The sequence below is a fragment of the Silene latifolia genome, chromosome 9 (assembly GCF_048544455.1).
Source record: "Silene latifolia isolate original U9 population chromosome 9, ASM4854445v1, whole genome shotgun sequence".
NCBI classification, from domain to species: Eukaryota; Viridiplantae; Streptophyta; class Magnoliopsida; order Caryophyllales; family Caryophyllaceae; genus Silene; species Silene latifolia.
The window spans coordinates 62,191,263-62,263,351 of record NC_133534.1 but is presented as its reverse complement, the minus strand read 5'-3'; the positions used below and the strand labels follow the sequence as shown (position 1 = coordinate 62,263,351).

Below are 72,089 nucleotides of genomic sequence, written 5' to 3'. Positions count from 1 at the left end.
ATGTTGGAAACATATATGGTTTTATCTTAATAACATGGCAAAGCAAAATTGATTTCAATTCTTGAAATGTTTCGATTGAGTAGTCAAATACGAAACATGTGGAATTGAGTGGGAGTTTGAAATTATCATGTGAAGACATGAAATTTGGTGGGAGCAATCATCTTGTAAAATTTATAACTCATTACTTATTGAGAATGACGAGCTAGTACTGTCTTTCACAAAGAAGTATTTGAGTTTTCAATTATGGATGAAAATGGACTAAGATGAATCCAATCACAACATGGGATGTTGGATAGGCATTGAGATATGCACATCAAATCAACGAGAAACGTAGGTTATTCATATAGATGAAAATGGAATTACCATAAACAGTCACGGTCATTCATTGAACCTAAGAATGTTGATTACATGATTAAAGATTACTAATGTTTCCGCCATTAGAATAATCATGCACATGTCCTATAATGAATAATATGCTTAAGATCATTATGAGTCATTGGTAAGCCATATAAGAATCATCATGAATTCTCGAGGAGAACAAATGATCTGTTCTAGTGTTTGATAGAACACTCTGTTATGTGACAAGAAGTTGCACATATTAAAGTTTCGAAAACGCGTAAGGATTTATGAAAATCCTCAGTTAATTAAGCTAAAAGGAGAAATAAGAAGTTTGAAAAGATACTTGGTTATAGTAAGAAGTTACTCGAAACTAGTATTTTCAAATTTGCTAGGACTTATGAGAAGTGCTACGCTAATCATCTTGACAATTGTTGCAAGATCCTACAAAACATATACCTGGTACATTATGAGTTGGAAGAACACTTTATTAGTGCAAGTTATGTTGTCCACCATAATTCGTTTGTTATGTGATAAACAATAAGAAAGTTCTCTCAAAATAAAGAACCTAAACCTAGTTTGGGAAACTAGATACGTACTTGGTAAGATTAATGCTATGTAAGACAAACATGAAAATAAAGGAAAATGCAATTCAAGAGTTTTTACACATGGACACATGGTGTGTTAAACTCATGTTGCAAATGACTAGTGTTTACACACTTACAATATACATCACAAGGTGGTAATATGGTATTGACTACCCGAATGTGATGTCCACATTTGTCGTTTGAGTTATTATTAACTCACCTTATACTTTGTTACATCCAAACGGGTTGTAGAGACAATTGAACCCCGTTAAAATGAACATGGATTAGCATTGTATTCGCTCATAGTCACTTAAATGAGGTGATGTCTCGAAGTGACTAGAGTGTGATGCGATTGATGGCAAGTTCAAGTGTCATGGAGTCATGTGAGATGACTAGTCGATCACATAGGCAGACTGTTAGGAACACTTTGTCGGGCTAATGACCGCATATAGAGTTCTGGCAAATTTATATAGCCTGGTCGTGGCGAGAGCTACTATAGTATTCTAGTGAGTCAATTATTTGACTAAAGACTGTTCGCCTAAGGTGGCACAGTTTCAGATTAACTTTGATTTATGTTACTATGACCTTCGTAAATGGGGTCAAATGGGCATATTTTGGGTTATGATGGCTGTGGCTAATCGAAGGGAATAGTGCGATAGGAATTGTCCACCCCTTGTCAGGGTTAAAACAATATCTCAGGGCCACTCGAGGAGTAATGAACTGGAAATGCGTGGCCACGCTCGGAAGGTATCTATGGTAGATAATTCCGTTCAATCATTTATTCTCTAGATCGAGGAAACCACTCTCGATATGATCTCTTGCAAGTACGACCCGAAAGACACCTTGCATTGAGTGGCAGATAATAATAGGACAAGAGAATTGGTGACGCACACTTGTCGAGGACAAGTTGGAGATTGTTGGAATAAGTGTCCTCCGACAATAATGCGATCACAACTGTCGATCATAATGATCACATGTTTAAATCTCATATTTAAGAATACATGTGGGAAGTAATATTTTACAGTCAGCTGGTCCACACATATCGGTAATGATTGGCTGACTAGAGTTAGACATTACTGTCGTGCGACGGTGGTGATCAGTTGATCCCCTTAGGTCATACCTAAATGGTGACGCTTTTATTTGATTATTTAATTAATCGTATGTCGATACGGGTTGATTAAATTGCTTAAAATTGACGGACGATTTTATGAGTATAACAGACGTGTCTTATTGTAATTCGAGTAAATAAGATACGGTCAAAGTAATCAAATTGTTTCATTACTTAGATTAAATTATTGTTTACGAAACAATTCAAACTGAATGAATATTTTATTATAAATACAAGACGTTGTGATTTATAATTGATAAACCGTTTTGGTACAAGTAATTACGAATTACTAGTCGATTTTTGTATATGACATATTTTTATTAATATGTTGATTTTTAATTGTTAAAAATACATTTTATATATATGATGTCGAGTAAGATGTTACATGTGACATATTGACAAAATCACAAAATAAAATGGACAACTCCATTTTATATATGTGTACCGAAATAATGGGTGAGTAGTAGGGTTTTATTGTGTTTTATTTAAAATCAAATACAATGATTACATTTTTATATAGCCTTACATGCCTACATTTTGTGGGTAGAAGCAATAGCCATGCATTGGCCTTGTGATTCCCACCCCACCCGGTTTTGGACAAGAGAGGAAGCCAAGGATTTTCACTCTTATTTCTTCCTATATACACCACTATAATGTAGTGTATTATTATTCATTCTATACACATAAAAACTTAGAGAAGTTTAAGAGAGAAAATACTCTATAATTCCTCCCTCTCCTTACCGAAACAAGAGAGACAAAAATAATATTTTAGGTCAAATTTTTAAGCTAGATTAATTATATTACTAGTTCATAATATTATTAATTATTAAGAGTAACACCTTGGGTATACGCTTTTGGGAGAGGTTCTAATTTGAACCTTTGTTCATCCATTATAAGGAAGCTCAAGAACTAACAAATAGGTGAATTTGTTGGTGCCCTTTTGATCCGAAATCCCAAAGTAAGATTGACGATTTCTTCTCTAATCTTGTTTTTAGTTTGCATGCATAAGATCTAGTTATTATTTTATGACTAAATAATCACATTTGTATGAAATTTATAGAAATGGAATTAATGAATCCTAACACTTATCACCCTAACCATCGCAACATGACTCTTGGAGAGACAAACTAGTTTCCAAGTAGTCGATATCGACACATCATTCAACATGCTTCTAGGGTGCCCTTGGATTGATGCTGCCAAAGCCGTCACATGTACCCTTCGCCAGAAAATTACGGTCCCCTTCAACGGGAAAACAGTCACAATTCATGCAACCCCAATCAAAGCTGTTAGGAAAAAGGGGATAGCCTCTAAAGTCACTGAGGAGATCGACAACGAAATGTGGGGATTCCAAGTCGTGAATGCCCTAACCAATGAACAACGACCTTTTGATTGTGATCCGTTCTCAAACCTCATGATCAACAACATCTCAAACCTGAACGCGGGAAGTTTCATGTACAAGCCTGTGTTCACTCTCCACGAGTACCCATCATTGTCCTTCCTCTCCAGAATCCAAAACATTCTCTTCATATAGGCAATGTCAAAGTATGGTACCTCTGCACTCATAGGTCTATCAATATTCCTCGGTTCATAATCTAAGAGGTTCTTGGCTAATATAGTCATTAGGGCGCCGCATTTAAAGGAGCACTTGTCGGACTTGATAATCTTCTTAAATGCTAAGCTAACCATGGATACGGGGCTGAATTAAAAACGTCTTTTATAACGTGGGTTGAGGTAGGAACTTAAAAGTAATACTTCCGTGGAGTTGAGTTTATTAGGGTGCTTCCTTCCATAAAGGATATTAGTCATAAGGCGAAGGAAAACATTTGAAACGGGGTGTTCCATATCATTTTTTTTTATGGCACTAACGTCGGTATGTTGGTTACCCGTGTAAAAATTAATGTATTTTGTTGCTTTCATTTCCTTTTTCACCTTGTAATGAGTAAATGTAGTCCTCTTCCCTACGCCTAGTCGTTTCGCAAAGACATCACTAGACAGATTGAAAGAGGTATTCTTAAGCCGGAAACTCACGGAATGGTCTCTTTTTTTTTGTAGGCAAATGAACTCAAAAATTCGAGGGTAAGATTGCGATAGCTTATTTCCGCCAAACTATATAATCCCTCCATGCCAAGGATGCTAAAAATATCGTGTACTTCTACCTCTATCCCCAAGGTTTTCAAGGCACTCTCCGACACACACCTAGTGGCATTCATACGCTTTTGAGCATAGGCTAGGAAGGTATTTTGGGGGGTTCACTATCAAACTATATACCCGGGTATCCCGGAAGGGTGATGGCGGGTGGTGCTTCCAGTTCGGGTTGGGGTTGACAGTTGTTTCTCCCACGGGTGCTCCTCGTGTTAAGGTGAATGGAAATTTCTCCAACTCTTCATTTTAATGAAAAACCATTTTAAAAGAATTTCTAACAGAGTTCCCTTATGCTTAATTCAATACTAACATTTTTCTCAGGTTACCAATTTCCGGAATTTGGAATTATTGTGTTAAAAATATGACTTCAAGCATAATTTTAATCAAAAGTATTACTCTTAATTATAACCGACTTTTCGACCAAGGCTCATCTCAACAACGAAACACCATATTAGACTCCTAACTTGATGGTCATTCATCTTGAAAACCTTGAAAATTTTAAGATTGAAAATTCTAGCATGAGAGGTTACATGCTATCACAATTCGATTTAAATTAGTAAGAGGTGAGTAAAGCAATAATTGGCTTAATAAAATCCAAAATCCGGATAAGTATATTACTGATTTCCAACACGCTAAAGTCTTTAAGACGGAAAATTTTTGATGTGAAGTTCCTCAAGCATCAAAACTTGAGATTTTTGATAATCATGGGTAAGTAAGACATGAAGTGAGTATAACAATCAAAATTTTGACATGGGTAGTACCAAATTATCGAGGAGTCGGTCACATTTTAAGACAAAAATTTCCTTAGTTTACCTCTTAATGTAACAATAACCATCAAATTCATAGTTTAACTGTAACACCCCATGTTAATTGAAGAGGTCCAGTGATAGGGTTAAATGACTAGTGCTTAAAGGGATTTAAAGTACTACTCATATCAACAAAGTGCACTTTCTTTTATGGTCATCCATACAACAGAACTCCACAGTTTAGCGTGTTTGGCTGGGAGTAGTATTAGGATGAGTGACCTCCTGGGAAGGTTCCTGGGATGCGCATGAGTGAGGACAAAATGCGCTATAAAGGACCCGTGTTGGTCTGTGGGTCATGTACACAGCCTCGTGAGCTATCATAAGTAACCGCTCTCGACCATAGGTTTGGGCCGGGTGTTACATTAACAACACACTTAAGCCCTTCGTAAAACACAAATTACCTTTGTTAATGGGTGTTTTAAGAGAAATTTGAAAATTTCACCCAAGTTTTAAGACGGAAATTGGTTTCGTTTTGAGACCACATACCATATTACTAACCAAGATATTAGTCTTATAAGGCAATAAAATCAAGTTTTTACCAATAAAAATCAAAATTGCGCATGACTTACCTATATTTCAAAATTTAAGACGCAGTTTTAAGACGAAAATTTCACATACTAAACAAGATCCATCAATAACAACAAAGGTTAAGCCATTGTTGTCCAATTAGACTCAACAACAAGCACCAAAAATCCACATACAAGCTCATGTACTCATTTTCGTGTTCTTCAATTTAGGTGATAGAATTGACATAAAAAATTTATTTTTAGTAATAACAATGGGGTAGAAAGCTATTTACTACTATGAATTAAGTAAAAACATGAAATTAATTGACAAATCTTGAGCACCTTAGTGTAGATATTAACAAATTAAGATGGAGAAATCAAGGGGAAGGATGCTCTACTTACATTGCTAATTAGGAGAGATTTAAGACGAAAAAATCAGGTGGAAAGTTTAGGTCAAGTAAAAATCACAAAAATAACGTTTTAGGATGATTTTTAGAGAAATTTTGGTGTTGAATGAATGGGGTGAAAGTGATATATGTTGAGCTAAGGTTTACCGTGCCTGGTCAGACAAACTTCAGGCAACAACCATCAGGCCTGACTGGGGCAACCCAGAATTTAGTATCTATCATTTATAAAGACGCCAGCCAGGAGGGAAAAGCAAGTCAGGACACCATATCCTGCCTGTTAGGTTCATATACCTATTATTAGACATCTCTAATGGTGAACTAATTAACATATTAATATGTGTTCTAAGGATATAGTGCATGCAAAACTAAATAAGAAATTAAATAAAAAAAACAATGATTCTTACATTGTTAAATGGTTCAAAATGGGCACAAGTAAGGTCTCCTACCTTCACTTGTTCTTGAGCTCAAATAATATGGGATGATCCTCCAAGATCTTCAAGTCTCAAGCATAAAGACACTCCTCTTAGTTGCACCCAAGATTTGACCCAAATTTACTACTAATATTAACTAGACATTGGTAGTAAGATTCCCTTAAGTAATATATGACAAATATTACTACACTAGTAATAGATGACAAATATTAGTATTTGAGTGGTTTTTGAGGTTTTGCATGTATGATATTTAGAGATAAAGGTAGAGTATAAAAATGAGAAGAACAAAAATTATTCTCAGCTTTCCAACAACAACAAAATGACAAATTATCTTACATAATTAAATAAGATATTGGAGCATCTTTTCAACAACAAAATGACAAAACCAAAAACTCAAGCATGCTCACCCTTTGGAGGGTGCACTTGAGTGTATTTGGGTCCATTTTTTTTTATAATATTTGTCCCACAAATGCTTAATAGTCTTATGTTTAATTATCTTACATAATTAAATATTAATTTGATCATACAACAATTATGTGACAAATTAATAAACATATATTCACTCAACTTATGGAGTAATATTTTACCATTATATCAACATATAATGGGTCCCATAATAGCTAGTTAGTTAAATTTACAACCTCTTGTAAATGTAAATAACTAATTACCTCTACCTCAAAATATTTATAAAACCTCAACAAAATCTAGTAAATTAATATATTAATCCACTAAATCGAATCTTATTTAATCACATTACAATAAGATACAAAATCCAACTCATATAAATAAGGGATTAATTAATCCATATCGAATACAATAAATTAATTATTTATTTGGGTCTCAACCTATAGGTGTGACCTTAAGGGTTCAACTGATCACCACCGTCAAACGACAGTAATGTCAAACTCTAGTTCGCCAATCATTACTTATTAATGTTGATCAGTTGACTTATAATTGTATCATCCCTTACGTATTCTTAATTTGAGATTCAAATATGTGATCGCACTATTGTTGAGGACACATACTCCAACACTGCCTGGCTAGAAGAAATGTACATCCAGCATGCATCAGATACCATTTGTATGCGTCAGGCAACGGTCAAAGCACAAGAGGGAGGTTCCTACTTTCGTGGAAGAACTATTCTACTAGCCCATAAAAGAGGAGACGTGGTCAACCAAGCTGAACGTGTGCAAATGCAGCTAGAAGGAGAACACCCACATCCGGATTAATAGGGCAAAATGCCTATTAATCAGGAACGGTTACATTAACGATTGAAGACCGTTGAAGTCTAAAATAAATAGCAAGAGGAAAGAAGAAACAAGGGACATTATCACTTACTTACTCACTCTCACTCTATTGTATACATTTATACTCAATTAATCATACAAACGCTCACACTATAAGTTGCCTGGCAGATTTGTATCTAGCCAGCCAATATCAACCATAGCAAAATCCCTCCTGGCTTGGTGCCCATGGTTTTTTCCCTTATTCTCAGGGTTTTGCACGTATAAATCCTTGTGTTATTTTCAGTCAATTACTCTTTACTTATTTATTATACTAGTCAGGCATTATTCATTGAGTTAGATTACCCTACACAACACTTCCCTGGCAAGACAATACATCCGTGTAAAATCTTGCTAAAGCAATTGGCCCCCACCGTGGGACATCTAGCTCAAAAATAACAAAAATCCAATTTCAAACAAACCAAATACTTTTAAAAAAATGACTGGAGACAGTGTTGAACAACAGTTGGCTGCCGCCAAGCAACAACTACTGGAAATGGAACAAATAAATAGAAAATGGCTCAGGCTAAAGCTGAAGTCCAAAAACTGAAGGAGTCAGAGTCCATTCTGAAACAAAAACTGGAGAATAAGGCCTCAGGCTCAAAACTAAAGATCCAGCCTGGGACTCCATTCTCCTCTATCATCAGGAATATCGATTTCTCCAACTTTGGTACTCCAACCCCATCAAAAACCAAGGCGGGAGATCTTGATTCTGATTCAGAAGAGAGTCTAAATAAAGAAATTGGTCCAGATCAGACAAATGTGGCCATAATGATGGCAATGGTCCAAGATATCCAAAAGCTTCATGAGAAATTTGAGAAGATTCCTGGAGTACCTGCCAGCATAGAAGAGGCCAATCCTGAAAGCTATGCTGACTTTCCCTTCGTGAACGAGATAGCCTGAGTAGATCTGCCAAAAAAGTTTGCAGTACCATCAATGAGGACCTATGATGGAACTGCAGATCCACAAAACCATGTAGCCTACTATAAGCAAAGGATGTTGGCCGGCATCAATACCCAGTAAACTATGACAAATATGCATGTGCAAAGGCTTTAGAACAACCTTTACCGGGCCTGCCCTGCAATGGTACATAAACCTGCCAAATGTAAGCATCAGATCCTTTGCAGATCTGATAAATGCATTCAACCATCAGTTTGCCAGCAGCAGGGAGCTTGAGAAAAGATCCAGTGATTGTACCGGATCAAGTAAAAACCAGATGACACAATCAGGGCATTCCTGCCCAGGTTCAATAAGGAGAAAGTGTTAATCCCTATATGTGACGTTGGAACAGCTGTGGAGGCCTTCAAGCAAGGACTACCACTGCATAGTGATTTCTACGATGAGCTGACCGTGAACCCTTGCCATACCTTTGAAGACCTTCAGGCAAAGGCACTTGGCTATATCAGGCTAGAAGAGGATAAGAGCTTCAAAGCAGAAACCACAACCAGCGTTGTAAGCTACAAAAGGTCTAGTAGAAAAAGTTCCAATCACAGAGGAGGCATCTCCAGGCCATCTCATTATACTAAACCTGACAGATTATAAGTCAACTATGCTCATGAGCAACGAGATAACTCCTATACTTACCCGCCTATTCAGGAATATAACTTCTCCGTTGATACTGCAGGACTTATCAAGAGGCTTGGCAACATGGGAAACAATGTCAAGTGGCCAAAAAAGACGAATAACCCCAACTCCAGGAAACATACAACTAGATGGTGTGAATTTCACATGGACATAGGACACACCACAGAGGAATGTTTGGGCCTATGGAGACAAGTGGCTTACCTCTTAAAAAAAGGCTACGTGAAGGATCTAATGCGATCAAAGAACAGGGATAACAACGGACCGAGGAAGGATCAGGAAAGGCCAAAATGTGACCTGCCACCAGCACCACAAATCTATGATGTCAAATTCATTAATGGAGGATATGAGATTTGTGGCCTGACTAGCTCAGCTGCAAAGAAAATAGCCAGGGAGTCAAAAATGAAATCTCCTTTTAAACCTATAAATTTATCTCAATTTACTTTTGACGACAACTGATATGCAGGGAATTTTAGTTTTATGTCACGATGGCCTGGTCATCACCATGCAAATTGGCACTGCTCGTGTCCTAAGGATTCTAGTAGATGGTGGAAGCTCAGTCAACCTGATCATGCTCGATGTCCTGAAAGCCATGAAGATTGATGAAGATCATATTATAAAAAAGTCAAATGTCCTAGTAGGATTCAGTGGTGAAACCAGGAACACCCTGGGAGAAATCTACCTGCTAACCTACGTTGAAGGAGTCTCATCATATGAAAGATTTGGCTTCCTAGACTGCCTATCACCCTACAACGCAATCTTGGGTAGGCCTTGGATCCATAATGTCAGAGCTATTCCTTAAAACTACAACCAGTGTATCAAAATTCCAACGGAATAGGGAATAGCTACAATCAAAGGTGAACAAAATTCCGCCCGGGAATGCTATACATAATCATTAAAACCTTCCAAGGCAGGTAAGTCACTCGCTTAGCAATTACATTACCCGGTCAGGAACACTTATATGGCACAGACTCAAATGGAAACAGATAAGGTAATCCTAGAACCTAAGTATCTTGACAGGTATGTACTGGTAGGATCTGATATCCCTGATAATGTCAGGCCAGAACAGGTAAGCTTTCTTAAAAGTAAATCTACATGTTTTGCGTGGTCATATTTTGATATAACTGGCATAGATGCTAATGTGATTATCCATAAGCTCAATATTGATACTTCTTTCAAGCTTGTACAGTAGAAAAGGAGGAAGTTTGCCCCTGAACGCAATGCAATCATTAATGAAGAGGTGGACAAACTCCTGGACATAGGAACGATCAGGGTAGTAATGTACCTTGAATGGCTCGCCAATATGGTTGTGATACAAAAGAAAAATGGCAAATGGAGAGTCTCTGTAGACTACACAGACCTAAACAAAACCTGTCCAAAATATCCCTTCTCACTCCCTCCAATTGAAACAATGGTGGATGCTACAGCTGGACATGAATTGCTAACATTCATGGATGCCTCCAGTGGATACAACCCAATCAAAATGCACCCAACTGATCAAAAGAACACTGTATTCATCACGAAAAGAGGCATATATTGCTCCACTGCAATGCCCTTTGGCCTGAAGAATGTAGGGTGTGGACATAGCCACCTGCACACTAAGCCAATCAATGGACATGCATCGTTCTTTTTGAAAGCCACGCTCGGCGGCGTAAGAATGCTTTCGACCGGATCGTTTTAGATCGGTCGGTTTCGTCTCGGCAGGGTCTCGAAATGATGCAAGAAATGTTCGGAGTCGTCACCAAGCATTTGTGGGATGCCTGGAACCCGTTCGAATCCACTTTATACCTCGGTCAAACGAAGCACAAAGTAGGGTTTGGCATAGGTACTAAAGATAAGGACTCGTCCCTATTTAGCATTCTATGCCTAGAATGACTCTCGTATGCCCTGGATAAGGTCGTCCACTATCCAAAGTTTCTTAGTAAGAGGTGAAGGTACGTATTGGGAAGCCCTTTAATCAGACATCCAATCCCGCCCGCGGTAGCGGCCTCTACTGATCGATCTTGGTTGGTTAAATGAAAAAGTTGATAAAACGATTTAAATGCATTAATGCGCATCCAAAAGTATAACCTAACATGTGAGCTTTCTATGTCGGTTTGTTTAATCCAAGTATCAAGTATAAGATGTCGAGTTGGATTTAACGTTGATTTGCATACAAGACGGAAATTAAACATCCATTTACCGAATTAGGTTTATGGTGCATAACGTGATCCATTTGTCTTAGCAAGGCGTTTTGCAAATATGATGTTGAATGGGCAGATTCGTCATCTAATCCATCCTGTATTCGGGTTAACCGAAGTCGGGATCGTCCTGGACAAATGCTGGATGTGGAACAGACCCTGCATCAGTCAGCCAGAAGAGGCGCGAGCCCGTTGGCGATACAAATTGGTCTGCCCTGGTCTGCATCAGACCACCATAAAAGGCGCGAGCCTGTTGGCAATGCAAAGAGGTTTCCCCTGGTTTGAAAATAGAAAAATAAGTGGCCTGTTTAGGCGCGGGTCAACAGACGATGGAAAACATCTTCTGACCATTGAAAAGGGTTTATAAAATGTATTGAAAAATGGGTATATAAACCCGTCTTGGTTTGAAAAGACCGTTGATGCCGCTTTTATGTTGATTTGAAGAACGTGACTTAAATAATCGTCATTATTTTGACAATATTCGATGTCGGATTTGATTTTGCAAGCTTCACATGAATAGTTTTGAAAGTAATTATGAACTAATTGTTTTAAGTTCATTTATTTGTAATTAGTCAATGTTCATCATCGTACTTGGGTCAAAATCCGACATGGTATGTAGAACCAGGGATGAGTTTGTGTTGATGACTAATACATTTACTTTGAAAATGTAAAGAAATGATGAAAGGCTTTAAAATGCCCTTCAAAATATAAATAAATGAAATAAAAGGTTTTAAAATACCATTTGAAATGTAGTTAACCAAATATTATTACCGAAACACGGATTCAACCGTCATGGTATTAGGAATCTAGGGTGAGAAATTTTTTATGGTTAAAAACTTGTCATAAAAAAGGTATTGAAAATACTTGAAATGGTAAAAACCGATTGCAAACGGTTTGGATTTAAGGTTAGGCAGGCTGCTTTAGGCGCGAGCCTGTATGCTACGTAAGTAGCCTCTGCCTCAACCAAAAATCAGTGTTGGCTCATTCTTCCAATATTTTGGACCATGTTATGCATGATTTAGCATGTTATAGACATGAAACATATGAAAACATGATAAAAGAAGATTTTTACACCCTCATACTTACATGCTAGGCTTGTGGCGAGAAACCGACGAATGTGTATCAACTTGTTTGGCCGGAAAACTCGGTTTAAAAACCGTTTTAGTAAGTAAAAGAGTGTTTTGTTAAGTTTAGTGATGGTGTAGTGGTCGAGATGGTCGGTCAAGTTATTTAATGCACGATGACGGTATCAAACAATATGTAAGGCTTGTGTTTACGATCGGTAGGTCGTAAACACGTGTCAGATTGTGACTTGAGAAGTCGAGTCTAGAGTTTTAAGGGAGAAAGAGGGGGCGGACACACGCGTAACTCTCAAATGGTTGCATTTGAGGGGTATTTATAGGAAAATGGGTGGTTGTGTGAGTTTTGAGCGATGTGGCCGCATGGGCTGCTCAAAGACGCGGAAGCCACGTCGCACGTCTTTGAGGTGTCTTGTCACTATCACTGGAGGAAGCCATGATTTATTCTATCCTAGGATTTTGAAGAACTTGATTTGTACTTGACCATGTATGATTCCGGGAAATCTTAACATGGAAGCATTTGAATGGTTTGTTTTTTGTGTTTGACTCGATTTAACTCGTTGTTGGATTCGGGATTTGAAATTTGAGTTGGTTTTTGATCCGGTTTCGGTTTTGACTCTAGTTAGTGTCATTGCGACCCTGTCGTCATGCATTAAACACTCCAGGTACTTTTAAAAGGTTTGAAATGTTTTATTTTCGAAATCATTTAAAGTTTTCCGACGTAAGTTATACAAAAATTGTCGATCAAACGTCGTGATTCCTAAGCATGTTGTAGTCCGATAATCATCGGGTGTTTGTTGGAGACTCAACAGATACTGGGTATCTACAGAGCCCCCACTTTGACTGAGGCTTGGAAAGGGCGAAAGTCAAAGCAGAGCCCCTAGGTCAATCGAGGATTACAACCTGGAGACCCAAGAGACGTCGAGGCGGCCCGAAAGGATTCGGGCCAAGGACCTGTCGTCGGTAAGGGGGACACCAAAGGGACTCGAGGGTACGAGTCTAGGACCTGTCGTCAGGAACATTTTAGAGTCTGTCGACTGTCCAGCGGGTCGTTTAAAGTCCGTTAGACTACGTACAAAGGCTCGCCAACCATAAGAAGGAGTCATACCCGAGGCATCTTCGGGATATGTCCTTGAGTCGTACCTTGTTTGCGGACAAAGCCTGGCCAGCTGTGATAAGGAGTCATACCCCAAGCATCTTCGGGATACGTCCTTGAGTCGTATCTTGTTTGCAGACAAAGGCTCGCCAATTATGGTGCGTATATGAAGGGGCTCGCCAGCCGCGTTGCGTATATGAAGGGGCTCGCCAGCCGCGATGCGTATATGAAGGGGCTCGCCAGCCGCAGTGCATTATAAGGCTCGCCAGCCACGTGAATTTGTAAGGCCCGCCAGCCATGTGCGTTTGTAAGCCCGCCAGCCATGTGCGTTTGTAATGCCCACCAGCCATGTTGAAGGGTCGATTGATCGACCATGGAAATAGCCGCGTTTGATGGGCTTGTTTCAGGAAGTTTGTTTGAATTAGCGGGCTTCGTGAGGAAACCTCCGATATCCGGTTGGGGAACCTCGGTGTTTGTTTATGGTGCCGGAAAGGGATAGGTTGGTGAGCCTATCTCCCAGGGTCGACAGCGATTTTTGAATCTCGAGGAGAGATTGCCGTTGCCTGAAATTTGAGGAAACATTGAATTTTGAATATCACTATTATTGTTTTGAAATGACGGTTTTAATTGCCGTCGTTGAAACTTGAAGAAATAGTGAATTTTGAATTTCACTATTATTGTTTTTGAGATGACGGTTTTAATTGACGTCGTTGAAATTTGTAGAAATAGTGAATTTTGAATTTCACTATTATTTTTTGAAATGACGGTTTTAATTGTCGTCGTCGAAATTTGATGAAATAGTGAATTTTGAATTTCACTATTATTGTTTTTGAGATGACGGTTTTAATTGCTGTCGTTGAAATTTGAAGAAATAGTGAATTTTGAATTTTACTATTATTTTTTGAAATGACGGTTTTAATTGTCGTCGTTGAAATTTGATGAAATAGTGAATTTTGAATTTTACTATTATTGTTTTGAAATGACGGTTTTAATTGTCGTCGTTGAAATTTGACGATTGGTGAGGGAAATTGGGCCAAAGCCCAAAATTTCGCTGAATGAGTCAGGGAGCGCCTCATTGAGGCGCGAGCAGAGCTGCGAAGGAAGGGAGCTTCCCTATTTTTCTGTAAAAAGACGCGAGAATGGGAAGCTCCCCATTCATCACTTCGTCTTCCTCACAAACACGCGACAAACTAGAAAACATCGCCATTGTTGGGACTCTCGTTTGCTTGAGTTCGCGCCATTGTCGATATGTCATCTTTTGGTATGTAAATCCTTTTGAATCCATTTGTTTTTGTTTCTCTTTTTGGTGATTGAAATAGGGCGAAATTTTATACCCTCAAAATCGATTTGGGCGTTTTCGATTGAGCGAATTTCGAGTGAATTGATGATTGCATTAGGTTAGAAACCTGTTTAGGAGTATAGGGGTGCTTTTAATTTGCATTTTAGTCCCTGTTCCCGCTCCTTATGCTTGAAAAACGTGAATAAGACGAGGAAACCGTCTCATTTCACAATGTCAAGTTTGTTTGCTTGAGTTGTGTGCCCTACTAGTTTGTATTGTAGTCGGGGTAGACCGTGTTTGCCAGTTTGAACCTTTGTCGGGGTATTGTGGGCAAAATTGGAATTTTTGCCTTTTGCGACGGTCTTATGTCTGACAAAATAAGCATCTGTTTGATCTCAAATTGAGCCAGTCTGCTGTGAAATAGACCTTATTGGTAGTTTAGGTCGCTTTAAGACGTGATAAAAATCACGTTGTTTTGTTGTGGTCGTATTTTGAAATTTTGACCTGTTTGTGCTCGAATTGGGGCAAAATCGCCTTTTTGTGCGGTGGAAAATACCCCATTGTGTTGGGAACACTTTTTGGTTTTTGGCAGACCTTGTGTGGGTCTCGAGGTGCCGTTTTTGTTGTTGTTGTTTCTTTGACTCGTCTTTTGCTTGATAAGAAGGGCGAGTCGTTTTTTGTCCGGTTTTTGTGGATTGTTTTGTTTTGTTGGGTTCGGGCGGGATTGCCCTTGTTTTTTTTTTTTTGCATTTTTTTTTTGGATTTGTCCGTTTTGTGCCGTCGTAATGCCGATATTTTGGCTGACGTTCTTTGATTGCAGGGGAGTGTTCGGGACCTGCTGGGTCCATTGTTGAGACTTCGGAGGACGAGGATGACCCTGGAGGAGGAGGAGACGACTGTTTTTTCTTACAAGCTTGGTTGTGTTTCTCCCTGGTGGCCTTTTCCCGGCCAATGGTCGGGCATCGATCGTCGGCTATCGACTGCAGAGGTTTGGATGTCTGATGAGTGGGGTTTAAGACGGGTGCGTTATCCGACGTTGTCGTCTTTGATCGTTCTTGAATTCTTACGATTGGGGTTCAACACCATTGGAGGTCAACGTCGGGATGACGGGCTGAGTTACGATCCCCGATTATCATGTCATCCAAAATCTGCCAGGCATCATTTTCCTTTCTGTCATGGAGTAGGAACGAGGTATTACCGTCATGGTAACCACATCTGCTTCCGTTGTTACTCCTCTGTTTCCCGTGTTTCTCCTTTTCTTTTCCGATTGGAAGGATAGGGAGTGCTTAGTTCGGTAGGTGGCAAATAGCCCCCAGTTTGTTGTTTTAGGCCAGTGTCTGTATGATAGATGTTTGTACTAGATCCTGTTTGTATGGTCAGTCGTTTGTACCAAACGTGTGTCGATGTATTTTGCGTGAGGCGGTTTGTATATATATGTTTTTGGATTTTGGTTTATTTGTGATTTATGGCTTTTCGTGTTGTGTTTCGGAGAAGCGCTGTCGGCTGTTAGTTCCCCTTTGCTTTGCACTAGTTCCTGCATCATTAGTGTAGAAAACAGGCAATAGGTAGCATATACGCATAAACCTCAACACGTAAAAAGCATTTGATTGAAAACAAAATTAACCACGATGACTCGAAGTTAAAATTGCAATTTAAAATGATATTTTGAAAATTCCGCGATGAGCCATCACGTTTGGACTTCTAAAAAACAATTGATTTGAAAATTGAGCAATTAACTCGTGTCTTGAATTAAATTGCATCGAACTTTGTTGAAATTTATTTGTAACTCGAAAAATTCAAACTCAAAACCACCACGGGTGATTTTAAAAATATATTTATTGCGAGTGTATTTGATTTGATTTTTGTTAGATCAAGAATCGGATTTGTGAGAGCTTGAAATTTTGAAGAAAACTAAGGTCGTATTTACCAATTTTCGGTTTTTGTGGAAAATGCGAAAAAGAGAAATTTTTTTCGGAATTTCGACTGACATGGAAACGATCCATCGCGGATCGGGGTGACTAGCCCTTCCCCTCTATAAAAAGGAAAAATCCGTATGATTTAAGTTGCGTCATGGAAACCGTGTCGGATTTCGTAAAACGCAAAAACAAGGAAATGTGAGTGTGAGGAAACACAAAACATCCTGGATAGGCCCGAAGAGACGCGAGCCTTGCGGCGAGAGGTTTGAGGTGTTAGAAGTCAGCTGGCGATAGAAGTCAGCTTCCCCTTTTTTCGGAAAAACAAACGTTGATTGTTTTGTTATAAATAGGGACGTTTGTGCTTCATTTTTTCATCATCTGAAACACGAAAAACATCTCTACAAAAAACCTTTCTTCTTCTTCCACAAAATTATTCATGGATGCTTTTGAGAATGTGTTGCGACAATGGTGTCGGGACTTGTCTCCTCCCGAGAAGTATCAACTCATTTGTATGGTAGTTGGTCAATTTTTGGTCCTTCGTCAAGTCAATGTGCAATTCTCGTTTCTTGAAACATGCTCTCAGTTTTGGGATTCGAAACACCATGTTTTCGTTTTCTCGAAAGGCCAAATTTGTCCTCTTGCCGAAGATGTAGAAGCCATTGGTGGGAGGCCGAGTTGTGTTCCGGTGCTTCCCCTGAGTCGGTTGTGTTATAAGGAGAAGTTCCGTTCGATGTTGGGTTTGTGAACAAGTCAAGTCAACTTTCTCCTTGCTCCTCATGGTGTGGATATGTTGGCTCTTATCAACATTTTCTCAAACCGGTTGGATGTCAATGTTTCGGAGGTGGCTAGGAGAAGGGCTCTTGCCTTTTGCCTTGTCCATGCATACCTCTTTGTTGATGCTTTGAAGAAAGAGGGGCCAAAATGCTATGGTAGCATGACCCTTGTACTTGTGGTTGAGAAAATGAAGCATGGTAGGGATCTATCATGGTTGGTGCTTGGCGAGATCATCCAAGCCTTGGACAAGAATGGCTCTTGTGGGGAAGCTCCCTCGTTTGGATCTCCAAGGATCCTCCAAGTGTGGCTATTGGAGAGGCTAAGGTATGTAGAGCCTCCGGCCGATTTTTCTTCTTATTCCTTCCGTCACCTTACTATGAGGAAGAAGTTGTATTCGGATTGTTTTGCATCCACCGAGGCCTATTGGACCTCAAGATTGGTGGAGGAGGGTGGTCCTCATATCCGGTGGGTGGTGCCATGGTGGCACTTGAGGTCCTTCACGGTGTAGCCCGCTCCGGTTGATAGTTCTCGTTCTTTGATGGTGGTGGCTTTGAAAGTTGCTTCCTTCATTTATCCCGAGAGGCTCATGAGGCAAATGGGGCGTCAACAAGAGGTGCCGGCTCAAGACACTCTTGTCCAAGAGAGTGTTTTTCAGAACTCCAAGCTTATGGAAGTATTCGAAAGATGGTGTGCCACTCGGCCGCTTTGGGAGGTACCAAACCCCGTTGCCACGACATGGGTGACTCCTGCTTATGTCAAGTGGTCAAGAGCTCAAACCTTGGAGGAGAGGTCCATGTCTCGTAAGGATAAGGTGGTTGACTTGAAGTATAGAGAGGTTGGCAAGGCCAACTATGCCTTCTCTGAGGTCTTTGTTGATGGAGCTAGCCCGGATGTGATGAGGCCACCAAAGAGGAGAAGCTCGGGTCCCAAAGATGTAGTGGGCGATGTATGGGCTCGCTTTGGACCGAATATGGGGTTGTGCAAGAGACCGGAGGCCGTCGCCATTGTAGATCCATTGAGGATCCGTTCCAAAGAAGAAGTTCATGCTAGGCGGGCCAACAAGAATAAGAAGGGGAAGAGGTACCCCGAGGGAAAAGGCAAGGGTAGAATGGAAGGATGAAGACCTCCATTACCCATTTTATTATTATGTTGTATTAGTGTTGTGAGTTTTTATTATGTTGTACTAGCTATGTCTTGTGTGTTTTGTCCTAGTTTTACTATGTGAGGCGTCTACCATCCATTTTGTAAAGACAATTCGGCTTGAATTATCTTAAACATTGCACTCGGGAAATGGGGTTTTATAGGAAGGGAGAAAGTCTTCTTCTTTGTGTTTTGTGGGAAAGGGAATGTTTTTCCTTTCTTTTTTTTTTAAATTGATGTGGGTGATGTTTTGTATGTAGGAAAACATAAGGGAATGTTGTTTTTTTTTAATGGGGATGGTTGTATCCTTCTTGTGTAAGAAAGGACTGCCTACGTATCCACCTGAAGAGGTGAAATCAAACCATGATCGTATTTTGAAATGTTTTGTAAATTTATTTAAGTTTTGTGGTTGTATCCCTCCTTTATAAGAAAGGACGGCCTACGTATCCACCTGAAGAGGTGAAATCAAACCATGCTCGTAGTTCAGGTTTTTTGTTTGAGTGCAAATGGATGTTGCCTTTGACAGATCAAAGGGCATTCGAAACGGGCAAGGCGCCGCAACTTAGACTCGATAAAACATGCAATTTCAAATCAGAACGCGTTGAGGAACCTAACTTGAAAGGGTTAAGGTGGTCGCTAGTTGTAAAACTAGGGTGAGGTTGCTGGTCGCTAAGGTTCAAGGGTAGTATTTCTTGAGTTGGTCTAGGTTGGTTGGGTTTTTAAATTCCTCCCCATCTAGGTCACTCAGTCTCACTGCGCCCCCCGAAAGTATTTTCTTGACCAGGTATGGCCCGACCCAACTGGGTTTGAATTTCCCTCTCGGATCGACGGGTACGGTGCTCGAACCGACTTGAGGAACAAGTCGCCTTCTTTGATGTTCTTTGGTTTAACCTTTTTTGTTGAATGCCCATTGTATACATCGTTGGTATAGCTGGACATTGTGCAAGGCGTTGAGCCGCCGTTCGTGTAGAAGCATGAGTTGTTCGAACCTTCGACGGGTCCACTCCGCCTCAGGAACTTGACTTTCCAGTATGATAGGTAGAAGGGCGTGGCGTCTGTCGATGTTTGAACGGAGGTCCGATATCCCCAGAGTGCGAATGGGAGTTTGCTCGGCCAATCGCGGTAATTATCTTGCATTTTCTTGACGATGGTGACAAGAGTTTTGTTTGCTGCCTCCACCGCTCCGTTGGTTTGGGGATGCTAGGGGGATGATCGATGTCGTTGATCTTGTATTTGTCCAGCAACGCTTGTGTTTCCGCCCGGAAGTGAGAGCCTTGATCGCTGATGATTTCATAGGGTACCCCATATCTGCAGATGAAGTTGTCCTGGATGAACTTAGCCACTTATTTGGCGGTCAAGACTGCATAGGACTGCGCTTCCACCTTTTTGGTGAAGTAGTCGATGGCGGCGAGGACGAAATAATGCCCTTTGATGCCTATCGGGTTGACTTTCCCGATGATGTCGATGCCCCATGTCGAGAAAGGCCAGGGTGATGTTATGGTGTATAACAGGGATGGTGGTATGTGTTGTATGTTGGCGAAGATTTGGCAATTGTAGATTTGGTGGTCCAATAGTAGCCTAACCGCATGATTTTTCGGGTTTGCATCATTGCGCTCATGTGAGGGCCGCATTCTCCGTGATGGACCTCTGCCATGACTTTTTTTGGCTTTGTCATGGTCAATGCAAAGGAGGAGAATCCCGTGGGGTGTTCTTTTGTATAATTGTTCTTGGTTTATCACAAATTGTGATGCAAGTAAACGGATGGCTCTTTGTCCTCTTTGATCAGAGCTAGGACGGAATTCGTTTTTGGTTTTGTAGTTGATGGCTTGGTACCAAGGTTCATCATGGCTTTCCTTGTCATCGATGATGGTACAGATATGGGCTAGCTCGCTCCTTTTCTCAACACATAGGGGCATCCATGTCATATCGTTAGGTATGTTGACGAGCGCGACAAGTTTTGTGAGGGCATCAACAAATTGATATTCCTCTTGTGGCAAGTGGAAGTAGTCGACTTGGTCGAAGAACTCGGCCTCTTAATTGATTTTTGCTCGGTAGGGAACTAAGCTGTCGCTTCGAATTTTCCATGATCCGGACAAGTGATTGATGATGAGTGAGAAATCGCCATGGACCCTGAGTCTCTTGATGCCAAGTGTTATGGCTGCTTGTAGGCCGATGAGGCAATCTTCGTATTCGGCGGCATTGTTGGTGACGACGAAGTCTAGCTTGACTGAGATCGCAACATGTTCTCCCTCTGGTGATATTAAAAGGACTCCCACCCTGAGAACTCTCAGATTTGATGCACCATCGAAGTATAGATCCCATGAAACGGAGTCGGCGCAAAGGATGTCTTCGTCAGGAAGTGACCATGTGTCGGTCGTTGGATTCTCATTGAAGGGATTTTCTGCTAGGAAATCGGCGACTATCCTTCCCTTGATAACCTTGAGGGGTAAGAACTTAAGATCAAATTCGGATAGCATGAGTGTCCATCTAGACAGCCTTCCGTTTAGTACGGGTTTTTCGAAGATGTATTTGACCGGGTTGATCTTGGAGTTGTGAACCGCGTAGCTGAGCATGTAGTGCCGCAACTTCTTTGTTGACCATACTAGGGCAAGGCATGTCTTTTCCAGTTGGGTGTACCTTGTCTCATACTCGATGAACTTTTTGCTGATGTAGTAGATGGCTCGTTCTTCGCCGTCGACTGTTTGCGCTAGCATTGCTCCCATTGCTGTGTCAGTGACAGTCAGGTACAAGGATAAGGGAATACCTTATTGAGGTGGCATGAGGACAGGAGGCTTGGATAGGATTTCCTTTATCATGTCGAAGGCCTTTTGACAGTCGTTGTCCCAATCGGTGTGATCGGAGGCGCGAAGCTTCTTGAAGAATGGTTCACAAATCTTGGTGAGTTTGGCTATGAAGCGGGTAATGTACTGAACTTGACCGAGAAATCCCCGAATCTCCTTCTCTTTCTTAGGCCAAGCTATTTGTTGAAGGGCATTGATTTTGGTTGGATCAATTTAAATGCCTCTTTTGCTGACGACGTGTCCCAAGAGCTTTCCGGGGGTGACCTCGAATGCACACTTTTGAGGATTTAGTCTCATGTTATATTTTCGAAGACGAGCGAATAACTTTTGGAGGGCGCTAATGTGGCCGTCTCGTTCTCTCGATTTGATGATCATGTCATCGACATATACCTCTACCTCCTTGTGCATCATATCATGTAGGAGTGTGGTAGCGGTTCTTTGATAGGTTGCTCCGGCGTTGATGAGGCCGAAGGGTATGACAGTGTAGTAAAATGTACCCCACTGTGTAGTGAATGCAGTCTTGTGCATGTCTTCCTCAGCCATTTTGATCTGGTTGTACCCAGCATACCCGTCCATGAATGATAGGAGAGCATGCTCGGCGGTATTGTCAACCATGATGTCTACATGTGGCAAAGGGAAGTCGTCCTTTGGACTTGCTTTGTTCAGATCCTTGAAGTCGACGCAAACCCGAATTCTCGCGCCTTTCTTCGGTAAAGGCACGATGTTGGCCACCCAGTCAGAGTATTCAGAAACCTTGATGAACCCGGCCTTGAACTGTTTATCCACTTCTTCTTTGATTTTCAAACCCCATTCAGGGCGCATTCGGCGCAGTTTTTGCTTCACGGGCTTAGCTCCGGGCTTAATGGGTATTCAGTGCTCTACAATCTCCCTGTCGATCCCAGGCATATCTCTGTAGGACCAGGCGAATACGTCCTTGTATTCGTGGAGGAGGTCAATGAACTGTTGTCTTTCCGAGGGGTCAAGGGTTGTCCCTATCCTAAGTTCTTGAGGTTTGTTGTCGGTAGCTATGTTAATAGGTTCAGTTTCCTCAATGATGGGGGTCCTAGTTTCCCATTTGTCAAGTTCTTTGGCTAGGTGAGGTGGGTAGTCACTCAAGTCAAATTCCTCATAGTCATTCAGAGTTGCATTGCAGTTAAATTGAGACGAGTCATAAACAAACTTAGCGTTCATTAAGTTGACTCGAGCAAAAAGCTCAAATAGGACAGACATCTCATGGGCAGTCAAAGGCGACTCAGCAGAGAAGGTGGCCCTTGGAACAAGCTCCAGGTTATCACCTTCCGTGGGAGTGCGGATGATCCTAGTTGACTCGGCCTCTGAAGCAGCCACAAGTTTGTAATAAAACAGTGGGATGGGGACTCTGACTGGGACTCTGACTGGGACAGACTCTAACTCCGACTCAGACTCAGATTCTTCTTCACTTCCCTCTTTGAACATGGGGCCTTCTCCAGTTGTAATCTTCAGAATGCAGCCTTGACGATCGATCCACTTGACAGTTTTCCTCCAGCCCTGTGTAGTTTTCTCTGGGCCAGTATCAGAGATTAAGGCGGTGGGGTCAAACTGGTTGTCCTTTAGAGCAATGTTGATGATGTCCTCATAGTTGATGTGCTTAATCTTATCTTCTCCGAAGAGGAGAGTGACAGCTTGTCCGTCGAGGCATGGGGTCCATTCCGACTTGGTTAATACAGCTTCGGTGTTGTCGTAGATGAAGTAGCATTCTTAGAAGACTTCTACACCCGGGTGCCTGACCTTAGTCACAGAGTCATAGATCGGCTCAGGAAAGCCATGGTAGAGTTCGGACTCTCCTTCGGGGACGAAGTATCCATTAAGGGTCAAATGAAAGGGACCAAGGATAACTCCGTGCTTCTTGCGCTTCCGTATTAGGAGGTTCATCTCCTGGATGTCTTCATCGGTAGGTTCATAGCCTAGCCCGAAGGGGATGTTGGGGACCTTAGTCTGTTTCAAGGGAGGTAAGGTGTTCTTCAGTGGATTGAGGGGTAAACCCGGGAAATAACCCTGGTGCATTAGAATGTGGTTGACCGTGAGGTTGGCAAACGGGTCACAATCAAAGGGTGTTGATTCATCGGTTAGGGCATTCACAGCTTGGAATCCCCACATCTCACTATCGTCCTCCTCAACGGCTTGGGAGGCTAACCCCTTTTTCATGACGGCTTTGATCGGGGAAGCGGGTATTATGATCATCTTCCCGTTGAAGGGGACCCTGATTTTCTGATGGAGCGTTGAGGTAACTTCCTTAACGGCGTGATTCCAGGGGCGCCCCAGAAGCATGTTGAAGGAGGCGTCGATATCGACTACCTGAAAACTAGTTTGCCTTCAAAGGTCCGGTTGCAACGGTTACGGTGATAAGCCCCGCAACCTTACGACGAGTGCCGTCGTAAGCGCGTACTCCTTGATTTATTGAGACCAAGTCAGTTTCTTTGATACCCAGTTTGTGAGCTATTTTGAGGGGAATGACATTAACCGCAGATCTGTCATCCACAAGAACCATAGGGACATTCTTTTTGAGGTACTACACGGTGATGTATAGGTCTAGGTTATGGTTGACTCCGAAGGGAGGGATATCATCATCAGAGAAGATGACCGGGTTGTTCAGGTCAGGGACATCCCTTGTCATGTGTGCCACCACTTCTTCAGAGGAGGAGGTAGAGGGCACAGTCAGTTTTCCCAAGGCTTGCAGTAGAGCTTGCCGATGCTCTAAGGATGTAGCGATTAGTTGCCAAATTGAGATTTCACCTTTTGCTTTTTGAAGTTGTTTGAGGATCGAATTCTCGGGAGCCTTTGGTTGAGTGTCCACGTCTGGGACAACTTGGTCATTCGTCGTTGGAACGACCGTTGAATTGTTCGGGTTTTGATAGGCGCGTCCGGACCGGGAAAGATGACCGATCTCTTTTGTATGTTTCTCTTTTCTCGGGACCACATTAACGTCCTCAGCGTCATCTCTCCAGATACCATTGACTTTGGGATCTCGAGGGTACCTTGGAGGGGTATTCCTCGGTGGGTAGTTTTTGTGAGGTAAATTTTTTTGAGGATAATTTTTGTGAGGGTAATTTTTGTGTGGTTGATTGTTGTGGGGTGTATGCCAGAATGGTCGCGGGGGCAATCCTTCCGGGAGAGGGTAGTTTTAGGTGCTTGGGGGACCCTCCCTCAGGCGCGGTGTTGGAGGATTTAAAATCAATCGTCAGTAGGCATCGTCAAGTCGAGTAATCCTCTCAAAGATACTGGCTATAGCCTCCTCAACCTGTTGGAACATAGCAAGCATGGTTGCGGGGTTGAACACGAATACCCCATCTGAGGCATCCTTCTCCAAGGAATTCACCTCGTCACCAACTGGTAAGATGAGATGTGAGCAGTCCAAAGTTGGCACGTCACCGGAGATAGCATGGATTCCCAAAGGGTTCGTTTTATTGTTTGGTTTGTTGGTGGAGGCAAAGGTAATTCCCCTTTCTCGACCATGTCCTGAATGACGTGTTTGAGCATAAAACAGGTGTCCGTGTCATGACCTTTCCCTTGGTGGTACTGGCAGTAGGCATTAGGGTTCTAGAAATGGGATTTCTTAGAATCAGACGGATCCGACGTGGGTCCGATCGGTTGTAATTTCTCTTGGTCCATGAGCCTTTTTAGGGCGCTTGCATAAGTTGACCCTAGGTTGGTGAACATTCTTTGAGGGCGCTTAGCTCTTTTTGCGGTTGGCTCGAGGAGGTTCACCTCGTCAATTTTGTTCGTTTGTCCATAAGGGCGAGATCCGGTTTATGTAGATCCCTGGTAGCCTCTACCGGTGGTTTTGGCTAGGACAACTTTTCGGAGGTCGTCTTCAATGCGGGTTGCAAGGATTTGTAGATCCTGGAATGTCTTAATTATTTGGTATCTCAGTAAGTTGGCATATACCGGGCGGAGATTGTTGACAAATTTCTCCACCAAAGTTGACTCGCTTGGCTTGCTGACCAATTGAGTACTTACTCTCCTCCAACGGGTTAGGAATTCCGTGAATCCCACCTTATCGTTTTGAGTCAGGACCTCAAGATTATGGGTGTTGGCTTGAATCTCGACATTGTCAGCATATTGCTTGGTAAATTAAACTGCAACCTCATCCCAGGTAGTGAGATTCTTCGGGTCAAGGGAGTAGTACCATTGGCGAGGGATCGGTTCCAAGGATGATGGAAAGATCCGGGTGAAGAGTTCCTGTTTGACCCCTTTTATGACCATGTAGTCCTTGAAGGCTCGAATGTGATTGAGTGGGTCCTCCACTCCCTTACATTTGCGCACATCGTTCAAGGTAAAGTTGTCAGGTAGTTGATCCCCAACGGGTTCGAATCTCCGATTGTTCTCAAGGTGGGTGTTGTTACCCCGGGCTAGGAGTTGTTTTTCCAAGAGTTTGAGCCTTTTCTCAGTTTCAGTCAAAGGCGGAGTGTTCTGTTCTCCAGTTTCCTTGTTTTCCAGGGTGTCGATATGGGTCTCGACACGGTCCAGGGTGACCTTAAGAGCAGTGAGTAGACTGGCTAACTGGCAGTTGTAACATCTATGTTGTCATTATTGTTGATGGACGAAGTTGAAGATGGGGCCATAGTTCTGAGACAAAAAAACGGCTCACATTACAACTCAATCCGACACGGTTCAAAGACTTAACACAGACAACACGAAGGACGGAACAAAGATCGGACTCAACAAGACAAGGATGACCGTGCGTGGTGCCTCGGTGCTGACTCGTTTTATGATGTGACGGTGTTGATCGTACTTTGACTCGCATCCAACGTAGTGGCGTGACGCCATTGGACAAGTCTCGTGGTGAGACGACTCATAAGTAAAGACCCATAAGTACGTTTGCTTCAACTCAATTGACACGAGGCGGAATTGGAATGGTGGACTGAAGTTTTTGAAAATAGAGATTTTCAAAAAAGGTTCGTTTGTCGCTTAATGGACGGCTTACGAAGAATAGGGATCTCCAAAAGTCGGTCAGTTGAAGGGTTGTCTTAAGTTTGTTTTCAAAAGACGGTTTGAGTTTGAATCGGCTCGGAAAACAATGTGTTGTTTCCAGAGACGGTTTTTGAAATTTAAAATTGTATGTTTTGAAAATCGAGTTTTGAAATGTTTGAAAAGGTCTCGGGGACGGTGTATGGTCCTCGGGATCTCGAAAATGTCGTAAGAAAAGGGTGTGTGCTTTTCTCGGGTTTTGAAAGAGCCATTGTCGGCGCGAGACGAGTTAAAATCCGTGTCTTGACGCGGCGATTATAATGGCGTAAAAAGGTGTTTTGAAATGGTTGTAGAAAACCGAGTTTGAAAGATCGTCATTACGACGGCCTAGAAAGGCGTGTTGAAATGGCTATAGAAAAACCGGGTTTGAAAATCATCATTACGACGGCCTAGAAAGGCGTATTGAAATGGTTATAGAAAACCGGGTTTGAAAATTGTCATTACGACGGCCTAGAAAGGCGTGTTATTTGAAATGCAATGGTTGGCGAAAGACCGAGGTTTGAAATGGCCATTATAATGGCGCAAAAAGGTGTTTTTAAAATGACATGAAAGGACTTATGATCACATAACACATAAGCACTCGCAGTTTCATTTATATTATGCATAATGCTGACACGGGTTTTGGCTTAAAGGGAGGGTTACACACCAAGCAATCAAACCCCGATTTTCGAGAGGGATACCAACCCAAACAAAATGTGTAAGGAGGGTGCCCTAGCCTCGTGCTCGAAGGTGATGAAAGCTCTTTGACGAAACAGAAATGTGTATCGTCAACGTTATGCTTGACTCAATCGAGATTCGAAACGCGGGGATGAGAAAACTCACGCCGACGGGACGAGCCAATTGGTCGAAAAGGGTTAGGTTATGGGCCTGGACAAGGAACATGACCCTGAATGTTTGAGTCTCACCATCTAGGGATCACAAAGACACAAGTGTCCTAGTTTTCCGCAGCGAAGCCGCCAATCTATGGACATAGCCACCTGCAAGACAAGCCAATCTATGGACATCGGCAGCAGTCTTTTTGAAAGCCACGCTCGGCGGCGTAAGAATGCTTTCGACCGGATCATTTTAGATAGGTCGGTTTCGTCTCGGAAAGGGTCTCGAAACGATGCAAGAGATGTTCGGAGTCGCCACCAAGAATTTGTGGGATGCCTTGAACCCGTTCGAATCCACTTTATACCTCGGTCAAACGAAGCACAAAGAAGGGTTTGACATAGGTACTAAAGATAAGGACTTGTCCCTCTTTAGCATTCTATGCCTAGAATGACTCTCGTACGCCCTGGATAAGGTCGTCCACTATCCAAAGTTTCTGAGTAAGAGGTGAAGGTACATATTGGGAAGCCCTTTAATCAGACACCCAATCCCGCCCGCGGTAGCGGCCTCTAATGATCGATCTTGGTTGGTAAAATGAAAAAGTTTGTAAAACGGTTTAAATGCATGAATGCGCATCCAAAAGTTTAACCTAACATGTGAGCTTTCTATGTCGGTTTGTTTAATCCAAGTATCAAGTATAAGATGTCGAGTTGGATTTAACGTTGATTTGCATGCAAGACGGAAATTAAACATCCATTTACCGAATTAGGTTTATGGTGCATAACGTGATCCATTTGTCTTAATAAGGCATTTTGCAACTATGATGTTGAATGGGCAGATTCGTCATGTGATCCGTCCTGTATTCGAGTTAACCGAAGTTGGGATCGTCCTAGACAAATGCTAGAAGGGGAACAGACCCTACATCAGGCAGCCAGAAGAGGCGTAGGCCTGTTGGCGATGCAAATGGGTCTGCCCTGGTCTGCATCAGACCACCATAAGAGGCGCGAGCCTGTTGGCGATGCAAAGGGGTTTCCCCTGGTTTGAAAATAGAAAAATAAGTGGCCTGTTTAGGCGCGGGTCAATAGACGATGGAAAACGTCTTCTGACCATTGAAAAGGGTTTATAAAATGTATTGAAAAATGGGAATTTAAATCCGTCTTGGTTTGAAAAGACCGTTGAGGCCGCTTTTGTGTTGATTTGAAGAACAAGACTTAAATAATCGTCATTATTTTGACAATATTTTTGATGTCGGGTTCGATTTTGCAAGCTTGACATGAATAGTTTTGAAAGTAATTATGACCTAATTGTTTTAAGTTCATTTATTTGTAATTAGTCAATGTTCATCATCGTTCTCGGGTTAAAATCCGACATTGTATGTAGAACCAAGGACGACTTTGTGTTCATGACTAATACATTTACTTTGAAAATGAAAAGAAATGATGAAAGGCTTTAAAATGCCCTTTAAAATGTAAATAAATGAAATAAAAGGTTTTAAAATACCTTTTGAAATGTAAGTAACCAAATATTACCACCGAAACACGGATAAAACCGTTATGGTATTAGGAACCAGGGGTGAGAAATGTTTTATAGTTAAAAACTTGTCATAAAAAAAGGTTTGAAAATACTTGAAATGATAAAAACCGATTCCAAATATAAAATAAAAATAAAGGAGATAAAGAGACTAAACACGGTTTGGATTTAAGGTTGGGCTGGCTGCTTTAGGCGTGAGCCTGTATGCTACGTAAGTAGCCTCTTCCTCAACAAAAAATCCGGTTTTGGCTCATTCTTCCCATGTTTTGGACCATGTTATGCATGATTTAGCATGTTAAAGCCATGAAACATTTGAAAACATGTTAAAAGACGTTTTTTACACCCTCATACTTACATGCTAGGCTTGTGGCGAGAAACCGACGAAAGTGTATCAACTTGTTTGGCCGGAAAACTCAGTTTAAAAATCGTTTTAGTAAGTAAAAGAGTGTTTTGTTAAGTTTAGTGATGGTGTAGTGGTCGAGATGGTCGGTCAAGTGATTTAATGCACGATGACAGTACCAAACAATGTGTAAGGCTTGTGTTTACGATCGGTAGGTCGTAAACACGTGTCGGATTGTGACTTGAGAAGTTGAGTCTAGAAATTTAAGGGAGAAAGAAGGGGCAGACACTCGCGTAACTCTCTAATGGTGGCATTTTAGGGGTATTTATAGGAAAATGGGTGGTTGTGTGAGTTTTGAGCGACAAGGCCGCATGGGCTGCTCAAAGAGGCGCGAGCCACGTCGCACGTCTTCGAGGTGTCTTGTCACTATCACACGAGGAAGTCATGATTTGTTCTATCCTAGGATTTACAAGAACTTGATTTGTACTTGACCATGTATGATTCCGGGAAATCTTAACATGGAAGCATTTGAATAGTTTGTTTTTTGTGTTTGACTCGGTTTGACTCGTTGTTGGAGTCAGGATTTGAATTTTGAGTCGGTTTTTGATCCGGTGTCGGTTTTTACTCTAGGTAGTGTCATTGAGACCCCGTCATCATGCATTAAACACTTCAGGTACTTTTAAAAGGTTTTGAATTGTTTTATTTTTGAAATCTTTTTATGTTTTCCGACGTAAAGTTGTACACGAACTATCGATCAAACGCCTCGATTCCTAAGCATGTTGTAGTCCGATAATCATCCGGTGTTTGTTGGAGACTCCACAGATACTCGGTATATACACAGGGGTAACCTATCAACGTCTGCTAAATATGATGTTCAAAGATCAAATTGGTGACATAATGGAAGTCTACATTGGTGATATGGTGGTCAAATCAATAAAGGCTGAGGATCATGTGAAGGACCTGGAAGTAGTGGTTCGGTTAAATCTCGTCGTCAAAAGCTACCAACCAAAACAATATTTATAACTTCACAACCTACTCTTAGTAAAGAGGTAAGTAAAGGTCGGATCACAAGGGACGGGTATTGTGGACATGGCCACCTACACACTAAGCCGATCTGTTGGACGTATAGCGGTCTTTTGAAAGCCACGCTCGGAGGCGTAAAAATGCTTTCGACCGGATCGTTTTAGATCGGGCGGTTTCGTCTCGGCAAGGGTCTCGAAATGATTAAAGATGTTCGAAGTCACCACCAAGCATTTGTGGGATGCTTGGAACCCGTTCGAATCCACTTTATACCTCGGTCAAACGATGCACAAAACAGTGTTTGACATAGGTACTAAAGATAAGGAATCGTCCCTCTTTAGCATCTTATCTCTAGAATGACTCTCGTACGCCCTGGATAAGGTCGTCCACTATCCAAAGTTTCTGAGTAAGATGTGAAGGTACGTATTCGGAAGCCCTTTTAATCAGACACCCAATCCCGCCCGCGGTAGCGGCCTTTACTGATCGATCTTGGTTGGTTGAATGCAAAAGTTGATAAAACGGTTCAAATGTATGAATGTGCATCCATTGGTTTAAACCTAACATATGAGAGCTTTATATGTCGGTTGATTTAATCCAAGTATCAAGTATAAGATGTGAAGTTAGATTTAATGTTGATTTGCATGCAAGACGGAAATTAAACACGCATTTACCGAGTTAGGTTTATGGTGCATAACGTGATCCATTTGTCTTAGTAAGACGTTTTGCAAATACGACTTTTGAATGAGAAAATTAGTCATCTGATCCATCCTATATCCGGGTTAGTCGGAGTCGGGATCGTCCTAGACTGATGCTGGAAAGGCGAACAGACTCTACATCAGGCAGCCAGAAGAGGCGCGAGCCTATTGGCGATGCAAGAGGGTCGCCCCTGGTTTGAAAACAGAAAAAGGAATGGCCTGTTTAGGCGTGGGTCAGTCAACGATGGAAGACGCATTCTGACCATTGAAAAACGTTTGTAAAACGTGTTGAAAAATGTGTATTTGGACCCGTTTTGGTTTGAAAAGGCCGTGTACTATATTGATTTGAAGAACGAGACTTGAATAATCGTAAATGTTTTGACGATATTCGATGTCGGGTTTGACTTTGCAAGCTTGACATGAATAGTTTTGAAAATGATTATGAACTAATTGTTTTAAGTTCATTTGAATATAATTAGTCAATATTCATCATCGTACTCGGGTTAAAATCTGACATGGTATATGGAACCTAGGATGACTTTGTGTTGATGACTAATACATTTATTTTGAAAATGTAAAGAAATGATTAAAGGCTTTAAAATACCCTTCAAAATGTAAATAAATGAAATAGAAGGCTTTAAAATACCTTTTAAATGTAATTAACCAAATATTATCACCGAAACACGGATTAAACCGTCATGGTATTAGGAACCTTGGTGAAAAATGTTTTATGGTTAATGCTTGTAAAAATGGTTTGAAAATATTTGAAATGGTAAAAACCGTTTACAAATATGAAAATAAAGAGATGAAGAGACCTAATATGGTTTGGACTTAAGGCTGGGCAGGATCCTTTAGGCGCGAGCCTATCTGCTACGTAAGTAGCCTCAGCCTCAACCAAAAGTCTGGTTTTGGCTCATTCTTCCCATGTTTTGGACCATGCTATGCATGATTTAGCATGTTATAGTCATAAAACAAATGAAAACATTATAAAAGAAGAGTTTTACACCCTCATACTTACATGCTAGGCTTATGGTGAGAAATCGACGTAAGTGTATCAACTCGTTTGGTCGGAAAACTCGGTATAAAACCGTTTTGGTAAGTAAAAAGAGTGTTTTGTTAAGTTTAGTGATGGTGTAGTGGTCGAGATGGTCGGTCAAGTGGTTTAATGCACGATGACGGTACCAAACAATCTCTATGGCTTGTGTTTACGATCGGTAGGTCGTAAACACGTGTCGGATTGTGACTTAGGAAGTCGAGTCGAGAATTTTAAGGGAGATGTGAGGGGGCGGACACTCGCGTAACTCTCAAATGGTTGCATTTGAGGGGTATTTATAGGAAAATGAGTGGTTATGTGAGTTTTGAGCGGCGTGGCCTCCTGGGCTGCTCAACGAGGCGCGAGCTATGTAGCATGTCTTCGAGGTGTCTTGTTGCTTTCACATAAATGCAATCATGATTTGTTCTACCCTAGGATTTGGATGAACATGTGTGGTACTTAACTATGTAAGATTCCGGGAAATCTTAACATAGAAGCATTTGAATGGTTTTGTTTTTCGTGTTTGACCCGGTTTGACTTGTTGTTGGAGTCGGGATTTGAATTTTGAGTCAGTTTTTGGTCCGGTGTCGGTTTTGACTCTAGTTAGTGTCATTGCGACCCCATCGTCATGCATTAAACACTCCAGGTACTTTTGAAAAGTTTTTAAATGTTTTATTTTCGAAATCGTTTTAAGTTTTCCGACGTAAAGTTGTACACAAACTGTCGATCAAGCATTGCGATTCCTAAGCATGTTGTAATCCAATATCATCGGGTGTTTGTTGGAATCTGAGCAGATACTGGGTATCTACAGAGCCCCCACTTTGACTGAGGCTTGGACAGGGCAAAAGTCAAAGTAGAGCCCGCAGGTCAATCGAAGATTACAACCTGGAGACCCAAGCTACGTCAAGGCGGCACGAAAGGATTCAGACTAAGGACCTGCCGTTGGGAAGGATGACACCAAGGCGACTCGAGGGTACGAGCCAAGGAATTATCGTCGGGAACAGTTTAGAGTTTGTCGACTGTCCGTACGGGTCGTTTAAAGTCCGTTAGACTACGTATAAAGGCTCGCCAGCCATAAGAAGTAGTCATACCTGAGGTATCTTCGGGATATGACCTTGAGTTTTGTCTTGTTTGCGGATAAAGGCTCGCCAGCTGTGTGGAGGAGTCATACCCGAGGCATCTTCGGGATACGTCCTCGATTTGTATTGTTTGCGGACAAAGGCTCGCCAGCTGTTGTGCGTGTATGAAAGGACTCGCCAGCCGCTGCGCGTTGTAAGGCTCGCCAGCCATTGTGCGTATATGACGGGGCTCGCCAGCCGCTGCGCGTTGTAGGGCTTGCCAGCCGCTGCGCGTTGTAAGGCTCGCCACCCATTGTGCGTATATGAAGCGGCTCGCCAGCCGCTGTGCGTTATAAGGCTCACCAGCCATTGTGCGTATATGAAGGGGCTCGCCAGCTGCTGCGTGTTGTAAGGCTCGCCAGCTTTTGTACGTTTATGAAGGGGCTCGCCAGCCGCTGCGCGTTGTAAGGCTCGCCAGCCATTATGCATGATGCGTGTCTAATATATGATGTTTTTCACCTCATTTCACACACATTTCAGAGCTCAATTGAGTAGTTTATGCTACTATTTCCCTTTTTTCGTGTATTTCTTCTTTTTCGTGTGATTTTGTAGGAATGTGAAGAATTCGGTGGAAAATGGACCAAATCTGTCCCAGAGCGCTTAGCTTAGGATTGGACATAAGGAGAATGCTCGAGGAACAAACTTGGTGTGCGTTTCAAGGCCTAAAAGATAGCAAAAGCATGGTTGCGTACAAGTTGCAAAGCTTAAACAAGTGAAGAAGTGCTTCTTCTCGACATTGCAGGCTGCTTAAAATGGCTATATCTCGAGTTCTCAATCTGATAATCAAGTGATTCCAATTGAAGGTGAAAGCTTATCCTCTTTTATTTCCAACGCCGCATAGAACGCCTGATTTGACCAAGTAACGAAGAAATGGCAGCTATTTTAAGATCGATGCGCGTTGCAGAATTCGTTAGAATGCATTACTGTACAACACCCTTGGTCGATCGACTGGTTTCAGTGGTCGATCGACCACCCCATGACCACCATAGCTGTTAGACGGAAATTAAAAGATTAGTAAAAGCCCATTATAATTAGGTTTTTAGATATAGGTTACGTGAAACTCTTTATAACGTAACCTCATATCCTGTATTCATCATTCAGTTCCTATTAGATTATCATTAGCTTACAATCAATTATTCAATACGTTAGATTGTCCTTCATACTTTATTTCTCAATAAAGCTTTGCTTCGGATCTTCTTCTGCTTTGCTATTTTGGCATTATTCCCTTTTAATTTACAGTTCACTTTATTTGCCTTTTAGTTTAGAATTGCTAGTGTAGATATCCCGAAACCGTCATTTACGTTTTATGCAATTTAATTGTTCTTCTAGTTTAATTATGATTTATATTCCTTTAATCGCAAATTATATTGTTGTTATCATTGTTAGTATGTGTAGCTAAATCACCCTTGCTAGGATGTAGGGGATCTATAGCGTAGATGGCATTAGAATAGGTTACCCACGGATTAGGGCTTGGTCGACCGACTGGCTTATCTGGTCGGTCGACTGAGTCGGTTGGTCGATCGACTGGGGTAGCTGGTCGATCGACCACCTTCATGTCTGATTTGCTTCGTTTAAAATCGTTAAGTGCAATATCTATCAATGAGACCTAGCGGAGACTTGTTAGATGCTTAGTTTTGACCAACCCGTAGATCAAAAGATAGGGAAGGACTTAGATTAACGAATTAAGACGGCTAAATTGCTAGATTGAAAGATAATGTAATTTAGGCATTAGGATCACTAGTCAGGAACGAAAGTTAGTATTAGTGACACCTAGGGACTTATAGCATAGACCGAGAGGGGCTATTAGTTGACTTGGACTGAGAGGACATGTCATACCCATCACACACGACTGTTTTTCGAAACTTACCTAGACTTATGTGCCATCGTATTTGTAGTGACCCGACCATCCTAGCTCCTTTTTAGTATTTGTTCACATCATTTATTTTCATTGCTTATTTTTTATTGTCTTTTTATTTTACTTGCATTTAGTTTAGCTATTAATCATATCAAAATCCCCCTCATTGTTACCCTTTGACTAAAATTGAAAGCAACTATAATCTCCCTACCTCCCTGCGGATCGACCCTGACTGCCACTAGCTATAGTAGTAGTTTGGTTTTATAAATATTATTTTTGGTGCACACAACGACAAGCATCAATGCGTATATGAAGGGGCTCGCCAGCCGCTGCGCGTTGTAAGGCTCGTGAGCCATTGCGCGTATATGAAGGGGCTCGCAAGCCGTTGCGCATTGTAAGGCTCACCAGCCATATGCGATTGTAAGGCCCGCCAGCCATAATGAAGGGTCAATTGATCGACCGTGAAAATAGCCGCGTTGGATGGGCTTGTTTTGAAATAGCGGGCTTCGCGAGGAAGCCCCCGACATCCTGTTGGGGAATTTCGGTGTTTGCATTGAATGTTTGAGGGGATAGCGAGTTTGGATCCCGCTACCTGCTTGTTTTTTACAGATGGGGCTTGTGACGCCGCCGTGGAAATAGCGAATTTTGAATTTAACTATTATTGTTTTTGAAGTGACGGCTTATGTTGTCGCCGTTGACATTTGAAGAATTAGTGAATTTGAATTTTCACTATTGTTGTTTGAAATGAAATGGCGGTTTTAATCGCCGTCGTTTGGATTTTGAAGGAATATTGAATTTCGAATTTCACTATTATTTTTTGAAATGAAATGGCGGTTTAAATCGCCGTTTGTTTGAAGTTTGAAGAAATAGTGAATTTGAATTTTCACAATTGTTGTTTGAAATTAAATGGCGGTTTTAATCGCCGTCGTTTGAAATTTGAAGAAATAGTGAATTTGAATTTCCACTATTATTTTTTGAAATGAAAATGAAACGGCGGTTTTGGTCGCCTTTGTTGAAGTTTGATAGTTTATGTAGGGAAATTGGGCCAAAGCCAAAAATTCCGCTGAAAAAGCAAGGGGAAAGCCTCATTGAGGCGCGAGCACGTTGGCGAGGGAAGGGAGCTTCCCTTTTTTCTGTAAAAGACGCGAGAATGGGAAGCTCGCCATTCTCACTTTGTCTTCTCCAAACGTGCGACAAACAGGCGAAAACCACCATTGTCGACCCTACTTCTTTGCTCATTTTCTTGCCATTATCAACATGTCATCTCAAGGTACGTAGTTCCTCTTGAATCCAATTGAATTTGCTGGTCTTTTCGTTGATTGAATTAGGGCGAAATCATATACCCTCGAAAATGGAATTGGGCGTTTTTGATTGAGCCAATTTTGAGTGAAATTGATGATTGTATTAGGTTAGAAACCTGTTTAGGAGTATAGGGGTGCTTTTAGTTTGCATTTTGGTCCCCGTTTCCGTTCTACATGCTCGAAAAACGTGAGTGAGGCGAAGAAACCGTCTCATTTCACAATACGAAGTTTATTTGCTTTAGTTGTGTGCCCCATTAGGTTGCATTGTAGTCGGGGAAGACCATTTTTTCCATTTTGGACCTTTGTTGGGTATTGTGGGCAAAATTGGAATTTCCGCCTTTTGTGACGGTCTTATATCTGACACAATAAGCGTCTGTTTAGGCTTGAATTGAGTCAGTTTGCTTTGACATGGACCTTATTGGTAGTTTAGGTCACTTTGAGATGTGGTAAAATCACGTTGCCTCGTTGTGGTCGTATTTTGATATTTTGACCTGTTCGTGCTCAACACTACAAGAAAACACGATAAAGGCGACAGACATACTACAGTCGCCAAATTGGCGACAGGAAAAAAAAAGCGGGCGACCACTATCCGTCGCCAATTTGGCGACTATACCTTTTTATCCAAAAATCCGTATGAAATCCACGGGCGACGCAATATTATCCAAATTGGCGACCGAAATCAGTCGCCAATTTTGGCGACCAAAACCCGTCGCCAATTTGGCGACCAAAAACGGTCGCCAACCCTCTGTTTATTTTTTTTTCGCCAATTTCTTCACCCCGTCCCCTTCATTCACTTCAATCACAACTTAAAAAAAAAAAAACGCAGCAGTTTGTCCGACGATCCGACGCCACCACCAACTACAACCACCGGACGCCACCACTCGCCGCCGCCATCCGCACACTACATCCCTACCGACCCTTTGTTTATAATAAAGGTTTGTTTTCGACTCAAATCGATTTAATTACTTCAATCCTTCATATTTTGTTTAAGTTGTGATGTTTATTTAGTATCTAGTTGTAATTTATACATTAGTGATGCTTATTATTGTATGTAGTTGTAATTTAATTAGCATTTTTGTTAATTAATTTGAGTTAGGGTTAGAAATTGGGGTTTTTGTTAAATTAGTAATGTGATTTGATTAGGGGATTGTATAAGGTAGTATAGTTTTAAGAAGGTAGAAATTGGGGTTTTTGTTAAATTAGTAATGTGATTTGATTAGTGATGCTTAGTTTTAGTAATATTGAAGTAGTATTGTTGAAGGTAGTATAGTTTTATGAAGGTAGTATAAATTTGCCTTATAATTAACCAAATTAAGTTAGAATGATTTAATTAGCATTTTTGTTAATTAATTTGAGTTAGGGTTAGAAATTAGCATTTTTGACAACTTGTATAATTAACCAAATTAATTAAGTTAGAATGATTTAATTAGCATTTTTAAAAAATTAATTAGCATTTTTCTTGAATGGAATGAGCATGATGTATAAATTTGTTAAATTAGTAATGTCATTTGATTAGGGGATTGTATAAATTTGCCTTATAATTTTGACAACTTGTTTAATATATAATGACCTAGTACCCGTTCAAGAATTACTCATTAGGAGCAATTATTGAATAGTCCCCATTTTGGGACTCGTCTTTGTACGTTCAAGTCACTTAGGTAGTAAACACATAGTTGTGATTTTATTAATGAGAAAAGAATTTGGTTGCAAATTTCTCCAATGTTCTCTGAATACATATGTGGAATATGTATCTTTTCCACATTGTGTATTTGGAGAACTAAGGGGAATTGTCTTTGCCGAATTTTTTCTCATTAATAATTCACAAATGTGTGTTTGCTAGTGACTTGAAACGTACATTGATGGGTTTAGGTTGGAGTGATAAGGACCCAATTGAAATCTTGAAATTAGCATAAAATGGAGGATGAGATAACCATTGCTTTTTTTGTTGAAATTAAATATTATTATTTAAAATGGTTAGTTTGCTATATATTGCTTATAGATTAAAATGAAGAGATCTGAACGTAGCTGGATGTACGAAGAAAGAGTAGATAAGAAGAAACGTCCTATCGCTAGATTTGTAAAGGGAGTTCGTGGATTTATTGAATTTGCTAGATGTCAAGATTCATATGATTTGGAACAACATAAACTTAGGTGTCCTTGTACTAAATGTAAAAACTTAAAATATTTATTTGACATTGAAGTAGAAGAGCATCTTGTTACAAATGGTTTTTTTCCAAACTACTACAATTGGATCTCCCATGGAGAAAAATATTATCCCGAAGAACCTCAAATCCAACAAAATGAGAACCCATATAGAGAAATGGTACTTGATGCCTTTCAGTCTAATGATTTCATTAATGACGACCGTGTACCAATGATTGATGAAGAACAACCAAACCCAAGAGCAAAAGCCTTTTTTGACATGCTAAGTGCTTCCGAAAAAACCTTATATGAGGGGAGTAGAATGACATTGTTACAAGTTGCATCCAGGATAGTTTCTTTAAAATGTGAGTATAATATGCCATTTAAAGCCGTTGATAGTATTGCTACGTTGGTTGAGGATGTTATACCCGATAATAATGTTATGACCCGAAATTTCTATAATACCAAGAAAGTGGTCAAAGGTCTTCAACTTCCACATGAAAAGATTGATGCATGTCCTAAAGGATGTATGCTTTTTTGGAAAGATGATGCTTTGCTTGACAAATGTAAGAAATGTCAAAGGGATAGATATGAGACAAGTGAAGGAAATATTGTTTTGAAGGGGAAGAAGGGTAATAAAAGGAGTGGAAAGAGAAAGAAACCAATATCAGAAAACACATTAATTTATTTTCCATTAGCTCCTAGACTTCAAAGAATGTATGCCACGAAAAATCTTGCCAACCAAATGAGATGGCACAAAGAAAATCCTCGTACACCAGGAAAGATGTGTCATCCGAGTGACGGGGAGGAGTGGAAGCGTTTTGATAGGTTATATCCCGATTTTGCCGAGGAACCTCGCAATGTGAGACTTGGCTTGTGTACGGATGGGTTTGACCCTTTTGGTCAGTTTGGTAGAAACTACTCCTGTTGGCCCGTAATGACCACGCCGTACAACTTACCTCCTTGGCTTTGTCTGAAAAGACAATTTATTTTCCTCTCTTTACTTATTCCCGGTCCTGATAACCCAAAAAACCATCTGGATGTTTATTTACAACCGTTCTTTGGAGGAACTGAAGTATTTGTGGGAAGTTGGTGTAGAAACATTTGATGTGTCGAAGAAGCAAAATTTCCAACTAAGAGCTTCATTGTTATGGACTATAAATGATTTTCCCGCATATGGTATGCTATCGGGATGGCTACCGGGCGAAAGGCATGTCCTTATTGCATGGATAGGAGTAAAGCATTTTATCTTCCTAATTCCAAAAAATTAGTTGGTTTGATTGTCATAGATGTTTCTTACCGGATGGACATATTCATAGAGAGAACAAGAAATCTTTCTTAAAAGGTAAGGAGGTGCGTGACAATGCTCCGGTTCGACTCAAGGGGATGAGATATGGGAGGCTCGTCGTGATTTGCCAACAACTGTCGATGGGACTGAAGAAGAGTTTAAAGAGTTGAAAAAGAAAAAAATGGTTGGTTTAAAAGAAGTATTTTTTGGGAGCTTCCCTACTGGAAAACAATGTTGATCAGACACAATTTGGATGTGATGCACATAGAGAAGAACTTCTTTGAGTTACTTATTCATACGATTATGGATGTAAAAGGAAAGACACGTGATGATATTAATTCAAGAATAGAATTGAAGAAATTTTGTGATCGTCCTAAACTTCATATTCGTAAGGATGGGGCTAAACCAAAAGCCATATTTACTCTTGACAAAGCTCAAAGAAAGGTATTGTGCGATTGGATAGGAAACTTGAAGTTTTCCGATGGATATGCATCCGATTTGAGCCGTTGTGTTGATTTGAAGGAACTGAAGTTGAAAGGGTTGAAAAGTCATGATTGTCATGTTTTCATGGAGCGCTTATTACCCGTGGCTTTTAAAAATTTACTCCCGACTACGATTTGGAATGCGATTCTGAAAATAAGTCAATTTTTTAGAGATTTATGTTCCTCCACGATATCAGTTGAGGACATGAGTCGTTTAGAAGACCAAATACCAGAAATTTTGTGTAAACTTGAGATGATATTTCCGCCTTCTTTTTTCAATTCGATGGAGCATCTACCTATCCATTTGCCATATGAAGCTAAAGTTGGTGGACCCGTCCAATATAGGTGGATGTATCCTTTCGAAAGGTTTCTTAATCATGTGAAGAAAAAAATTGGTAATAAAGCTCGTGTGGAAGGTTCTATATGCAATGCCTACCTAACGGAAGAGATTGCCAATTTTTGCTCTCTTTATTTTGAAAAACATATTGAGACCAAAGCAAAATACTTGAATATTGATGAAGCGGATGAACTAGACACAAGTATACCCAAGTGTTTCCAAATGCGGGATGAAATAGGGTGTTCATCGATTGGGGAACAAGATTTCTGGATGACAAGGAGTATAACCGTGCCCACCTTTATGTGCTATCTAATTGTGAGGTTTTGGAGCCATATGAAGCTCAATTTGTGACAGATTTCATTAAAGATCACCCTAATGTGAACAGAGAGGATGTTTGGCATAAGCATGAGGATCAATTTCCAGCCTGGTTTCGGAAGCATGTATGTAAGCTAAATATTCAAGATGATGTGATAAGAAGCTTGGCTTTGGGTCCTTCTCGAAAGGTTGTGACGTGGAATCGATATTCAATTAATGGGTTTAAGTTTCAAACATTTGACTATGGCAAAAGTAAGGCTAAATGCAACTACGGCGTTACTATTTCTTCTCTTGATGGCAATGATTATTATGGCATATTAGAGGATATCTTTGAGTTGTGCTACAATGGCCGGGATAGGAGTTATAAAACCGTCTTATTCAAGATTCAATGGAGGGATAATTCCGTAGGCGAACGAGAGTCCATGATCGTTACAAACTCGTGGAAGTGAATCATACTCGAACCTACTCTCAATATGACCCATTTATACTTGCACAACAAGCTCATCAAGTTTATTTTGCATCTCTTCCGAGCACAAGCAATGATAGACAACAAAAGCAATGGTGGGCCGTTTTTAAAACAAAGGCACGATCAGATGTTGATACATCTTTTTTCCAAGAAGAGGTTGTATCAGAAACAGTTTTGTCCCCAGTTGATCATGATGAAATTATTTATGCAAATGAGATAGAAGCGGATGAGGAGTTAGAAGAGGAAGAAGAAGAGAATGATAAGGAGAGGGATGGGATAGAAGAGGGGGAAGAAGAAGAAGAAGAGGAGGAGGAAGAGGAAGAAGAAGAAGAAGAAGAAGAAGAAGAAGAAGAAGAAGAAGAAGAAGATGAGGATGATGATGATGATGATGAGTAAGAGAAGGTATTAAAAGTATACATATCAAAATTTGGAAACAATTATTAGCGTTTTATTTTGTCTTTTATACTTGTTTATTAGGTTTTATTTTTTTGTATCTTATAATAATTATCTTGTAATATTTGCTAACACTTTTTATTCAATTGTAGTACACATGGCTCCTGGAGGAAGTAGGCAGCGCGGAGGCTATAGTGAGGGAGGTAGTAGCTCCCGAGAGCAGGAGGAGGACGTTGACCGTTCTACTACGGAGGTGAGTGAGGAGGAGGAGGAGGTTGCTATACCCCGACATACTGACAACAGGATGATCCTTGATCCGAATGGTCTTTGGTAATTTTTTATTCATTCTATTTTGTAATTTTTTTATTTAGTAATAAATGACTTTTTTTAGACATATGTTAATTATACATTTTTTTTTCCTATATAATTATGTTTTTAACATGTTTGATTTCAGGTTTAGAAGTCAAACAGTTGTTCGTGGTGTGACTAATAGCACCCAAGAGAACATGACACACGGCGTTACTTGTTGGAGTAACGCTAGTGATGAAGATAAGGAGATGTGGTTCAACAACTTCCGGGTATCTATTTATAAAATATATATTATTAAATATAATTTATTTATTCTTTTTACCTTATTATTAATTTGTTTCTCATCTATGTGTTTACTTTTTGTAGCGTGTGTTCTATTGGCCAACCAACCTTGAGCGCCTAGTTTGGCAAAGGTATAATGACATTGGCAAGAAGAGGCTAAGGGACAACATGTATAAGGTGTCTAAGAGGAAGAAGGCGCCATCTTTCATGAAAGGTATTTAGTTTCTTTTAATACCCGTAATTAGTTAAAATTCATTACATATTTTGAAAATATATTAATTAATAATTGTTATTTTATTGATTACAGGTTCGTCATATGAGGAATATACCAAGTACCGGAACAGTCCTGAGTTCAAGGAAGCATCGGCCCGGAACAAGATCAACATGAAAGGAGGAGATAAGGATGCGGAAGTTGAGCCTACTCATTATGGAGGGTCTCAATCTTTTCATGATCGTGTGGTATTAGATGTAAGTTATTTGTCTTAGCTTTTAATTTAATAGTCTTCTAATTTAATTAGTCTCATTAATTATCATGTTTGAGTAACAATTTCCTTGTTTTTTTTCCGGAAGACCAAGAAGAATAAGGGTAAGGTACCCACGATTGTTGATCTCTTTGTTGACACTCACGCAAAGAAGACAAGCAAGGGCAAGTTGATCTTCGCGAAGGAAAAAGATCAACAGTTATATGTAAGTGTCAAAAAATAAAAATTTCTTAGCTTTTTAAAGTATATGTTTTATCAATTTTTAGATAAGTAACCTCTAACCATTAATGTTTTATCAATTTTTTAGGAACAATTCCTTGTCCGTAGGAAGAACAACCCGGAAATTGATGACAATGAGCTATGGTTTGATCTTGTTGAGGGGTTCCAAAGAGGAGATGTGTATGGAGCCGGGTCGGCAAAGGAGATTTTCTACCCTCCTACAAGAAGAAGAGGGTCAATTTCCTCCCAACAACAACCTTATACCCCAAGTGTCGTGAGTGTGCTCCAAGCTCAATTAGCCGCCAAGGAAAGGCAGGATGCCGAGAGGGAGAGGCGGGATGCCGAGAGAGATGCTGAAATTCGGAGGATGAAGGAGGAAATGGAACGGATGAACTCCTTCTTCGCCAATTGCAACACTGGGTGGCGCCCGCAACCAAAGGATCCTAGAGATCCTAATCATGGAGGTGGTAGTGGAGCGGGAGCAAGTTTCCCTGTTTCGTAGTTATGTAGTAGAACTCGTAGTTATTCCCGGATAATGTTAGTTGACCAAACTCGTAGAACTCGTAGTTGTGTGTATGGAACTTGATTTTCTTTATCAAGTTTGGTTGTGTTGGCTTCCCATGTGTTCTCTGCTGGAAGTGTTGGTTTATTTGCAGGTTTTACGTATTTGGCTAGGTAAAAAACGATTTTTAGGCAAAAAAACATGTAATTTTGGCGACGGACACTGGGCATTTGGCGACGGCATTCCGTCGCTAAGTCTCTGATCATGAATTAATTTTAGGGACGTTGGCGACGGAAATCAGTGCCATTGGCGACGGAAATCAGTCGCCAAAATGGCGACCAAGTTCTGTCGCCAAAATGGCGACCATTACCCGTCGCCATTTTGGAGGATATGGAGATGACGTGTATATTTAAAAAGCGACAAATGGCGATCGCTAAATTGGCGACTAATGACGATCGCCAATTTTGGCGACGAATTTCGGTCGCCCGCTTTAAAAAAATTCAGTCGCCAAAATTGGCGACGAACGCCTGTCGCCAAAAGCGACCAAACCTTGCTACGAAGTGCGGGCGACGGGCCTTAGTCGCTTTATTCTAAATGGCGACTGTTCTCAGTCGCCTTATATGGTCGCCAATTACCTTATTTGTTGTAGTGTCAAATCGGCGTAGAAATTCCCTCTTTGAGTTGTAGAAAATACCCCATTGCATCGGGAATATATTTTGGGTTGTTGGCGGACCTTGTGTGGGTCTTGAGGTGCCGTTTTTGGTTGTCATTGTTTTGACTCGTCTTTTGCTTGAAAAGAAGGGCGAGTCGCTTTTTTTGTAGATTGTTTTGTTTGGTTGGGTTTGGGTGGGATTGCCCTTGTTCTGCTTTGCAGGTTTTCTTTTTTGGATTTGTCGAATTTATGCCGTCGTAATGCCGAAATTTTGGCTGACGTTCTTTGATTGCCTTTGGTTGTAGGGGAGTGCTCGGGACCCGTCAGGTCCATTGTCGCGACCTTGGAGGACCTGTTCGGGATCGGACCAGTTAGTACTCCAGCCAGTGCGCCTGACGTGACCGTGGAGGACGCTTCTGAGGAGGAGGAGCCCTCCGAGGAGGCTGTTAGGACTGAGAGAACCGCTGAGGTTCGTGAGGGGCCTGTTGTTGAGGCTGCTGGTGCTGAGGGAGCCGCTGGGGCTCGGGAGGAGCCTGTTGTTGGGGCTGCTCATGTTAAGAGAGCTGAGACAGGGTCTCAGGCTGGTACCTCCGGGACGAGGGTTACTAGGAGGAGGGCTCCACGGCCGACAAGGCGGGAGTTGCAGAATGTCGTTAGGGTCGTTGAGATGCCTCCTATCCGTGACGTGGAGTCTCGTGGTCAGAAGGGATGGAGACGGTTGAGGACGACGTTCACGTCGCGGGTTGGGAGACCAGACGGGTTACAGCTCCGCGAAGGCTGAACCTGCGGGCGTCACCTGCTTGGGCCGAGGGTTTTGACGGTAGCCAGTTGTTGCTTCGGCTGGACAGACACATTTCCTACCGTGCGCATGAGGGCCTGGTGAGTTGTGTCACTTGATTAAACTTTCGTCATTTCTGACATTTCAGACCGGAATAGGTGTTCTGACGTTGTTTGTTTTTTATTTCAGGAGATCGGCACCATAAGGACTTTCTCAGGCTTTTCCACCTATATGGGTTTCTACGACGTTCTCCGAGCCGGTACGAGGGCGTTTGATACTGTCGTTTCGTACCAAAAATAAAATACCTAAGTACTACTAACAGAAGTCAGCGGTAAGTAGGGTCGATCTCCACAGGGAGGCGGTGTACTATCTATTTGTCTATTCTATCCGTCTGATGTCACAAATGTGGGTTGAATTGATTGTGTTGACTAAACTAAAAAGGCTAAAGAAGAGAAATGAATAAGAGAATTAACAAAGAAAGAGGAAGGAAGTATGCTAGAGTCGGTCCACCGTGGCGCTATCGATCTTATACTATCGGGAATACTGAGGTGATTAAACTATTGATAAGAAGAGCTATGGTCGTCACCTTTCGGTCCTTAAACCGCCCTAGAGCGTAAAATGTAGACTTAACTTTCGCTCTCACTGCAATACCCTATTGTAATTAAGCAAGCCTTCCCTTCCAATCTTTCGATCTAGGTCGGGGTTAACTAAATTTATGGTCTCCTGCATGCATTCATTTGACCGGATAACAATTAAATTGCCTAATACAATTCCTATCGCAAGTCTAACCTATTCAAGTCAGTTAAAACATCGCTACCACGGCTTCCCTAATCCTAACATACTAGGGGAATTAGCTAGACATGGAATTAATAAGAACAATAAATAAAGAGGGAGAGGGAATAATAAACATTAAATAAAAAAGAGAGGAAGGAAGAAAGAATTACCAATTAAAGAGATCCGGAAATGAACAGAACATGAGATAATAGAGCAAAAGTGATGTCTGACAGTGTGTCAGATGAAAAGTAGAGAAAAACAGAGAGTTTAAATGACTCCTGAAGCTTCCTATTTATAGGAAAATAGGAATTGCTAAACCTAATGACGGAATTAGAGCTTAAAAGCCCAACCCGTCAGCATAGCCACTCGATCGACTAACTAAATCACTCGATCGAGTGAACTTGACTCAAAAACTGCTCGATCGACCTAGAATAGTGCTCGATCGAGTAAGGCTATAAAGGAAGTGGTCGATCGAGTAAGTAATGTGCTCGATCGACTGATTATTGACTCCTAAACCACTCGATCGACTAATAAATCACTCGATCAGGTGGATCTTGACTTCAGCAGCTCATCATGCTCGTTAATTTGTCTTTGACTTGTCCTTTTAGCTCCCGAAACACCTTCACGCATCCCAAGACAGCTATATTTCCCGCTCCAAATCATCGCTTCCTCCAAATGCATGCAAAACGGACGGTAAATGACTTGATTCCGCTACTTTCTGGTTCATTCCTGCAATTAAGACAAAATACACCACAGTAGCATATTCGGGGCATTTCGTAGCATAGAACCACGATAAAAGCATAGAAATACGTGCATAAAATAGGCTAAAAAGACTATATAAAATGCACGTATCAAATCTCCCCAAACCAAACCTTTACTCGTCCCCGAGTAAACTCAAAACTATACGCTAATGGAACGGAAAAAGAACTTAGAGCTAGCTACAAATGCCCACTTAAGCCAATTTAATGCAAGCAACTAACACTTAAAGCAAGACAGTCAAATGCAAACGAATTATAAGATGTTTATAAATAAAGCTGAACCGTCGACCTTGCAAGACCGTTAATGATGGACTCTCACGGGTCACTCTTTCTCTCATGAAGCAAAGGGTAAGCATATATGTATAAGAGAGAAAGAGAAATAGTTGCTCACCTAAACTACGACCCACATAAACATGCATGCAACTAATATGATAGACAATTCTAGCTACCGTTCACACATTCCAACCAAACAAGGTCCTGTTACAGCCGAGGGCTTACAAAGATATGGTAAAGTGAGGCAATGGGTAAGAAAAGGCAAAACATTTATGGGAATGTGGAGGTATAGGTGATCAAGCTAGTACCTAAACAGAACCATATGACAACGTCCATTTCAAACTCAATTATTGATTAAGCACAATGCCCTTCATTTGGCACAAAACTCACCAAACCGAACCAAACGTACTCCTCAAATGATAAAAGATAGAACATAGGAGCAGAAACCGTCAACCAAACAACATCTTTTTTTTCTTTTCTCTTTTTTTTTTTTCTTTTTTTTTTCGGTTTCTTTTTTCTTTTCTTTCGAATTTTTTTCTTTTTTTTTCGAATTCCTTTTTTTTTTCATTCAACTTTTTTTTTTTTTTCTTTTTCACGTCTTTTTTCCATCATCCTCCTTTCCTTCTTAAGTTACCAACTCCAAGACAACAGATACAAGCCAAACTTGATACAATAGACAGTATACCGCAGAACAATCTAAACTAGCTTGACAAGGCAGGCTAAATTTGGAATGTAGCTAAGGGTCAACTGGCAAATTTGGCTAATGTGGAGTTTATGGGTAAAAATGAAAGAAAGGGAAAATGTAAGCACCTCCCTGCATGTGACACCAACCACTAACCCGAATGTATGACGGCAAAAAGCAATTGAATTTCATATACGTGCAAATTGATGAACATGTTATGCAAGGAGTAACTACTCACAATCTTACATGAAACTGGTCACAAATGACACCAGTTTATAAGGCTCTAAATCTTAGAAATTATAAGTAGGTTGCCAAAATTTCAGGTCAAGTCTATTCGTTCAGCGAAATTAAACATTAACTCGTAGATTATGCAAAAGACAAAGCTAAAAGATAACAGTTCAATGCAAGGCTTAAGCAAAAAGACAGTTATAGTGCAATATCATCATTGAAATCTACCGTTCCGACTCAACCTATATGCTAAAATAAACGTGAAATTTTTTTGAATTTTAACAATTTTTTTTTTCAATTTTTTAATGAGATTTTTGATTTTTAACGAAAATAAACAACGATGCAAACATAAATTAAACATAATAACAGAAATGAAATAAAAACAATATGCAGGCACAGTTATGGATGCATAACCTCCCCAAACCAAACCGTACAATGCCCCCATTGTACCAAAACATGGAAAGGAAATGCAAACTGAAAGGAGAAAGAGAGTAAATGCGGAAAACTCACAAGATTGCGCGAATAAGGGGACCTCCCCAAACCGACCATGAAATGGGAGGTTGCTAAGGGCCCGGAAAACCGTCTCAGGAAGCTAATCCAAGTCAATAGCACTCGATCAAGAGGAATAGTAGCTGATCGAGTGAACTGGCCATTCAAAAACTGCTCGATCGAAAGATAACTAGGTCGATCGAGTGGTTGTCCTTTTGCAGGTGGTCGATCGAGTAGAGGAAATGCTCGATCGAATGGATTTGGCAGCAAAAGTGCTCGATCGAGTACAACAAGTACTCGATCGAGTGATCCTCAGCGTATTCCTGCAAAATGCAATGAAAAACAGCCCGCAACTGACAAGACAAGCATACTGAGATCGTCTATGGTATAAAAAACCATTTATTACAACTGAAATTAAATAAAAAGCAAAATAAAATCGCCGGGTTGCCTCCCGGGTAGCGCTAGCTTCAGTCAGGTCCCAGCTCGACCTTCTTTTCTTCGAGCTCTCTAATCAAATACAATCAAAACAGCTCAAAGCGCACAACAACCTGTCAAATAGCTGCGCATGTGCTACACAACAGCATAAGTAGCACCAAAGTGGAATAACAGAATAGGAAATAAAAATATGTAAATATTTAAGTCTAACAAATTTCCTATGGGCGCTCCTAAATTTATCCACCAAATAAAGGACCGCGGGAGCAATTGTCAATAATTTAGGGCTCCAAATCAGATTAACAATTTTAAAATGACAAGGATGGTGAGAAATTGCTAATTTATGCGTCCACATATGAGGGGGTATAGCTTTGAAAAAGGAAGCATGAATAAAACGAGGCAATTTAACAACAATAATGAAATTACCGTTTACTACCTCAGGTTGATCACTCTTAATGACGGAATCATAGATAAGAGAATTCATTACCTCTTCCGTGCTAGGAGTAATTACCGACTCAGCTGTCCTTTTGTCGCCCTCAGTGGAATCCGTCCCGTAAATCTCAGCCTCAAGCGCATCTAACTCGGCTTTGAATAAGGGTGATTCACCATAACCGTTGTCATCGTCAAAATCGTCATCGAAATCAAGCCCAAATGACGAACTAAAGCTCCCAATGGCCAAACTACTCGATCGAGTAGAGTCTTCATTCGATCGAGCTGTTTCCTCCTGATTTCCACTCGATCGAGCAGCAATTTCACTCGATCGAGCAGTTTCTCCTGGAAAATCACTCGATCGACCAATAGTAGTCAATCGATCGAGTGATTCCTCCTGTACAGCGCTGAAATCCTCGTGTGGGGTAGTGAAATGTGATAGAAACTCGTCGTCGGAGTCATAGAAGTCGTCCTCAGCATTGGGCAACGCGGTTTCCTCAAGGGAAAAACCGCTCTCAGCAAAGTATACCTCTTCTTCTTGCATCTCAGCTGCTAACTGAGCAATTTTAGACTCCAGCTCAATGACTTGAGCATCCGCACGTCTATCACTCTCTTGCCTCACTCGATCATAATTCTGCACTTGAGATGCAAGTATCTCCATTAAAGACCTCAGCTCTGCAACCTCTTCTTCTTGTATCTCAGCTGCTAATTGAGCAATGTAAGTTTCGAGCTTTTCAAGTCGCGAAGAAGTGTGTCTATCATGATCTTACCTCTCTCGGTCACGATCTTGCAATTGAGATGCAAGTATCTGCAGTAAGGATTTCAGCTCCACAATCTCTTCTTCTTGTATATCAGGAGGATCTTGTTGCGGTGGCCATTAATAGGGTGGATGTGGCGGCACAACTACAGATGCATTGTGCTCAGCAGAACCACATCTCCCGAAGTAGATCACCCGTTTTGTTCCATATAATGGGACATCGGTGATGGGTCAAAGGTACTCAAGCCTTCCCTTTGACGGTCTTTCACCTAGAACCGACTAGGTAGTACCTGTAAGGCCTATCAAAACAAAGACTCAAGGAAAAAGATCGGAACGGCCTCAAGGAAAAAATCCCCGAGGCTAAAAAAAGATAAAATTTAACAAATAAATAAATAGATTGCCTCCCCGAAAAACGGCGCCAAAATTTGATACTTGTCGTTTCGTAAAAAATAAAATACCTAAGTACTACTAACAGAAGTCAGCGGTAAGTAGGGTCGATCTCCACAGGGAGGCGGTGTACTATCTATTTGTCTATTCTATCCGTCTGATGTCACAAATGTGGGTTGAATTGATTGTGTTGACTAAACTAAAAAGGCTAAAGAAGAGAAATGAATAAGAGAATTAACAGTAAGAGGAAGGAAGTATGCTAGGAGTCGGTCCACCGTGGCAGCTATCAGATCTTATACTATCGGGAATACTGAGGTGATTAAACTATTGATAAGAAGAGCTATGGTCGTCACCTTTCGGTCCTTAAACCGCCCTATAGCGTAAACAGCTTAACTTTCGCTCTCACTGCAATACCCTATTGTAATTAAGCAAGCCTTCCCTTCCAATCTTTCGATCTAGGTCGGGGTTAACTAAATTTATGGTCTCCTGCATGCATTCATTTGACCGGATAACAATTAAATTGCCTAATACAATTCCTATCGCAAGTCTAACCTATTCAAGTAAGTTAAAACATCGCTACCACGGCTTCCCTAATCCTAACATACTAGGGGAATTAGCTAGACATGGAATTAATAAGAACAATAAATAAAGAGGGAGAGGGAATAATAAACATTAAATAAAAAGAGAGGAAGGAAGAAAGAATTACTGAATTAAAGAGATCCGGAAATGAACAGGAACAGTAGCGATAATAGAGCAAAAGTGATGTCTGACAGTGTGTCAGATGAAAAGTAGAGAAAAAGAGAGAGTTTAAATGACTCCTGAAGCTTCCTATTTATAGGAAAATAGGAATTGCTAAACCTAATGACGGAATTAGAGCTTAAAAGCCCAACCCGTCAGCATAGCCACTCGATCGACTAACTAAATCACTCGATCGAGTGAACTTGACTCAAAAACTGCTCGATCGACCTAGAATAGTGCTCGATCGAGTAAGGCTATAAAGGAACTGGTCGATCGAGTAAGTAATGTGCTCGATCGACTGATTATTGACTCCTAAACCACTCGATCGATTAATAAATCACTCGATCAGGTGGATCTTGACTTCAGCAGCTCATCATGCTCAATAATTTGACTTTGACTTGTCCTTTTAGCTCCCGAAACACCTTCACGCATCCCAAGACAGCTATATTTCCCGCTCCAAATCATCTCTTCCTCCAAATGCATGCAAAACGGACGGTAAATGACTTGATTCCGCTACTTTCTGGTTCATTCCTACAATTAAGACAAAATACACCACAGTAGCATATTCGGGGCATTTCGTAGCATAGAACCACGATAAAAGCATAGAAATACGTGCATAAAATAGGCTAAAAAGACTATATAAAATGCACGTATCAGCGTTGATACAAAGGTCGGCTTTTGGGCCGTTGGTGGCTGCCTGGCGGGACATTCACAGGGCTTCGATTAGGACGAACCTGTGTCTGATATGCGCTATGTTGGATCGGTACTGGGATACGACGTTGTCATTCTATATGGAGTCTGGGGAGGTCGGTGTGACCTTAGATGATTTTTCTATGATATCTGGCCTCCCCTGTGGTGGGACACCTGTTGAGTTCTCGGAGACGCCAGAGATAGTGTCTTCTCCCACGGTTACTCGTCTGATCGGCATTGTTCTGCCCGAGCCTTCTGACATCACTCCGTACCTGGTCGCGAGCTCATATGTCAGGGATCACTTCAAGGGGAGAGTGACGGGCTATGCTCCGGCACCATTGGCGAGTCTGGAGGCTGAGGCTAGAGCTGACGCGCAAGAGGCGCGGTTTAGGTTGTGGTACTTCTTGGGTGCCACGTACTTTGGTGACAAGGGTGAGCGCTTGTCGACCAAGGTGCTTCCTCTCCTTGCTGACCTCGACATTCTGGGTCAATTTGACTGGGTTACACCGGCTTTGGCGAGTTTCACCCGGTACTTGCACGCTGCGGTGCGCCCGGAGGCGGTGAGAGATGATAGTGCTTCTGCTTTGGTTGGTCCCGACCTCATCTTGGAGGTACGAGCGTTTTTGTAGTTTTGAGTTTGATTTTGAATTTGATTTTGATTTTGATTTTGATTTTGGCAATTTTTAAAAAGACTGGCTGATTTGTGTTTGTTGTATTTGGTTACAGGCTTGGTTGTATGCTTACTTCATCCCCCGGCGTCCGGGGACTACCGGTGGCGTCCCTTCGACCTACCCTTATGTGAGGGCCTGGACGGTGTCTCGGAAGAACTCGACTAAGTCGACTTACGAGGACTTAAGGCGTCGTGTGAACGCCCTTCGAGTTGCTAACGTAAGTTGTTTTCCCTTACTCCTCTTATTTTGTAGAAATAAACAGAGATAGGATGACTAGGTAGCTTAGGAAGCCCCCAGTTAGCTGATTAGTTTTGTCTTAAGTGCAGTTCGTTGGGTGGCCTTGGGAGCACTACACAGAGGTGCAGGCCGTTGTCAAGGAGCATTTGCGGCCTCGCAGCTCCTAGCGTTTGTATCTTGAGACGGCGATCGAGCCGGTTTGGTACCTGGGCGAGCGTTTAGGTCCTCAGTGCTTTACTGAGACTTTCGTGGTACCGGTTGATTCGCCTAAGGTGTTGTTCCAGGAGTCGACCCCCGATGAGGTTGAGGAGCACCTTCACGGTCAGGGAGGTGAGGAGCTGTTGCGGCGGGAGGTCGACTACGACACCTTCCGGTTGTCGAGGCTTGCCTGGTACCGGATCGAGGTATGTTTTCCTCTGTTCTTTTGTCTTCATTGCCTCTTTTGATAGGAGGGTTTGTTACCTTCTATGTGGACCCGAATTGCCGGGGGTCGATGCGTTGATGAGGACTCAGCCTCCAGTTTTCCAGGTGGAGACCACCTTTCAGGGGCCGGGAGGTGAGGAGCTACAGCTGCACCTGCCAGAGCCTGCGGTCGCTGAGGTGACCGACGTTGGCATCGAGTGGAGGTTGAGCGTTCTGCGGGTGAGTTCCTGAACCGAACATTCTTCCTCATTTATGTTTTGCCTTGCGTTGTATTGAAGGACCTTCTTGGTTGTAGGTAACGACTGCTAGTCATCAGGCCTTGTGGCGGATGGCTAACCAGTGGAGGACACTTGCTGGTGACCTGGCTGCGAGGGAGGCTCGGCTTACTCAGGTACTTTTTATATTTGGTTTTTGTGTATTTTTGTGTTGCATTTCACGTTTTTAGATCATAATGATCTTGTTTTGCAGGGTACTCCGGATCCGGCGGAGCTCGCTTGGGTCGTTGCTGATTTGGTTGCAGCTAGGTCGATGATCGAGGCCCAGGGGTTGGGATCACCAGTCGAGACCAGGAGTTGAGGCGTTGTGAGGAAGCGTTGCGGAGCCGAGATGCACATATTGCCTCTCTCAGGGCTCAGTTGGCTGCAGCGGAGGAGCTTCGCGTCGCGATGGAATACGAGACGTTGGAGAGTTCTCTGGAGAGGGAGCCTGAGCAGATGGTGGTGTCTGCCTTGCCCGCCACTCCTCGTGAGACCAAGACTAGTCTGACGGGAGGTGATGAGTAGTTGTAGTTGTTTTGTCCGTGTCTTGGACTCTTGTTTGTACATATTTACATTTTGCGTGAGGCGGTTTTTATATATATGTTTTTAGATTGTGGATTATTTGTGATTTTTGCCTTTTTTGTGTTGTGTTTCGGAGGAGCGCTGTCGGCTATTAGTTCCCTCTTTGCTTCACACCAGTTCCTGCATCGTTAGTGCAGAAAACAGGCAACAGGTAGCACGTATGCATAAACGGGAACACGTAACAAACATTTGATTGAAAACAAAAATTAACCACGATGACTCGAAGATAAAATTTAAATTTGAAATGATATTTTGAAAATTCCGCGACAAGTCGTCACATTTGGACTTCTCAAAAAGAAATTATTTGAAAATTGAGCAATTAACTCGTGTCTTAAATTAAATTGCATCAAAATTGTTGAAATTGATGTGTGATTCGAAAAAATTCAAACTCGAACCGTCAGGGGTGGATTTAAAAATAGATTTTTACGAGTGTATTTGGTTTTTGATTTTTGTGAGATCAAGACTCGGATTTGTGAGTGCTTGAAATTTTGAGGAAAACTGATGTCGTGTTATCAATTTTCTTTTTTTTTTTATGGGAAAAGAGCAAAAAAGCGAAAAAAATTTCGGAATTTTGACTGACATGGAAACGATCCGTCGCGGATCGGGGGACTAGCCCTTCCCCCTTAAAAAGAAAAATCCGTATGTTTAAAGTTGCGTCCTTGAAACCGTGTCGGATTTCGTAAAACGCGAAAACAAGGAAATGTGAGTGTGAGGAAACACAAAACGTCCTGGACCGTCCCGAAGAGGCGCGAGCATTCCAGCGGGAGGTTTGAGGTGTCAGGAGAAAACAAAACTTGAAACGGACAATTCAAGGTGGGAATCCTGAGAACAGGCCCGAGCAGCTTGGCGATAGAAATCAGCCTCCCCTTTTTTCGGAAAAAAAGGGGCTGATTGTTTTGTATAAGTAGGGATGTTTGTGCTTCATTGTTTCATCATCCGAAACACAAAAAAAGTCTCTTCAAAACCTTTCTTCTTCCTCCAAAAATATTCATGGGAGCCTTTGAGAATGCGTTCGACAATGGTGCCGGGATTTGTCGCCTCCCGAAAAGTATTAACTCGTTTGCATGGGAGTCGGCCAATTGTTGGTGATTTGTCAAGTTAAGGTGCAACCCTCATTTCTTGAAGCATTCTCTCGGTTTTGGGATTCGAAACATCATGTTTTCGTTTTCCCGAAAGGCGAAATTTGTCCTCTTGCCGAAGAAGTCGGTGCCATTGGTGGGTGGCCGGGTTGTGTTCTGGTGCTTCCTCCAACTCGGTTGTGTTATAAGGAGAAATTCCGTTCAATGTTAGGCTTGTCAACGAGCCAAGTCAATTTCCTCCTTGCTCCTCATTGTGTGGATATGTTGGCTCTTATCAACATTTTCTCAAACCGATTGGATGCCAATGTTTCGGAGGTGGCTAGGAGAAGGGCTCTTGCCTTTTTCCTTGTCCTTGGATGCTTTGAAGAAGGAGGGGCCAAAATGCTATGGTAGCATGACCCTCGTGCATGTTGTTGAGCAAATGGAGCATGGTAGAGATCCATCATGGTTGGTGCTTGGCGAGATCATACAAGCTTTGGACAAGAAGGGCTCTTGTGGAGAAGCTCCTTCGTTTGGATCTCCAAGGATCCTCCAAGTGTGGCTATTGGAGAGGCTAAGGTATGTAGAGCCTCCGGTTGATTCTTCCTCTTATTCTTTTCGTCACCTTACCATTAGGAAGAAGTTGTACACGGATAGTTTTGCTTCCACTGAGACCTATTGGGCCGCGAGATTGGCGGAGGAGGGTGGTCCTCATATCCGTTGGGTGGTGCCATGGTGGCACTTGAGGTCCTTCACGGGGTTGCCCGCTTCGGGTGCTAGTCCTCGTTCTTTGATGGTGGTGGGTTTGAAGGTTACTTCCTTCATTTATCCCGAAAGGCTCATGAGGCAAATGGGGCATCAACAAAAGGTGCCCGCTCAAGATACCCTTATTCAAGAGAATGTTTTCCGGAACTCCGAGCTTGTGGAGGTCATTGAAAGATTGTGGGCCACTCGGCCGCTTTGGGAGGTACCGCACCCCGTTGCCATGACATGAGTGACTCCTGCTTATATGACGTGGTCAAGGGCTCCAACCTTGGAGGAGAGGTCCAAATCTCGTAAGGACGAGGTTGTTGACTTGAAGTATCGAGAGGTTGGCAAGGACAAACGTGCCTTCTTTGAGGACAATGTTGATGGAGCTAGCCCGGATGTGATGAGGCCCCCAAAGAGGAGAAGCTCGGGTCCCAAAGATATGGTGGGCCGTGTATAGGCTCGTTTTGGGCCGAACATGGGGTCTTGCAAGAGACCGGGGGCCATCGCCGTTGTAGATCCGTTGAGGATCCGTTCCGAAGAGGAATTTCAAGCTAGGTGGGCCAACAAGAAGAACAAGTGAAAGATGTACCCCGAGGGAAAAGGCAAGGGTAGAATGAAAGAGTGAAGACCTCCATTACCCATTTTATTATTATGTTGTATTAGTGTTGTGAGTTTTTATTATGTTGTACTAGCTATGTATTGTGTGTTTTGTGCTAGTTTTATGAAGTGAGGTTCTTTAGTCCACACCTTAGCTTTGACAAGTTGTAGACTTGCCGAGCTTTATTTGTTGTTGAATTTGTAATTCCTCCCATTATTAATTAAATAAGAGGATTGCTTGTGGCAAAATTCTGAACGCTTGTTTCTTCCATCCATTTCGTAAAGGTAATTCAGTTTGAGTCATCCTAAACATTGCACTCGAGAGGTGGATTTTTGTACGAAGGGAGAAAGGCTTCTTTTTTGTATTTTTGTGGGAAAGGGAATGTTTTTCCCATTCCTTTTTTTTTGAAAGGTGGATAAGGGTGATGTTTTGTATATGGGTTAACATAAGGGAATGTTTTTTTTTATGGGGATGGTTGTATCCTTCCTGTGTAGCAAAAGGACTGCCTACGTATCCACCTAAAGAGGTGAAATCAAACCATGATCGTAGTTTGAAATATTTTGAAAATTTTGATTGGGTTTTGTGGTTGTATCCCTCATGTATAAGAAGGATTGCCTACGTATCCACCTAAAAAGTTGAAATCAAACCATGCTCGTAGTTCAGGGGGTTCTTTGTTTGAGTGCAAATGGATGTTGCCTTTGACAGATCAAAGGGCATTCGAAACGGGCAAGGTGTCGTAACTTAGACTCAGTAAAACATGCAATTTCAAATCAGAACACGTTGAGGAACTTGACTTGAAAGGGGTAAGGTGGTCGCTAGTTGTAAAACTAGGGTGAGGTCCACTACAAGAAAAACTAAAACAGGGGACCGAAATTTGGCGACTGATATTGGTAGTCGCCAAATTGGCGACTGATTTCCAAATTAGCGACTCAAATCAGTCGCTAATTTGGCGACTGATTTTATTAAAAAGGGAATCTAATTTGGCGACTGACCTTCAGATTTGGCGACTGAAGTCGGTCGCTAAATTGTTTTATAGAAAACCGGCTTCCCTCTCTCGTGCTTTACTCTTTCGAAACAAAAAAAACAAAACAAAAAGAGGGAAAGGCGACACAGCGACGACGACGACGACCAACAACCACACCACCACTTCCACCGTCGTGCCACCGTCCTCATTACCTCTATCACTCTCTTTAATTAGGTTTGTTTTCTTGGTTTAATTTCAGTTTAATTAGTTTAATTTGTTAGATTAATTTGTAGTTTGTTGGATTAATTTGTGGTTAGTTTGTTAGATTTATTTCTAGTTAGTATGTTAGATTAATTTCTAGTTAGATTTATTTTAATTTGTGTTTAAATTAAAAGGGAATGATTAAGGGGGTTTGTGTTTAATTTGAGGGTTATGGGTGGAGGTTTGGTCGGCCGTGGGTGGCGGTGGGTCGTGGGGGCGGTGGGCCATGGGTGGGGTGGGTCGTGGGGTGGCCTTGGGTGGGTAATGAGTGGTGTTTGGTGAAACTGTCTCATTATTATTAGTATTAAGCTAAGTGGAACCGTCTTAATATTATTATTATTATTACTAAGTGAAACCATCTTATTATTATTAGTATTAAGCTAAGTGAAACCGTCTTTTGCATTAATGGAATCAACTAAGTGGAACCGTCTTTTGGATTAAGATAAATTAGCTATTAGCTAAGTGGAACCTTCTTTAGGACTTGATTTTGATAAATTTAGTTTGATAATTCATGTTATTGATGAATTGAGGTTCAATAACCCTGTTTTTTTTGTTTTTCTTTTCTCCTTCCAGGGTTGTCACCGCGCTGCTGAGCACCACCGTCCGCCATAGCTGTTGCTTCTCGTTTTCTTTTCATTTTTGCTTTTACTTGATTAGGTAACCTCCTCTTACCAGTTACCTTTTAAATTTACTAATTTAAGTTCAATTATGCTACGGACTCTAGGATAGAAACCTTTATTATGTTTTTGAATTGTGCTATTGATTGACTTAATTAATTTAGTACCAAGTATTGTTTATCTTAAACTTTAAATTAGTGTTAGATTGATTTGATGTTGACTTAGTACCCGTTCAAGAATTAGAGTAATTCTTGAATAGTCCCCATTTTCGGACTGTCTTTGTACGTTTCAAGTCATTTAGGTAGTAAACACGTACTTGTGATTTATTCATGAGGAATGAGTTTGGTGGCGATCCATTTAATGTTCTCCGAATACATGTATATGTGGAGTAATTATTTATTCTACATTGATGTGTATTTGGAGAACTAAAGAGAATTGCTGCCGAATTTTTTCCTCATTAATACGTTACAAGTGTGTTTGTTAGTGACTTGAAACGTACATTGACGGGTTTAGGTTGGACTGATAAGGACCCCATTCGAAGATGGATTACTTATTGACAATATTTATATATTGTTTTCATATGTTTATTGTATAATGTGGAGTATAATGTGAAAATTTTCTATGTAATATTTGTTTGGGCTAAAAATAGCACAATAAAGAAGGCCCACTTAATAAAATAAAAGCTATGGACGGAGTGATAAGGAGGAAGGAAGCCCGCGGTTAGAGGAAGGGGAAACGGGCTCAAAGAAGATTAGGAGCCCATCGTAGAAGGCGTCCGGATTAAGGAAAGAGGTATTAGGGAGAAGTTAGGGAGTACAGGGAGAATTGAGAAGGGAGTCCGGTTTTGGAAAGAGTCCTTATGGAAATTATATTCCCTTTCCATATTCGAGGTAGGACATGTCTAGGGTTCTTACTCTATAAATAGCCAAAGGAGCAAATCAAGAAGGGATTCATGGAACACACCCGTATTCACACATCAACATTAACAATCACATCTCGACATATAATATACGTTCATCCAAGATCTTGCAGGCCTGACATCTAGGGCCAGCAGGATTAGCTTTGTGCCATAATTGTAATCATCCTCCTATTCATATAGTGCAATACTTGGCAGGGTACCGTCCCTTCCGCGGTTGTTCCCACATTGGGTTTTCCGCGTCACCAAATCTTACGTGTCGATTTACATTACGCACTTTATTTTTCTATTCACTTATTGACATACGAGTAAACATACAACCAACCAACGAGTAAGACTACATTGACCCTAACTAATCGACTTGGGTAAAAATACCTAAACAATATTATTGTTATTTTTAAAAAATGTTTAAATTATTATGAGGTCTTCTTTAGATTAAAATGAAGAGATTGGAACGTTCATGGATGTATGAAGGAAGATTAGACAATTCCAATAAGAAAAGACGTCCTACCGCTATTTTTATAAAGGGTGTTGGCGAGTTTATTGAATTTGCTAAACAACAAGATGAATATGACTAGGTAGACAAAAAACTTAGGTGTCCTTGTGCCAAATGCAAAAACCTGAAATACCAGCTTGACATTGTAGTAGAAGAACATCTCATTATAAATGGGTTTAAGCTAAATTATTACAATTGGATTTCACATGGAGAAGCATATTCTCCAAATCATGAACAAGCTCACACCCAACAAATACAAATTGATGAGAACCCATAGAGAGATGGTTGTTGATGCTATGGATTCCACTATTTTTAATAGTGATGACCATACAACCATTTGTGAAGAACAACCGCCACACCCACAAGCAAAAGCCTTTCTGGACATGTTAAAAGCCTCAGAAAAACCCTTGTATGAAGGAAGCAGAATGCCATTGTTACAAGCCGCTTCTAGGCTAGTTACCTTGAAATGTGAGTTTAATATGTCATTTCTTGCTGTTGATGGCATTGCCTCGTTCCTTGAGGAATCTTTCCCCGATGATAATATCATGACCCGAAGTTTGTACATTACCAAAAAAGTAGTTAAAGGTCTTCAGTTACCACATGAAAAGATTGATGCATGTCGTGAAGGATGTATGCTATTTTGGAAAGATGATGCTTTGCTTGACAAATGCAAAGATTGTGGGGGCGGATAGATATGAGACAAGTGAAGGAGATAAAGTTTTGGTGTTGAAAAAAGTTAAGGGTAGTAAGAGGGCCAAAAAGAGTAAGAAACCAATAGCATGTAACCAATTGTTTTACTTTCCTCTCGCTCGAAGACTTCAAAGAATCTATGGCACCAAAAACATTGCCGAACAAATGAGATGGCACAAAGAAAACCCACGTGCTCCGGGGAAGATGTGTCATCCTAGTGATGGGGAAGAATGGAAATGATTTGATCAGATGTAACACCCCAAGTTATTGAGAGTAAGGTTGTCCCACATCCGGGAATTGAGGAGGTTGTGATATGTTTATAAGGGATTTCACCCACCACTTAGTAACAAGGCCTTGTGCTTTTGGGCTTAAGTGAGGACAATTAATGGGCCCAAAAGTGCACACCCATCTTATTGGGGTTGTGTTACGATGGTGGCGGGTCGGGTTGTTATAAATGGTATCAGAGCGACCCTGCGACCGTGTGGTGAGCCCGTGGTCGGGAGTACCCGGGTCACACACCTAGCGGGGGAGGATTATGGGCTTGGCTGCGGTCAAGTTGGAGGAACAACGAGGACGTTGTGTTCTTTAAGTGGGGGAGATTGTAACACCCCAAGTTATTGAGAGTAAGGTTGTCCCACATCGGGGAATTGAGGAGGTTGTGGTATGTTTATAAGGGATTTCACCCACCACTTAGTAACAAGGCCTTGTGCTTTTGGGCTTAAGTGAGGACAATTAATGGGCCCAAAAGTGCACACCCATCTTATTGGGGTTGTGTTACGACGGTGGCGGGTCGGGTTGTTATATCAGATGTATCCTGAATTTGCCAAGGAACCCCGCAATGTACGACTTGGCTTGTGTACGGATGGATTTGATCCTTTCGGTAATTTTGGGAGGAAGTATTCTTGTTGGCCTGTTATGGTCACACCATACAACTTACCACCTTAGTTATGTATCAAAAGACCATTTATCTTCTTGTCACTTATTGTTCCCGGACCAAAAAGCCCAAAACGTAATTTGGATGTTTATTTACAACCATTGGTGGAGGAGTTGAAATATTTGTGGGAAGTTGGGGTGGAAACTTATGATGTGTCTAAAAAACAAAATTTTCAACTTAATGCTTCCCTTTTGTGGACAATAAATGATTTTTCCGCCTATGGTTTGCTATCTGGGTGGTCTACACAAGGACAAAAAGCATGTCCTTGTTGCATGGGGGAAAGTAAAGCATTTTGGCTTCCCAATAGCAAGAAAATAAGCTGGTTTGATTGTCATAGATGCTTCTTAAGAGAGGGAAATCCACATAGGAGGAACAAGGAAGCTTTCAGAAAAGGTAAAGAGTTGCTTGATGCCCCTCCGAAATGAGTGCATGGGGATGAGATATGGAATACGCTATGTGATTTACCATCCCCTGTTGATGGCACCGAAGAAGAATTTAAAGAATTGAAAAAGCAGAAAAACGGTTGGTGTAAAAGAAGCATTCTTTGGGACCTTCCTTATTGGAAGACAATGTTGATAGGACATAATTTGGATGTAATGCACATTGAAAAGAATTTTTTTGAGCAACTAATTGACATGATCATGGATGTAGAAGGTAAAAAATGTGATAGCATTGCTTCTAGAAAAGATTTGCAGACAGTTTGTCATCATCCCAAATTACACATTCGCGGCGAAGAGTTTAAGCCAACATCCATTTTCACTCTCGATAAAGCTAAGAGAAATGTATTGTGTGAGTGGTTACAAAATTTGAAGTTTCCTGATGGGTATGCATCAGATTTTAGTTGATGTGTTGATCTTAAGAAGCTGAAGTTGCAAGGCTTGAAAAGTCATGATTGTCATGTATTCATGGAGCGATTATTACATGTTGCTTTGAAACACCTCATGCCGACAAACGTTTGGAATGTAGTTGTTGAGATTAGTCAATTCTTCCGAGATTTATGTGCCTCTTCAATATGTGTTGATGACATGATTCGTTTGGAAGAGCAAATACCACAGATATTGTGTAAGTTTGAAATGATCTTTCCTCCTGCATTTTTTAACTCCATGGAGCATCTACCGGTTCATTTGCCATATGAAGCCAAAGTTGGGGGACCCGTCCAATATAGGTGGATTTATCCATTTGAAAGGTAATTAAGATAATCTAGCTACTTTTAAATTAAAATTAATAATAATAACTATCTATTTATTATATGCTAACTTTATTATTAATTAACTATTAATAAAACTCATCATTAACTTTTATAGGTTTCTTAATCATTTGAATAAAAAAATTGGTAATAAAGCTAGGGCGGAAGGTTCTATATGCAATGCTTATTTAACGAAAGAGATTTCAAACTTTTGTTCTCTTTACTTTGAAAAACATATAGAAACCAAAGCAAAAAACTTGAATGTTGAGAAACCGGATGAAATAGACGGAAGTTTACCCGAATTTTTTCAAACTCAAGATGATGAAGGGTGTTCATCAAAGGGGCAAACAAGATATTTGGATGATAAGGAGTATAATCGTGCCCACCTTTATGTGCTATCTAATTGTGACCTCTTGAGTCATACGAAACACAGTTTGTTAATGATTTCATTTAGAGGAATCCTAATATAAGAAAGGATGATGTTTAGGACAAACATGAGGACCAATTTCCAACATGGTTTCAAAAACATATAATTGAGTTGAATATTCAAGATGATTTGATAAGAAGTTTGGCGTTTGGTCCTTCAAGAATGGTAAGAACGTGGAATCGGTACTCGGTTAATGGGTTTAATTTTCAAACATTCAACCACGGTAAAGGTAAGGCTAGGTGCAATTGGGGGTTACTATTTCTTCTCTTGATGACAACGAATACTATGGTATAGTTGAAGATATATTTGAAATTAGTTATAATGGACGTGACCGAGCTTATAAAACTGTCTTATTCAAGGTTGACTGGAAGGATAATTATGTGGCTGGAATGAGAGTACATGAACAATACAAGCTTGTAGAAGTGAATCGTACTAGAACATACTCTAAGTATGATCCATTTATACTTGCACATCAGGCTCTTCAAGTGTATTTTGCTACTTATCCAAGCACAAAAAATGATAGAAATCAAAAGGCGTGGTGTGCAATCTTTATGACAAAGGCACGGTCACAAGTTGATACAACTTTTTTCCAAGAAGAAAATGTTTCAAATGAAGCACTTTTGTCTCCACCCGATGAAATCAACTATGAGCATGAGAATAAAGATGGTGAAGACATGGAAGAGGAAGAATATTATGATGTGGTAGAGAGACTGTCGGGGGAGGATGAGGAGGGGGAGGAGGAGAGGAGGGAAGAAGAGGAGGAGAGAAGGGGCGAAGAGGAAGTGAGGAGGAGAAGGGTGGAGGAGAAAAGGAGGACGAGGGACGAGGGTTTGGAGATGAAGATGATTATGATTATGATTATGATAATGATGATGATGATGATGATGATGATGATGATGATGATGATGATGATGATGATGATGATGATGATGATGATGATGAGGATGAGGATGAGGTGGACGACGACGATGATGATGATGATGGGGAAGAAAACGATGACGAGTATGATGAAATTGGTATACTTTTGTATTCCTCAAGAGTAAATAATTAAAATTTAGAAGTCCGTATAATTTTCATTTATCATTATTTGTGTTAATTTTTATTTGTATTACTGCAGATGGCTAGAGCAGGTTGAGGTAGGAAGCGTGGAGGCGGCTCAGGTTCTCGACAGAGTACGCGTGAGGAGGAGGAGGAGTTTGTGCGTGAGGATCCGATGCTGACAGACGGTGACGGTGACGTTGACGAGGATCAGCCTGACGCTACCGACGAGGCAGGACCACAGGTGCAGATACGGTACACTGCGGATCATCGGATGATACTTGAGCCGGCGCGATTATGGTAAGTCTTATTCTTTGTAAGTCTACGATTATTATTATCTTTTTTTTTTGTAAAATAATAATTGTTTCTAATTTTACATGTTCAAAATAAATACAGGTTTATGGACGATTGCGTGATACGAGGTGTAACGAAAAGCACGAAGACTAATTTCGTGGGTCCAGTTCCTACATCGTGGACTTATGCTTCTAATGCACAAAAAGAGGCGTGGTTCAATAACTTTCGGGTATATATTTTCCGTAGTTCTTTGTTTTAGAAACCAAATAATTAATTCTGATAAATTTTTTAAGAACCAAGTTAGACTTTTATTTTATACTGATATGAAATTTTGTCGCCTTTTTTTGTAGCAAGCATTTGCTTGGGATGAGTCTCAAGAAATGAATGTCCGTAACAGGTACAATGAAGTCAGTACTCGACGATATCAGGACGTGATCTGGAAGACGGTCAGGCACCCGAAGGAGCTAGATAACATAAAAGGTATTTAATTAACTTGTTTTGTTATTTGTATTAGATAGCATATACTCTCTTATATTATAAATAATATCAGTAACTTATTAGTTATGATTTCATATGTGTAATTGCAGGTAAGAAGTTTGAAGGCCTAATAAAGCATACTAAAACCGAAGCTTTTCAGAAAAGGTCTAAACAAGCATCCCTCAACAAAAAAAGGAGGAAAGAAAGATGTCGTGGTCGAGCCTACTCATTACGGGGGATCCCGATCATTCTGGGATCGTGTATTGGGTGTAAGTTTGTCTATTATTTCACACTTTTTTTGGTTTTCAACATGTTTATTTTATGTTAGATTTTTTGTTGATTTTCTAACATGTATTTTTTGTTGGAGCTTATGTCCTCCACAAATTAGTGTGATAACATTTGTAAATCTCTTACAGGTTCACAAGGGTATACTTCGTATTTTATCAATTGATTAACGATTAACTAATAACGGTTGACTTGCTAAAAAGTTTGACGTTATTATCATATAGATGGTGGTGATCAACTGGTCCCTAAAAGTCACACCTAAAGGATGTGTTTGAGAAATGTGATTATGGAAATGTAATCACATTGATGCCTTATATGACTAAACAGTTAGTCAACGTGTTGATGAGACGATTATTTAATGCCGATTAAATAATATTAGCTAAGACGAATTAACTGTCAATTCGTAAATTGAATATAATAAGTTATATTTAATTAATGTATATAATGTTAGCTTGGACGAATTAATATGTTAATTCGTAATTAAATGTAATCGGTTATATTTAATTAGCAAATTGTAAATATGTGATATTTATAATTAAAGTATATATTATACGATATTGTCATAATAAACTATTACTGACCGGCATTAATAAGTTGACTGCAAGCTGTTGTCTGTAGACTGATTAATACGGAATAAATAAATGACAATATAATTATACACTTTATGTACATATTGTATACTACCAAAATAAGAAGTTTTAATCATCATTTTGGTAGGTGGATAAACCGAAAAATAAGAGGAATATACTTCTCTTATTTTCGGTTGGAATTTCTGAAATTAAGGAGAGAACAAATCTCCCTTTGACTTCTCTTATTTCGGTTATAATAAGAGGGGAAGGAGAATATTTTATTAACCTAATTTTTCAGCATTTCTCTCATCAAAATTCACACACACAAAACCCTAAATATTTTACAGAAAATTGGGGATCTCATTCAAGCAATTTGAGGGGCATTTCTCAGAGCATATTGGGTGCAACTAATAGGCGAATATCATTGCGATATTGTTCTTAGGCCGAATTTGCTAGGACCGACGGTTGATTTTTTAATCCTTTACGATTTCGTTTATGCAATTTATTTTATGACTAGTTATCATCACAATAAATTCGCTATAATCCTTAAAGTTAAAGGGATGCATGCAGATAAATCCCACAATTTTTCATTCAGAAAGGAAAGAAGAAGTCAAAACCGGTTACGACGGTACCGGAACTGTTTCTGGACACGCATTCCAGGGTTGACCACAAAGGTATTAGGAGTTGGACTAAGCCAAGAAAATAAATTATATGTAAGTTTTCCCTAACACTTAATTTTTGTTAATTTACACTTTTTTAATGTCTTATTTTGTTTAACATATTAACTTATATTGATTTGTTTAATATTATAGGATGCATTTGAACATGAAAAAGCCACCAATCCCGAAAAAGCGGATAATGACATATGGTTTGAATTAGTGAAAGGCTTCAAGAAAGGGCACGTGTATGGACCGTAAGTTCAACACCGGCTTTCTATGACAACACGTGTAGAAGATCGACTTGGTGGCAAGGTTGTAATCCCGGACCTAGACCCGACTACGATCCTTTTGATCCTCATGGTCCACAAGGGGGGAGTTGAGCCGGTGTTGGCTTCCAAGTAGTTAAGTAAGTTTAATTTAGCATGTAATAAGACTTGAACTTTAGAATATATTTGCTTGTAAACATTTCATTTTCAATATATGAAATGAAGTTTGGGAAAATGTGTGGTGTTGGGTTGAAATTTGAAATGCATGGTGTTGTGTGTGTTGAAGTTTGGGATGTATGGCGTTGTGGAACTTCGGTTTTTATGCAGGTTGTAAATATTTGGCTAGCAATGAAAACGGAAAAACCACCAAAACAATCAGTAACTTTAGCGACCGATTTCCAATTTAGCGACCACAAATCAGTAGCCATAGAGCCTCACTTAAAATGGCTACGTCACCCAAATTTGGCGACTGAAAAGCCATTTAGCGACCGAAAATCAGTCGCTAATTTGGCGACTACCCTGTTTCGGTCGCCAAATTGGTGACTACCATTTCAGTCGCTAATTTCCCCATTTAGTGACTGATATGTCAGTCGCCAAACTTGGCGACCGACTTTAGTCTCTAAAATTAGATTAGGCGACCAATGTGTGCGACTGGAATTCGGCGACTGAAGTCAGTCGCTAAATTGATTTTGGCGACTGATTTTAGTCGCCAAAATCAGTCGCCTGTTTTATTTCTTTTTGTAGTGGTCGTTGGTTACTACGGTTCAAGAGTAGTATTTTTTGAGTTGGTCTAGGTTGGTCGGGTTTGTAAAATCCTCCCCGTCTAGGTCACTCAGTCTCACTGCGCCCCCCGAAAGTATTTTCTTAACCAGGTACGCCCCGGCCCACTTGGGTTTGAACTTCCCCCTCGGATCGACGGGAAACTGTGCTCGAACCGACTTGAGGACCAAGTCGCCTTCCTTGATGTTCCTGGGTTTAACCTTCTTGTTGAATGCTCCATGTATACGTCGTTGGTATAGCTGGACGTTGTGCAAGGACTTGAGCCGCCACTCGTCTAGAAGTGTGAGTTGTTCGTACCTTCGACGGGTCCGTTCCGCCTCAGGGATGCATACAGATAAATCCCACAAGTGGTATCAGAGCCAAGGCCACGAATTTTATTTTGATGATTTTCATAAAATTGGATGCAAACAATTTTAGGGTTTCAAAAAAAAAAAAAAGAAAAAAATGGGTTCGGCTGTTTTTTTTGGGCCGAGAAATATTTTTTTTTCATCCATTTTTTTTCCCTTTGTTTGATGATTTATTTCCATTTTGATTTTTCATATTGTTGTTTTAATCAGTTAAAATAATCATTTGATAAATTTGTAGATGTTAGGTTTAATGAGGATTAAATCATAATGTAAATGGAAATCGTCTAGTTGTTGATGATAAATTGTTTTTTGCTATATTGTTTTTGGCATAAATGGTTCTAAATTGTTGTTTAGAATCATGTTTCATAAATTTACATGTTTAAATTATAAGATGAATATGCCAATCTTGTTAATAGCAACTATAAACGATCTTGTTCATCAACATGTTTTTGCAATTTTAGGGCATAATGCCGTTTTGATAAGAATCCGAGAAAAGAAAGAAATTTTTTTTTTTTCTGTTTCTGTTACTGTTCACGTTCAGCAGAATTAAAAAAAAAAAGTTTTGGTTTTTTTTCTTTCGGTTTTTGCTGAAAAACCGCAAGAAGGTTTTCTTTTTATTGGGCTGTTTCGTTTTTTTTTTCGGAGAAAAATTTTAAAGAAAATTTTTTTTTGTTGTTTTTGGCCAATAATTATAATTATACATTTTAATGTATGATTAATTGTAGTGAAAAGGTTCACATATAAAAATACCTAATTATTTTAAAGCAGTTTAAAATATTGATGGATTAAATTCATATTGCAAGATTAATATGAATTAAGATTAAAATTAATGTGATTAATTGAGGAATTGTCACTTAATTTGATCAATTAAATAGGTGGTTTGGATAAAATTAATCTACATAATTAAAGAATTATGTCTTGCATGTTTAATTTTTTTAGTTGATGCATTTTATTTTAGTTGAATGAATCGTTGAATGGTTTTATTTACGTATTTTTGCAATCGGTTGTAATTTGTAATACTTAGTGTGGCCTTAGTCAAATTATGTTTTCGTAATGATGGGAACATAATTTTTAATGTAATTTGAGATCTCGTATCTCCGTTTTGGTTTTCTTTATTTATTACGGTTTTGAAATTAGAATGTAAATAGGTTTATTATGTAATTTTAAATTGTAATTTTTGAGAAGACTAAAGATGGAGATTGGAGCTCACTCCCGCTACATGGATCAAGATGGAACATCAAGACAAGCTTCTCGGGTCCAAGGATGGATTCCAAAGTTGTACTTATGTTCATTTTAATAGGATAGGCCACACTAGGACTTTATTTTGTTTTACGTTTTACCATTCTTATTGCTTTTCATTCACATGCTAGTTAGTGCATCATTTTCCGCCTAAAACCAAACCACCTACTAAAATGCATGAAAATTGACACATATAGGTTGTATGTTAGTTTTCATAGACATACAGATGTCACATGTTTTTAAGCCATCACCTTAGTTTATTCATTCACGCATGCTAGATATTAGTTCACTTAAAATGAATTAAAATAAAGTTGATGGGATCTTCCTCTAAAACGGAAATTGAGATTAGTCTTTATAAGGGCAAATAACTATGAATCCCTTCTTCGTCGGTAGGCATAATATGACCCCTTCTACATTGCGTAAGTAGTTTGTGTTGACTTAGTTTATCTCAACATTATAGTCCGAAGAGTTTCTCGTGATTATGATGGACTAAAGATAGAATTTACAGAAATTTATCGACCAAGAATTCTAATAGTAGAATTAGTCAAAAGGTTGGCTTATCAATTTACAGATAATTGAGTCTTGGGATCATTTATATAATTCTTGAGAAAGATCAATTGTATAAATGCATGAGTCTTCGCGTTATAACAGTATTGCATAAGACTTAAATCATAACGATGAGCATGCTTATTATTTTATTCTTCTTTTCGCAGTGTAGAATACGTTTTATATCGATAATACTGTTACAACAAATGGCTGGAAATAACGAAATCCCAATGCTGAGTGCCACACTTGGACGCGAGTCCTGGCTGAAAGGTTTTATGGACAACATGAATCAGTACACGTGACTGAAGAATGATGGGTCCAATTTTGCGGACTGGGAGGTAGCACTACGGAATGCTGCCATTGCTGACGATAAGCTCAAGTACTTTACTGAGCCAATACCGGTTAACCCAGGCTCAATGCGGGAGTTAACGAGTCACTTGCTTATAGTGATTTTATCATGGAAGCGGGTGCGATAAAGAACGTACTCATCTTTGCAATGGAAACCAATTTGCAGAGACGCTTCATTGCCCAAGGTGCGAACAAGATTTTCACCACGCTCACTAACGAGTTCTCAAAAGCACCGAGAATCGTTACTTATGAGCATACCTGTCGCTTCTTTGATGCGAAACTCCAAAAGGGCCAACCGGTTTGCCCACACATTCTCAACATGATTGAGAATGTCGAGAAATTGGAGGCACTTGATTGCAAAATCAATGAGAGCATTGTCATTGACCGAATGCTTCATTCTCTTCATGATGGTTTTGCTCTTTTTAGGGCGAACTACTACATGAATGACTTAAATAAAAGTCCTCATGAGCTACACTCACTTCTCGTACAGACCGAGAATGATATGAAATTGAGTGGGAGCATGAAGCAGGATGTTCTCACGATTTTCAACAAGGGTAAAGGTAAGGGCAAAGCTCCAGGCGACCTAACTGTAGGTAAGCCGAAATTCAAGAAGCCAGGAAACGGTAAGAGTGGGCCTGGTGAGACTAGTGGCTCACAGGGCAAGGCAAAGAGAAAGGGCGGTGATATTGAGTGCCACCATTGTCACAAGACTGGACATTGGAGGAGGAACTGTCCCGTGTACCGTGAGGACATTAAAGCAGGCCGCGTCGTTCCTGTTGGTATGTCATCTTATATTCATATGATTGAGATTAACCATGCAAGTTTCGGAACTTGGGTACTTGATACTGGTTGTGGTTCTCATCTGTGTAATTATTTGCAGGACCTAAATAACATCATACCTCTCGAAAAGGGTGATCTGGACCTGCGAGTCGGGAATGGAGCACGAGTTGCTGCAGTCTCGAAGGGAACATACGTAATCCAACTACCTAGTGGTTTTGAGTTATTTTTATATAACTGTTACTATGTACCCAGTTTGTCTAAGAACATTATTTCTGTTTCCGTACTTGCTAAAGACGGTTTTGCATTTTCAATAAAGGATAATAGCTGTATTTTATCTTTCAATGAAATGATTTATGGCAAAGCAGTTTCCATAAATGGAATATACATCTTAGAACAAACCACAGAAATATTACACGTGAATAATAAGAAATTAAAGGTTGGTGACAAAGATCAAACCTATCTATTGCATTGTCGAATGGGACACATAAATGAGAAACGTGTAAAGAAACTCGTCGATAATGGGACTATTTCCACATTCGAATTTTCTACATATTGTTGGGAAATGTGTCCTCAACAATAGTGCGATCACATGATTTAAATATCATTATTAAAAAATATCATTTTAATGAATACAATTGGGAAGTAATTTTGTTACTGTCAACTGGTCAACATATATCGGTAATGATTGGCTGACTAGAGTTTGACATTACTGTCGTGTGACGGTGGTGATCAGTTGACCCCCTAGGTCATACCTATAGGGCGATACTCTTAATTGATCATTTAATTAATCGTATAATGTTACGAGTTAATTAAATTACTTGAAAAATTGACGGACGATTTTGGAAGTAAAATTTACGTATCAAATTGAAATATGATTAAATGAGATACGGTCTGAGTAATCAAATTATTACTCGGATGAAATTATTGTTTAAAGAAACAATTGGATTTGAATGAATTGTTATAAATGCGATTTATAAACGGTAAAATATTTTGGTACGAGTAATTATGAATTACTAAGTCAATTTTGTATATGACGTATTTTTATTAATACGTTGATTTTTAATATGTTAAAAATACATAAACAATTTATGTTACATATGACATGTGACATATTGACATTTGACAAAAACAATATGGAATCCATAATATAATGTGGACCGAAATATTGGGAATTATTAACATATTATGTTAATTTAGATTAGTGGGATTAATCATCATTTATCTAATGTAGGCATGCATACCTAGTGCCTTTTGTGTAAGAGCACAAAGGCCATGCATAGGCCAATTCCCCCACCCTACCCGGTTCTCCCTTGGAAAGAACAAGGGTTCTTTTTCATTTTTATTTTATCTTTCACTATATGAATAGTGTGTGTAAGATAATTATTCATTCACTCAACATAATTATTTTTAGAGAGATAAAAATAATTTCTCTTCCTCTCCTCTTCTCTCAACCGGTTTTGAGAGCTAAAATACCAAATATTTTGGTTCAATTTTTCATAAGATTAATATTATACTAGATCAAATAATATTAATTAGATTAAGAGTTAGCCTTGGGTATAAAGCTTGGGGAGAGATCTTAAACTTAGATCTTGTTCATCCATAAGGAAAGCTCAAGAACAAAAGAAAAGGAGATTTCTTTTGTGCCCCATAAAACCGAAACATCTATGTAAGGATATGATTTCTTCTCTTTTGTTATATTGTTTGCATGCATAAAATCCGTTTTAATTTTATGACAAATTAGTTTAGACATATATGAGTATGTTAGTATGTATATGAATCTACATTTCCTTCAATCGGTATCATGAGCCACGGTTGTTTGCATGCAAATTGGTTAAAAGTTTTTCCGAGTTATATGAATAACAAATAAAACTTGTAAAATTTGTGTTATTATGATATATCACGAAATTATTACATGCATGTTAATATTTATGGTCCTAAAATGTTTTAGG

General features: G+C 40.4%; 1 protein-coding gene across 1 annotated transcript; it reads left to right on the top strand.

Moving 5' to 3' along the window:
• Positions 1-36,980: 36,980 nt before the first annotated feature.
• LOC141602718 (uncharacterized) lies at positions 36,981-43,412 on the top strand. Its single transcript, XM_074422847.1, has 7 exons — positions 36,981-37,096; positions 41,737-41,914; positions 42,039-42,162; positions 42,260-42,389; positions 42,483-42,643; positions 42,746-42,862; positions 42,965-43,412. The coding sequence occupies exons 2-7, from the start codon at positions 41,742-41,744 to the stop codon at positions 43,376-43,378; spliced, it is 1,119 nt and encodes a 372-aa protein (XP_074278948.1). The 5' UTR covers positions 36,981-37,096; positions 41,737-41,741; the 3' UTR covers positions 43,379-43,412.
• Positions 43,413-72,089: the final 28,677 nt, after the last annotated feature.

Excerpts from the sequence above, each read along its gene's own strand:
- LOC141602718 (XM_074422847.1), top strand. The coding sequence starts at position 41,742 with ATGGCTCCTGGAGGAAGTAGGCAGCGCGGAGGCTATAGTGAGGGAGGT. Across the intron at positions 41,915-42,038 it reads CTTGATCCGAATGGTCTTTG|GTTTAGAAGTCAAACAGTTG; the intron begins GTAATTTTTTAT and ends GTTTGATTTCAG. Across the intron at positions 42,390-42,482 it reads GGCGCCATCTTTCATGAAAG|GTTCGTCATATGAGGAATAT; the intron begins GTATTTAGTTTC and ends TATTGATTACAG.